General features: G+C 45.6%; 2 protein-coding genes across 3 annotated transcripts; both read left to right on the top strand.

The window, feature by feature from the left end:
* Nucleotides 1-15,518: 15,518 nt before the first annotated feature.
* LOC109758660 (GATA transcription factor 26) lies at nt 15,519-19,787 on the top strand. Of its 2 annotated transcripts, none has more exons than XM_020317526.4 (6): nt 15,519-15,979; nt 17,037-17,387; nt 18,054-18,480; nt 18,630-18,702; nt 18,857-18,974; nt 19,136-19,787. In XM_020317526.4, the coding sequence occupies exons 1-6, from the start codon at nt 15,940-15,942 to the stop codon at nt 19,447-19,449; spliced, it is 1,323 nt and encodes a 440-aa protein (XP_020173115.1). In that variant the 5' UTR covers nt 15,519-15,939; the 3' UTR covers nt 19,450-19,787. The 2 variants fall into 2 exon arrangements, with proteins under 2 accessions (XP_020173115.1, XP_020173116.1); XM_020317527.4 differs by having other exon boundaries at nt 15,521-15,979; nt 18,630-18,669.
* A 2,695-nt stretch (nt 19,788-22,482) lies between these two features.
* On the top strand, nt 22,483-25,163 carry LOC109758659 (pentatricopeptide repeat-containing protein At1g02150). Its single transcript, XM_020317525.4, has 2 exons — nt 22,483-22,919; nt 23,673-25,163. Exons 1-2 carry the CDS (start codon nt 22,542-22,544, stop codon nt 24,828-24,830), a joined length of 1,536 nt encoding a protein of 511 aa, XP_020173114.1. The 5' UTR covers nt 22,483-22,541; the 3' UTR covers nt 24,831-25,163.
* Nucleotides 25,164-72,089: the final 46,926 nt, after the last annotated feature.

The following is a 72,089-nucleotide window of genomic DNA, read 5'->3' as shown; positions in this document are numbered from 1 at the left end:
TTAATACAATTATAGCATGAACAATAGACAATTATCATGAACAAGGAAATACAATAATAACCATTTTATTATTGCCTCTAGGGCATATTTCCAACAATCACATCATTAGAGAATGATGTGATGGACAAGACCCATCTGTTAGCTTAGCATTATGATCGTTTAGCATTAGGATTTGTCACTCCATGAAGATTTGTTTTCCCAGAGACACTGGTCTCTCCTAAAGTTGGATGTTTATGCGGCTGTTCATGATTTCCTTGCGGGTAGAGCCACCCCGGATTCCTTCAATGACACAGTCCTTGTTATGATCCCGAAGGTAAACTCCCCGGAGTTTTTAACTCAGTTCCGACCTATTAGCCTTTGTAATGTATTATATAAGGTGGCTGCTAAGGTGCTAGCTAACAGACTCAAGAGGAATCTCTAAGGAACAAAGTGCGTTTGTACCAGGGAGGTTGATTACTGATAATGTTTTGGTTGCTTATGAGTGTGTGCACGTGATTCGCAAGAGGAAAAGAAAGAAACCTCTTTGTGCTGTCAAACTTGATATGATGAAGGCGTACGATCGTGTTGAATGGACCTTCCTGGAGCAGGTGATGCGGCGCCTGGGCTTTGCTCATGGTTGGGTTGACATGATTATGAGATGTGTTAGGACAGCCCGATTCTCAGTTAAACTTAATGGTGGCCTGTCAGAACTTCTCTTGCCTTCTCAGGGGCTCAGCCAGGGAGACCCACTTTCACCGTACTTGTCCTTGCTATGTCTGGAAGGATTCTCTGCTCTCCTCTAGAGAGATCAGCAGGAGAAAAGGATTAGTGGAGTGTCATTTGGAGGCACTGGCCCCCATCTGACGCACCTCCTCTTCGCCGATGACATCATCATGTTTCTGGAGGGGTCTCAGGGCAACTTGGAGACCCTCAGGAACATTCTTCAAGTGTATGAGCATGTGTCGGGGCAAAGGGTGAACTTACAGAAGTCATCCATCTATTTTGGAAAAGGAAGCACGGAGGACAACAAGAACTTGTTGAAGGGCGTAACTGGAATCAACTTTGAAGCGTTAAGCGAGAAGTATCTAGGCCTATCGACGGCGGTGGGCCGATCAAAAGATGGTACCTTTAAGTATGTCCGAGAGAGCTCAAAAGGAAAAGTGATAGGATGGAAAGGCCAAGGGCTCTCGAAGGCTGCGAAAGAAGTGCTTGCTAAATCCGGGCTGCAAGCGACACCAACGTTCACTATGAGCTGTTTTCAACTCTCCAAGAAAATGTGCCGGAACCTGACTTCTATCTCCTCTAACTTCTGGTGGGGATCAGCTCATGGTGAGAACAAGGTGCACTGGGTGGCCTGGGACAAAATGTGCTTGTCAAAGCAAGAGGGAGGTATGGGTTTTCGTAACTTTGAGTTTTTCAATCAGGCTTTGTTGGGCAAGCAAGCTTGGAGGATTTTGCAAGCTCCGGACTCCCTATGTGCTAGGGTTTTGCGGGCTAGATACTTTAAAGACTCATCAATCATGAATGCAACCTGCCCATCAAACGTGTCTTTCACCTTTCGTAGTATCCTCTTTGGTCGGGACTTGCTGCGGGAAGGAGCTGTGTGGTGGATTGGAGACGGTTCCAAGGTCAATATTCATCATGACAACTAGATTCCCCGAAGAAGTAGTCTCCGGCCACTGGGCCAAACCTTCATCCAGGGCACGATTCGTGTTGCTGATTTGCTGTCAACAGAAGGAAATTCATGGAACGTGGCCAAGGTAGATGAGTGTTGGGGAACGTAGTAATTTCAAAAAAATTCCTACGCACACGCAAGATCATGGTGATGCATAGCAACGAGAGGGGAGAGTGTTGTCCACGTACCCTCGTAGACCGACAGCGGAAGCGTTATCACAACGCAGTTGATGTAGTCGTACGTCTTCACGATCCGACCGATCAAGTACCGAACGTACGGCACCTCCGAGTTCTACACACGCTCAGCTCGATGACGTACCTCGAACTCCGATCTAGCCGAGTGTTGAGGGAGAGTTTCGTCAGCACGACGGCGTGGTGACGATGATGATGTTCCACCGACGCAGGGCTTCGCCTAAGCTCCGCAACGGTATTATCGAGGTGTAATATGGTGGAGGGGGGCACCGCACACGGCTAAGAGATCTCAAGGATCAATTGTTGTGTCTCTGGGGTGCCCCCTGCCCCTGTATATAAAGGAGCAAGGAGGAGAGGGCCGGCCAGGGGGAGGTGGCGCGCCCAAGGGGGGAGTCCTACTCCCACCGGGAGTAGGACTCCTCCTTTCCTTGTGGGAGTAGGAGAAGGGAAGGGGGAAGGAGAAAGAAGGAAGGGTGCGCCCCCCTTCCCTAGTCCAATTCGGACCAGACCATGGGGAGGGGTGCGGCCACCTTTTGAGGCCTTTCTCTCCTTTCCCGTATGGCCCATTAAGGCCCAATACGAATTCCCGTAACTCTCCGGTACTCCGAAAAATACCCGAATCACTCGGAACCTTTCCGAAGTCCGAATATAGTCGTCCAATATATCGATCTTTACGTCTCGACCATTTCGAGACTCCTCGTCATATCCCCGATCTCATCCGGGACTCCGAACTCCTTCGGTACATCAAAACTCAATAAAACTGTCATCGTAACGTTAAGCGTGCGGACCCTACGGGTTCGAGAACTATGTAGACATGACCGAGACACGTCTCCGGTCAATAACCAATAGCGGGACCTGGATGCCCATATTGGCTCCCACATATTCTACGAAGATCTTTATCGGTCAGACCGCATAACAACATACGTTGTTCCCTTTGTCACCGGTATGTTACTTGCCCGAGATTTGATCGTCGGTATCTCGATACCTAGTTCAATCTCGTTACCGGCAAGTCTCTTTACTCGTTCCGTAACACATCATCCCGCAACTAACTCATTAGTCACAATGCTTGCAAGGCTTATAGTGATGTGCATTACCGAGTGGGCCCAGAGATACCTCTCCGACAATTGGAGTGACAAATCCTAATCTCGAAATACGCCAACCCAACAAGTACCTTTGGAGACACCTGTATAGCACCTTTATAATCACCCAGTTACGTTGTGACGTTTGGTAGCACACAAAGTGTTCCTCCGGTAAACGGGAGTTGCATAATCTCATAGTCATAGGAACATGTATAAGTCATGAAGAAAGCAACAGCAACATACTAAACGATCGGGTGCTAAGCTAACGTAATGGGTCATGTCAATCACGTCATTCTCCTAATGAGGTGATCCCGTTTAATCAAATGACAACTTATGTCTATGGCTAGGAAACATAACCATCTTTGATTAACGAGCTAGTCAAGTAGAGGCATACTACTGACACTCTGTTTGTCTATGTATTCACACATGTATTATGTTTCCGGTTAATACAATTCTAGCATCAATAATAAACATTTATCATGATATAAGGAAATATATAATACTTTATTATTGCCTCTAGGGCATATTTCCTTCAGTCTCCCACTTGCACTAGAGTCAATAATCTAGTTCACATCGCCATGTGATTTAACATCAATAATTCACATCACCATGTGATTAACACCCATAGTTCACATCTCTATGTGACCAACACCCAAAGGGTTTACTAGAGTCAATAATCTAGTTCACATCGCTATGTGATTAACACCCAAAGAGTACTAAGGTGTGATCATGTTTTGATTGTGAGATAATTTTAGTCAACGGGTCTGTCACATTCAGATCCGTAAGTATTTTGCAAATTTCTATGTCTACAATGCTCTGCACGGAGCTACTCTAGCTAATTGCTCCCACTTTCAATATGTATCTAGACCGAGACTTAGAGTCATCTAGATTTAGTGTCAAAACTTGCATCGACGTAACCCTTTATGACGAACCTTTTGTCACTTCCATAATCGAGAAACATATCCTTATTCCACTAAGGATAATTTTGACCGCTGTCCAGTGATCTACTCCTAGATCACTATTGTACTCCCTTGCCAAAATCAGTGTAGGGTATAAAATAGATCTGGTACACAGCATGGCATACTTTATAGAACCTATGGCCAAGGCATAGGGAATGACTTTCATTCTCTTTCTATCTTCTGCCGTGGTCGGGCTTTGAGTCTTACTCAATTTCACACCTTGTAACACAGGCAAGAACTCTTTCTTTGACTGTTCTATTTTGAACTACTTCAAAATCTTGTCAAGGTATGTACTCATTGAAAAAAATTATCAAGCGTCTTGATCTATCTCTATAGATCTTGATGCTCAATATGTAAGCAGCTTCACCGAGGTCTTTCTTTTGAAAAACTCCTTTCAAACACTCCTTTATGCTTTGCAGAATAATTCTACATTATTTCCGATCAACAATATGTCATTCACATATACTTATCAGAAATGTTGTAGTGCTCCCACTCACTTTCTTGTAAATACAGGCTTCACCGCAAGTCTGTATAACACTATATCCTTTGATCAACTTATCAAAGTGTATATTCCAACTCCGAGATGCTTGCACCAGTCCATAGATGGATCGCTGGAGCTTGCATATTTTGTTAGCACCTTTAGGATTGACAAAACCTTCTGGTTGCATCATATACAACTCTTCTTTAATAAATCCATTAAGGAATGCAGTTTTGTTTATCCATTTGCCAGATTTCATAAAATGCGGCAATTGCTAACATGATTCGGACAGACTTAAGCATAGATACGAGTGAGAAACTCTCATCGTAGTCAACATCTTGAACTTGTCGAAAACCTTTTTGCGACAATTCTAGCTTTGTAGATAGTGACACTACTATCAGCGTCCGTCTTCCTCTTGAAGATCCATTTATTTTCTATGGCTTGCCGATCATCGGGCAAGTCATCCAAAGTCCACACTTTGTTCTCATACATGAATCCCATCTCAGATTTCATGGCCTCAAGCCATTTTGCGGAATCTGGGCTCACCATCACTTCTTCATAGTTCGTAGGTTCGTCATGGTCTAGTAACATAACCTCCAGAACAGGATTACCGTACCACTCTGGTGCGGATCTTACTCTAGTTTATCTACGAGGTTTGGTAGTAACTTGATCTGAAGTTACATGATCATCATCATTAACTTCCTCACTAATTGGTGTAGGAGTCACAGGAACTGGTTTCTGTGATGAACTACTTTCCAATAAGGGAGCAGGTATAGTTACCTCATCAAGTTCTACTTTCCTCCCACTCACTTCTTTCGAGAGAAACTCCTTCTCTAGAAAACTTCCGAATTTAGCAACAAAAGTTTTGCCTTCGGATCTGTGATAGAAGGTATACCCAACAGTCTCCTTTGGGTATCCTATGAAGACACATTTCTCCGATTTGGGTTCGAGCTTATCAGGTTGAAGTTTCTTCACATAAGCATCGCAGCCCCAAACTTTAAGAAACGACAACTTTGGTTTCTTGCCAAACCACAGTTCATAAGGCGTCGTCTCAACGGATTTTGATGGTGCCCTATTTAACGTGAATGCAGCCGTCTCTAAAGCATAACCCCAAAACGATAGCGGTAAATCAGTAAGAGACATCATAGATCGCACCATATCTAGTAAAGTGCGATTACGACGTTCGGACACACCATTACGCTGTGGTGTTCCGGGTGGCGTGAGTTGCGAAACTATTCCGCATTGTTTCAAATGTAGACCAAACTCGTAACTCAAATATTCTCCTCCACGATCTGATCGTAGAAACTTTATTTTCTTGTTACGATGATTTTCAACTTCACTCTGAAATTCTTTGAACTTTTCAAATGTTTCAGACTTATGTTTCATTAAGTAGATATACCCATATCTGCTTAAATCATCTGTGAAGGTGAGAAAATAATGATATCCGCCACGAGCCTCAACATTCATCGGACCACATACATCTGTATGTATGATTTCCAACAAATCTGTTGCTCTCTCCATAGTTCCGGAGAACGGTGTTTTAGTCATCTTGCCCATGAGGCACGGTTCGCAAGTACCAAGTGATTCATAATCAAGTGGTTCCAAAAGTCCATCAGTATGGAGTTTCTTCATGCGCTTTACACCGATATGACCTAAACGGCAGTGCCACAAATAAGTTGCACTATCATTATCAACTCTGCATCTTTTGGTTTCAATATTATGAATATGTGTATCACTACGATCGAGATCCAACAAACCATTTTCGTTGGTGTGTATGACCATAGAAGGTTTTTATTCATGTAAACAGAACAACAATTGTTCTCTAACTTAAATGAATAACCGTATTGCAATAAACATGATCAAATCATATTCATGCTCAACGCAAACACCAAATAACACTTATTTAGTTTCAACACTAATCCCGAAAGTATAGGGAGTGTGCGATGATGATCATATCAATCTTGGAACTACTTCCAACACACATCGTCACCTCGCCTTTTACTAGTCTCTGTTTATACTGCAAGTCCCATTTCGAGTTACTACTCTTTAGCAACTGAACCAGTATCAAATACTGAGGGGTTGCTATAAACACTAGTAAAGTACACATCAATAACATGTATATCCAATATACCTTTGTTCACTTTGCCATCCTTCTTATCCACCAAATACTTGGGGTAGTTTCGCTTCCAGTGAACAGTCCCTTTGCAGTAGAAGCACTTAGTCTCAGGCTTAGGACCAGACTTAGGCTTCTTCACTTGAGCAGCAACTTGCTTGCCGTTCTTCTTGAAGTTCCCCTTCTTCCCTTTGCCCTTTTCTTGAAACTAGTGGTCTCGTCAACTATCAACACTTGATGTTTTTCTTGATTTCTACCTTCGTCGATTTCAGCATCACGAAGAGCTCGGGAATTACTTTCGTCATCCCTTGCATACTATAGTTCATCACGAAGTTCTATTAACTTGGTGATGGTGACTAGAGAATTCTGTCAATCACTATTTTATCTGGAAGATAAACTCCCACTTGATTCAAGCGATTGTAGTACCCAGACAATCTGAGCACATGCTCACTAGTTGAGCGATTCTCCTCCATCTTTTAGCTATAGAACTTGTTGAAGACTTCATATCTCTCAACTCGGGTATTTGCTTGAAATATTAACTTCAATTCCTGGAACATCTCATATGGTCCATGACGTTCAAAACGTCTTTGAAGTCCCGATTCTAAGCCGTTAAGCATGGTGCACTAAACTATCAAGTAGTCATCATATTGAGCTAGCCAAACGTTCATAACGTCTGCATCTGCTCCTGCAATAGGTCTGTCACCTAGCGGTGCATCAAGGACATAATTTTTCTGTGCAGCAATGAGGATAATCCTCAGATCACGGATCCAATCTGCATCTTTGCTACTAACATTTTTCAACATAATTTTCTCTAGGAATTATATCAAAATTAAACACAGGGAAGCAACAACAAGAGCTATTGATCTATAACATAATTTGCAAAATACTATCAGGACTAAGTTCATGATAAATTTAAGTTCAATTAATCATATTACTTAAGAACTCCCACTTAGATAGGTATCCCTCTAATCATCTAAGTGATTACGTGATCCAAATCAACTAAACCATGTTCGATCATCACGTGAGATGGAGTAGTTTCAATGGTGAACATCACTATGTTGATCATATCTACTATATGATTCACGCTCGACCTTTCGGTCTCCGTGTTCCGAGGCCATATCTGTTATATGCTAGGCTCGTCAAGTTTAACCTGAGTATTCCGCGTGTGCAACTGTTTTGCACCCGTTGTATTTGAAAGTAGAGCCTATCACACCCGATCATCACGTGGTGTCTCAGCACGAAGAACTTTCGCAACGGTGCATACTCAGGGAGAACACTTATACTTTGATAATTTGGTGAAGGATCATCTTATAATACTACCGTCAAACAAAGCAAGATAAGATGCATAAAGGATTAACATCACATGCAATCAATATAAGTGATATGATATGGCCATCATCATCTTGTGCTTGTGATCTCCATCTCCGAAGCACCGTGCTTGTGATCTCCATCTCCGAAGCACCGTCATGATCACCATCGTCACCGGCGCGACACCTTGATCTCCATCGTAGCATCGTTGTCATCTCGCCAACTTATTGCTTTTACGACTATCGCTACCGCTTAGTGATAAAGTAAAACTATTACATGGCGATTGCATCTCATACAATAAAGCGACAACCATATGGCTCCTGCCAGTTGCCGATAACTCGGTTACAAAACATGATCATCTCATACAACACATTATATCACATCATGTCTTGACCATATCACATCACAACATGCCCTGCAAAAACAAGTTAGACGTCCTCTACTTTGTTGTTGCATATTTTACGTGGCTGCTACGGGCTTAGCAAGAACCGTTCTTACCTACGCATCAAAACCACAACGATAGTTTGTCAAGTTGGTGTTGTTTTAACCTTCGCAAGGACCGGGCGTAGCCACACTCGGTTCAACTAAAGTGAGAGGGACAGACACCCGCCGGTCACCTTTAAGCAACGAGTGCTCGCAATGGTGAAACCAGTCTCGCGTAAGCATACGCGTAATGTCGGTCCGGGCCGCTTCATCTCACAATACCGCTGAACCAAAGTATGACATGCTGGTAAGCAGTATGACTTATATCGCCCACAACTCACTTGTGTTCTACTCGTGCATAGCATCAACGCATAAAACTAGGCTCGGATGCCACTGTTGGGGAACGTAGTAATTTCAAAAAAATTCCTACGCACACGCAAGATCATGGTGATGCATAGCAACGAGAGGGGAGAGTGTTGTCCACGTACCCTCGTAGACCGACAGCGGAAGCGTTATCACAACGCGGTTGATGTAGTCGTACGTCTTCACGATCCGACCGATCAAGTACCGAACGTACGGCACCTCCGAGTTCTACACACGTTCAGCTCGATGACGTCCCTCGAACTCCGATCCAGCCGAGTGTTGAGGGAGAGTTTCGTCAGCACGACGGCATGGTGACGATGATGATGTTCCACCGACGCAGGGCTTCGCCTAAGCTCCACAACGATATTATCGAGGTGTAATATGGTGGAGGGGGGCACCGCACACGGCTAAGAGATCTCAAGGATCAATTGTTGTGTCTCTGGGGTGCCCCCTGCCCCCGTATATAAAGGAGCAAGGAGGAGAGGGCCGGCCAAGGGGAGGTGGCGCGCCCAAGGGGGGAGTCCTACTCCCACCGGGAGTAGGACTCCTCCTTTCCTTGTGGGAGTAGGAGAAGGGAAGGGGGAAGGAGAAAGAAGGAAGGGTGCGCCCCCCTTCCCTAGTCCAATTCGGACCAGACCATGGGGAGGGGTGCGGCCACCTTTTGAGGCCTTTCTCTCCTTTCCCGTATGGCCCATTAAGGCCCAATACGAATTCCCGTAACTCTCCGGTACTTCGAAAAATACCCGAATCACTCGGAACCTTTCCGAAGTCCGAATATAGTCGTCCAATATATCGATCTTTACGTCTCGACCATTTCGAGACTCCTCGTCATATCCCCGATCTCATCCGGGACTCCGAACTCCTTCGGTACATCAAAACTCAATAAAACTGTCATCGTAACGTTAAGCGTGCGGACCCTACGGGTTCGAGAACTATGTAGACATGACCGAGACATGTCTCCGGTCAATAACCAATAGCGGGACCTGGATGCCCATATTGGCTCCCACATATTCTACGAAGATCTTTATCGGTCAGACCGCATAACAACATACGTTGTTCCCTTTGTCACCGGTATGTTACTTGCCCGAGATTTGATCGTCGGTATCTCGATACCTAGTTCAATCTTGTTACCGGCAAGTCTCTTTACTCGTTCCGTAACACATTATCCCACAACTAACTCATTAGTCACAATGCTTGCAAGGCTTATAGTGATGTGCATTACCGAGTGGGCCCAGAGATACCTCTCCGACAATTGGAGTGACAAATCCTAATCTCGAAATACGCCAACCCAACAAGTACCTTTGGAGACACCTGTAGAGCACCTTTATAATCACCTAGTTACGTTGTGACGTTTGGTAGCACACAAAGTGTTTCTCCGGTAAACGGGAGTTGCATAATCTCATAGTCATAGGAACATGTATAAGTCATGAAGAAAGCAACAGCAACATACTAAACGATCGGGTGCTAAGCTAACGTAATGGGTCATGTCAATCACGTCATTCTCCTAATGAGGTGATCCCATTTAATCAAATGACAACTTATGTCTATGGCTAGGAAACATAACCATCTTTGATTAACGAGCTAGTCAAGTAGAGGCATACTAGTGACACTCTGTTTGTCTATGTATTCACACATGTATTATGTTTCCGGTTAATACAATTCTAGCATCAATAATAAACATTTATCATGATATAAGGAAATATATAATACTTTATTATTGCCTCTAGGGCATATTTCCTTCAATGAGATGTTCACCCCAAGTGATGCTAATGACATCAAGCAAATCCCTATAGGAGGACAGGGTGTGGATGATTACTTAGCATGGAATTATACCAAGGATGGCATCTACTCCGTTCATTCTGCCTATCACCTTGCGATGACTCTGAGAAGGGCCAGGTCGGGCAACCCGGGATCATCCTCCTCGGTTGCTTCTCACATAAACTGGTTGTCTATGTGGAGCACTCATGTTCCTAATAAAATCAAGGTGCATACCTGGAGGATGTTGCGCAATGGTTTGGCCACTGGGTCCGAGCTGCTGCGAAGACGGATAAAGCCGGTGGTTTTCTGTCCAGCCTGTGGTCGGGAGGAGACGTTGCTTCACCGTTTCTGGAGCTGCCACCACTCGGGGCAATTCTGGAGGACGCTGGCAGAGAAGCGATCTGTTCACGCTCCCTTTCCTCCGGACGGAGCTGTGTCTAACCATGAAGCTGGCCGGTGGCTGTGGAACTGGCTGGGAGGTGCTCGGGGTGAAGAGAAGGAGATGACCATGCAGGGTCTCTACGGGCTTTGGTTGGCAAGAAATGAGGCTCGCGACGGGGTGAGGATCAAGAACCCATCGGATGTGGTTGACACGGTGTCGAGGTTTATGGATGAATGTTCAGAGACGGTGACGAAGAAGGCTCGAGCAGTTGTTAAACCACCACCTGAGAAGTGGCAACCACCGGAGGCCGATTGGGTAAAGGTTAATGCAGATGGTGCTATCTCCTTGGCCACTGGCAATGGAGGAGGAGGGGTGGTCGTCAGGGACCATTTGGGGGCGTTCTGTGGTGCCCTGGCTAAGCCCTTCCCAAACTGCTCAAAGCCGGAGATAGTCGAGCTGATGGCCTGCCGCCAAGCTTTAACTTTTGGGCGGGAGCTGGGCATTCAGCGAATTCATGTCGAGATGGATTGTAGGGAGGCAGTCAGTATGGTTAATTCGGCTCCTCAAAACCTGTCAGTGGCAGGGCCAATTGTGGAATACATAAAAGATCTCGTGCGGGGCTGGATGGGCTGCAAGATCACGTGGAGAAGAAGAACAGCAAATCGCGCTGCCCACACGCTTGCTAAGGTAGCTGTAGGCGATGGCATTTCTCAAGTTTGGAGGCATGCACCTCCTGATTGTATCCTCTCTGTAATAGCGGATGAGCTCCCTGACTCGGTTTAATTTAAGTATGTTGTTTCCCTCAAAAAAATACAGTACCGAATGACCGTGTCATATGCACATTGTACACTGATATGCAGCTGCTGTTGCGAAACTAATGCATGCCATTTCGTGCTGCAATGGGGAAGAACAGTACAGCAGTTGGTAAGTGCAGTGGTACGTCGTACATGGGATGCTGCCACTTGAGGTCAAGACCGATTTTCTGGCACACGCGCAGGGCAAGAAGGGATGCCATCTCGCCGTCAGCTGAAACGCGGAGGAGCTGGTGGCTTATACGCGAGGAAATGATGTTTTCCTGCTTTATATGGTTGAGACGTTGTATCGTCAGCCTATTACTAGCAGAAAATGCCTAAGTTTTTCTCCCTTTGAACGGTGAAACGGCGTGGTAACTCCATGGTGTGACGTCGCGGTAACTCTCTGCTCTGGATACTATGTACTCTACCATAGAATATTTTCTTGTATCATTTTATTAGCTCATGGATACTTGAGCATCCTTTTCTAGTATTTTGCATTTACTAATTGCTAGAACTGCTATCTCACCGCTCAGTCAACCAGCTATGCACAAGCAGTAGTGGTCATTATCTTTTGATCACCGAATCTTGACATGTCTTTGCACTCTACAGCTTCTTTTTGGGGGGGGGGGGGGGGGGGGGGACTTTGCTTTTACTAGTATTTGTTATTAATTACGAATGTACAACCACCCATGGATTACCGTTTTCCAAAGTGGCATATTTTTACTACTGGTAGTCAAAAATTGTTGTCAAAATTAGGCTCAAAATTCAAGGAGGCATTATGAAATTTGACCGCGGAGTAGTAAATAGAGGTTGCAGATGGAGTACAAATATGGTTGTGCAGGATTTGTTCCTGGCTATTTAATGATGAACAAATGTAGCACAGGCCCACGCTCCGAGTGCCGTGCATAATTGAATGAACAGTCCCGATGGGATTACGCGCAACGGCGCAAGCACAGAGGGAAAGCAAAGCAAAGCACGGGGGCATGTGACGGTGTATTTCGGTCGCGATCGATCTCGCGTCGGTCGCGTGCTGCTGCTACCGTGGGGTTGGGTCGGGGATGAGAGATGACGGACGAGCGGGTGCGTTGGCACTTTGGCAGTGGCACGGCGCCACCGATGGATGGGCATCTCCGCTGTGCTCCACAGGAGAAAAAAAAAACAAAACAAATGAATACCGCCTGCATTTCCGATCCAAAGAAAGCCTATCTATCTCGAGGGAACGGAAAGGAAGGGCACGGCTCGTTCCTTGGCCTGGTTAGGTCAACACACGAATATATTACCCCATCCAAATATTCCCTGGCTGCACCATCATCTCTTGTTCTCCCGTCTGTCTGTCACCGTCCCCCAGTTCCTTCCACGGTCCATCTACCCGCAGCACACCCAGATGGACTGTACCGGAACCGTAGCAGATCAAATCGATTCTTCGTCAAATTACTACCAGTACTAGTAGTACTTAAATTTATACGGAATTCGTGGGGAACGGGGCTACAAACAGCCATGACATAATGTTCTTCCATAATCAACATGTACTACTCGTAGTTAGTACTCAAGGGAAGGAACTTAATGCGGCGTTGCAAACTTGTTTTACTACTGCAAGTCCATCTGCTCTTATCGTAGGCGCACTTCATGGGCTTTTTTTTTTTTTTTTTTTGGTTCTCAACCCTATAGTTTTGGCACCACAGACCACACTCGGATACCGTGGGCACCGTGACCAAACTTTTTCCGCGGGTGCGGGTCCGGCGTTCGAGCACGGCACGCCCGCACGAGATAGATGTCCATGCTTTTAAGCACCTCCTAATTTTCCCTGACATGTGAAAACATGTCGCCATTTCCGTCCCGGCGGAAAAGGTCGCGATTTCTGATGCAACCCACGTTTGTCCCCATCGTGGCCATTGTGTCATCGCTGGATTTAAATACAGCATTGATGCCCGCCCGTTGTAATTTGGTAATTTCGTGAGGGAGTTCTTGTTAAAATGCCGGTTCTGTTTGCTATAAGTCCTTGTGTATTTTTTCCAAAAAGGAAAAGAAAATAGGTACATGTGGTGTCTTTTATGTCCCTGTTTGCAAAGTGCAGAGTACCGATATCTCTGTTGGATCCAGTCATGTTGAACGGTAGATATCCACACTTTAACCGGAGGTAAAAAAGGGCAAGTTTTTACTGCATGACCTGCGATCTGGATTTAGAAAAAACAATCCAGAGAAAGATAGTACTACAGTACTGTATGCAGCAAGATATATGGTTATCCCGTGTAGTTATTATTTGCGAATAAACTAGTAAGCATGTTTGCTTCAACCATGTGTATCCTTGTTGCATGTTCCCACCAAACCAGCGTTAATACGCTAGGCCGTTGAAAGGGAATTATGCCAATGTATTTAATGGAAATGCTTTTTTCAGTAGATGAGAAATGATGATGGTGGCCAGGGTATCACCATTTTCTGTTCTTGACTTTTTTTCCCTTGGAATAATAATTGCGGATATATGTACTACTATCTTTGTGATATCTATGCGATAACTAAGTTTGAAGAATGACACAAACAATTAACTGCCAAACTGAACCAAATATTAGAAAAATTGGGTATGTGCTCACATTAGCCAAGTATACGATAAAAAGAATAAACCTAGCATACGTACTAAGATTTTTTTTCTTGCATATATTATTAACATAAAGGAGAATCTAGAGTGTATTCATCAGCCCAATGCGGAGAGAAAATCCTAAAAATCCCCAAGGTACAATGAAAGACGTCGGATAATTGGTAACCCTAGCGGTCACGAGTCGTCCCCATCCTTAATGTTTGCAACTAGCATCAAGTCATGTCTTGGATTTTTGAAAGATTCACCTTCCGTATACCCTCAAGATTCATCATTTTTCTAGAGAGCCTCCGCCCCACGACGAAGATAGGCCTAGGGCGGCGTGGGCAGGTCACCCAAAATCAAAATCACATATTAATCTTTCGCTAAAGCTACTAAAATCACATGAAAGTAGTGGTTGGGCCGGGATGGCTTCGACTATACCCTTGTTCCCAGCCGCCAATGAGGAAGGGCACCCCATTTGTTCCGCATCGACTACGCTCTCGAGGGTACGACCCATAGAAAAATTGGGCACCCAATTCAGAATGCCATACTTCGACGACTTATGGACCCATATCGGGTGTAGGGTTGGGGGGGGGGGGGATGGGAGAAGTCTCTTATTGTTTTTATGGCGCTTCAAATCACAATTTGTCGGTTAGTACTACATTCAAAAAAGTACATGCATTTTCCCGCGCTTTTTGGTGATACGTGTTTCCTATTCGTCCGTGCGATGATATATGTCCTCCTGCGCTATTGCACAACCGTTGCTTTTCATTTAGGAGAGAGAGTTATATTTAGCCAATACAAAACTACACATAGCTAATCTATGCATCTAAGCTATGCACCAAGTTATATTATGCTGTGTTTTTCTAGCAAAAAAAGGAACATGCATTGTGCTTAGAAGCATCATTTCAATCAATCAAAATTGAACTCCTTTATTTCCTATGCCGGCTTTATTTAACTTAAAAATGACCCATTGGATGTGCTTTCATGCCGTATTCATTGCTCTAGACGTGCATTGGTGAACAGAACATGTGTTATCTCTTAAAGGGGCAAAATGCAAAGGAGCTAAGGAAAAGATTCTTCCAGTGGCACCAGAAATGGAGGGCCTTTAAAGGTAAGCAAATTGACCAATAAGTTCTTCAAATACCCCCCTACTTCCACTTAGTCCACACCACATGATTATATAACAATAAAATAAAATTAGATCATAGTAACAATGAAAAACCCAAAGGCTGAAAGACAGTACTACCAGAAAAGAAGCTTTGGCCTCTTATCCCTCTACCCCTACCTCCTCTCCTTGTCCAACTTTGCCCAATTCCTAGTTGCTTGGCTGCGTCATTACTGAAAACCCACAGCTTTTTAAACTATACTAAAAATTCTTTTGGATTCCTCCCCCCAAACGCCTTTCACCCAAAGACTCACCAGGCCTTAATCTCACCCTTCCGCTGCTGCATTCCCTTCCCTTCCTCCATTATTTCTCCAATCCCTTTCCCCTCTCCACCCCCCCCCTCCCCCCCCTCTCTCTCCTCACCCTCTCGCCAAAAGACTGGATACAGAACAGAAGGAAAAGGAAATAAAGAACAGAGAAGAAGAAAGAAAGAAAGAAAGAACAGCACCTACCGAGCAAGCCTTCTCCGACTTCACATGGGCTGCGGAATTGTTCCCACGAGCCCCCTCCGGGCCTGAACAGATTCATACACCACCGGAGAACCGCCCCTTGATTTCCCCCTCCCCCTTTTTTCTGCTCGCGAATTACTTGCTAGTACTACCACAGAAGAACTGCTCTGTTTTTCCGTGTTTTTCTGGTTGGGAATTCCTCCGGTTCTTCCTGGTTTTGCTTGCGGGGGGCGAGGGGAGGAGGAGGCATGGGAAAGGAAGGTCCTTGCTGCCATTGCGGCGTCACGAGTGAGCTCCTGTTCTTCGGCTCGCCGATTTTTTTTATGCTTCCTGTTTTTTTTTCTTGCTTATTTTACATCTGTTATTATCCCTTTGCTCCTCCGCGGCTGGGTGTCATGGGCGTTGATTTCTCTGAATTATGCATCTGGGGACCGGGTATCGCAAGAAATCTTTCGGCCCCCTTGGACCCGGCTTCCTAATCTCGCTTCTTCTTTCTTGATTGCCGTTCGTTTGCGGTTTGGTAGATGTTAGCTGCAATCTGTCGAACCACCTGAGGTGTTTGGGGGAGAGCTTTGTGGGCTGCTTGGATTGGGTTAAGGTCTCGGAGGCCTTTGGATGCAAAATTCTGAACATGAGGAACGAATCACCTCATCTTGGCAGATATTCAGAGTTTTGTTTGACTATGATTCAAACAGACAAATTGTTTGACTATGATGGTGTAGGGGATACTTGTTAGAACACCTGTGCAGACAATGAGCAACTAGATGCAGCTCACGCTCCTTTTATACAAGAAGACAAGAGCCATCTGCTTTTGCCAAACAAACATTTAGAGTTCCTGAGCTGCTGAAACTACATAAATGCTTAATTTTGTGGAAGGCATTTGCTGCTTTGTGTAATATACGCAGATCAGCTCTCTCTTTTGCTTTAACCTCTGTGGCATCATACAGTCAGTAGCTCTTTAGCTCTTACTGAAGCAAGCAGCTCAGTTTCACTGATAATCTGCGTCTGGTATGCCTCATTTGGTATGGTAGCGAATGAATAATTACATTCTAGTACTAACCACTGAAAACAAATCTGGAGTATGCAGTTGACCATGTATGTGACTAAATACTAATTGTTGTCTCAAAAGACACATTCTTGAAAAATGTATAGTTTCTAAGTGTTCGTCTGTGCTGCATTCCTCGATACCACCATCTCTTGTGATAGCAAAGACAATTTTTTTGTAAAAATTCTGATACAATCTCGTGAGGGACACGCTGCTAATAAGTACCTGCAATACTGTGTACATTCTTGCATATCGATCTTGTACTGCATTTATTCTTACATATGGCAAATATTGAAACAGGCACTCCACTTTGGCGAAATGGGCCACCCCATAAGCCAGTGCTCTGCAATGCATGTGGCTCGAGATGGAGAACAAAGGGTTCATTGGAGAATTACACACCAATGCATTCTCGTGATGATATCGATGCTGATCAACCTAGAGTTAGCAAGCTGAAGCCGCCGACATTGAGACTAAAGGAACAGCGGCAGCTCAAGAAAAAGCCAAGCCACAGCATAAGGGAGAATGGAGCATTTTCTGATCAGAACTTCTGGAAGATGGGGGATGCCGACCCAAGTCGATCTAGTTCTGGATCAGCACTATCATATTCAGAGAGTTGTGCTCCATATGGTTCTGCTGATGCTAGTGAAATGGGTCAGTAATCTCTAATTTCCTAATGTGTTGCTGCTAAATAAGAATTTTTTTATGTTCTTCAGAGTCTTGTTGAGTGCCATGGGTTATATGACTATGTTCAATTGAAACAATTAACGTAGAAACATGGAACTTGAAGCTTGAGATGGATGGTCAGAAATACACACTTAAGTGTTGGTCTGCAATGTTATATCTAATCTCCCCTAAGACTTGTTGTAAACATCTATAGGTAGTTCTTGTAGTACTACCCTTGCACGAGTCTGTGCTAGTAACTGTGTATAATGCAGAGCAGGTACTTGTTTTCATCAAACTTACTGAAAGTACTGAAACATACTTCAGCAACCCCACTTCACTGGTGCTTACTTTGTAATCCTGCATCATCATTTCTCAAGAACTTTGATAAATCATTGTCCATATATTGTATTCAAATGACGACCCTAAAATCAATGCTTCAAACATCAGTTATTGTATCAGTGTCTTCCTTTACCACACATGAACTCGATTAAATACAATAATCAACATAAAAAAAGCTATAATACTTCGTGATACCGTAAACTCAATTTACATTACCAAGATTTATATTTGTAACCCATAATTGCTTTCTTTCTTGTTTTTTGTGTAACTAAAGTTAGTTATGTTAATGATGGTTGTCTGATCTTTTGAATTCAGGGTCAGCGCAATCGCATGCTTGGGAGTCATTGGTACCATCAAAAAAGAGAAGCTGTGTCACTCGGACCAAGTCTTCATCCGTGGATATGCTTGTCAAAGATCTTCATTGTATAATGCATGAAGAGCAGTTATGTTACCTTTCTGGATCCTCGGAGGAAGATCTAATTTACCACACTGCAACTCCTGTGGGTTCCTTTGAGATTGGCTATGGAAGCATGCTTCTGAGAAGTTCAAACTCAAAATCAGCGGAGGAAGATTCAGAAGCAAACTCTGTTCCTGCAGATAATAAATCATTCCTTACAAGTGAATCCTATTCAGGGACTGCTTCGTTTGTTGTGCATAGTGAAAGCAAGGGAGCAAGTAATTCAAATGCTTCACCTGAGAAGCCAAAGTGGTTTCCGGTGCAGACACATGAAATTGTTAAAAGGTATTCTACACCTGTGTTAGTAGTATTGTGCATTGGTTTCCTATACAGATACATGATAATGCTATCTACAGTTCTGCATTCTATTAGTCAGAGAAGCTATTGGGGTGAAAATCAAGAAGCTAAGGTTTTTTTTTGTACCTCTTTTGCAGGGGTAAACTTCATTACTCAAAGCAGCATACCCTGGAAAATGTAGGTTCAGCTTTAGTTTCAGTAGCTTTAGAGGTATCAAGTCTATGATGATCTCATTGCCCCCTTCCTTCTATCCATTTTTCCTTAGCCAATTCTGCCTTGGTGCTTTTCTCTTCACTGCATATACTGTTACGAACTTCTAACCTTTGTTGTGTACATGATTAAGTGTTTGTTTCTCTTATTTTAGGGAGAAGGCACTAAGGAAACAGGAGGAAATGAAAATACCAGTGCTTTGAAAGACCTTACCAAATCCACCATGAAGCCTCTCAAAAGGCCTCATGAAAGCCAGTTGCAAAGCTGCCAAGGTCAGCAATCTTAGTTCCTCTGATTCCTACTTGCACATTGTTTTTAGTTGTGAGCATCTGAAAAATGTCCTCTGTATTCAATTCACACTTCATCATTTCCTTAATTTATTGGGAATAACAGGGAGAAGCTTTCTGATTTGTTTTTGCTTGTGAACATGCAGAAGGAACCATGAGGATTGCCAAAAAAGTTTGCAAATCTGTGGCTATGGCTCCTCAGTTCAAAGGTTCATTTTTGCCCAAATCTGGAGGAGCACCATTTAACTTACTCATGTTACCCCCAGATAAAATATCCATGCTGGCCCCTCCGCAGTACATGGATAATTCTGATCAAGACTTGCTGCTGGAGGTTCCTCTCAATGTGCGGCAACCAGAGGCAGAACTTCTTTGCCAACCATTTCAACTTAGCTCAGTAACCCGCAGCTCCTCCTCAGCGGACGTGGTTGCTGATGGCGAGGGGCGCCTCAAGCAACCGTAGACTAGAGACCAACTTAGGAACAGGCGGTAGCAGTAGTTTCCCTTAGTTTCCTGGATCATCACGGTACCTTTATTTACCGATCACCGGTAGGGCTTTCTGCGGTTTGTTCATGCTTGTGCCGTCGTTATCGCCCCAATTTACATTGACAATGTGCGTCTGCCGCGGAGGCAAAATTGCCCGTTCAGCTAACATTTGTAGCGGTGCTTTTGGACTAGGCTTGTGTTGGTTTCCATAGCATGTGGGCTTTTGGAGAAAGTATAACTCATATCACCGTGGAAAATAGAAGAACTCTTTCATGGGGGAAATGGAAAATGAAAATGATATCAGGGATTCAACCAGTTGCTTATCTTGGCTCACTTATTTTCCCACTTGAGCATGTTGGTATCTCCATAACAGGCCCCTCTTTTAGGGAATGGCAGGTCATCTTGATCCCAGACGGTATGTCTGAATGATTGATGGTATCATTGATAAATGATATGACATGATCTATAGGTATCATGTACAGGTATGCATGATCTTTAGGTGACCTATGATATCAAGTCTTCTTAAATCACAAAGTTCCAACGTATTCTTTTGTGTTCTCATCTAATATCCGTTTGTGCTTCTATCTTAGTGAGAGTAGTAATTGAAGAATGCATCAGTTATACTGAATTAAGATGTTCCCCCAAAAAAGGAATTACGTGTTGCAACAAAAGACACCAATGAGACTGGTCGAATGGATTATAAACACGTTCCCCTAAAAAGGGATTACATGTTGCAACAAAACTTACCAATGAGGCTGCACACGCGTACCGATTGGGTATCTGTGGGGATTTGGTGTGTGCATAGAAAATGCTGTAAACCATAAGATAAAAGCTGACAACAAGCCAAGAAGAGAATCCAAAGTGGAAGCTATAATACTAGCAAGCAAACCACTCCTCATGGAAGCCCGGTTTTAAGGAAGCCCAGTTTTAAATTTCCATAAACCACACGATTATATAGCCAAAGGGGGCATACGCCGCGCCTAAAACCATCCCAAGCGCAGCTAACGCGACTACCAAGTTATTTCTTTGGAATGCTCCTACTAAGATTAGAAATTCCCTCATCTTTTGCTTGGGTGGAAAAGGCACTTTCCTGTCAATACCGCTATGAAAAAAGACATTCATTTCCTCGAATCAGAAAATATGCAGGTGGAAACCGAGGAAGGTACACTTTTGCAGAAAAAATAAAATAAATCATGCTTGCACTGTTAGATGGCCGGGTGGCTAATTTTTCAGTCCTAGCAAGTAGCAACATGTCCATGCTCTTCCAGGTAGATAAAATTTGCTTGACTTCTAAATGAGCTGTCTTCACTAATGGCACAACATGAGGCTTATAGAACAGACCTTGGACATATCAGGAAGAAAACCACGGTCTGTCAGTGCATCCATTTCACTGAGACCCTCTAGCATTTCCACCTCCTGTTGATAGTATTCACGGACAACATCCTCAGATACCTTAGCAATATCACCTGTAATCTAAGTCACATTGCCTGCCTCCAAGTGACATTTACATCATCAGTCCTCCTTGTAATTAAACTTTTCAAATTTCTGACCATTGGATTATGAATTATTTTTTGAAAGAAACGGTAGATCATTTTCTACCTTGTGCATTTCAAATTAGGCCAAGGCCTAACAAACAACATTCAGTTACGTGCACCAAAGGTGCAGTGAAGCATAGACTGATCAGGCAGCAAATGCACTGACGAAGGAAAGGTTTAGGCGGTAGAAGCAACTTGTTACGTCTTCCACGTGTGTCCACCTATACATCATGGCCGACCCTTCTCTTGTTGGAGTTACAGTACTTTCTCAGTTCCAGTTTGCAGTTGTTGAGCCATTTCTGCTTAAGTACAAAATTTAGTAAGGTGATTTTCTTACATATTTAAACAACGGAAATGACCCAGCGCAACCTTCTTACCTTTCGGAGTGGCCCGTCACCGTTGCCATGGCCTCGCAGGTCAGCCCCCTTTCTTCCTCCCTCCTCCCGCCGATCTCGCTCCTCCTTCGCGGTTGAATGGCGTCCGATCAGATGCGCCATAAGATCAAACCGTGTTTGTTCACAACATATATACATTTCTCATTAAAAGTTAGTACCGTACTAGTACATGTGTCCAACTAACTTACATCTACAAGTGGTTGGAATAATGAAAGAAGCAATGAACCGGACGCAGGTTTCTGCACCCGAGCTCAAATGAGCTCGGGTGAAACATTGACAAAAGTTTTAAGTGCTTGCAAAAATTCGTTATGAAATCACATTCCTAAAAGGCGTGGCAAAAAAAATCGCTACTCTGAAAATGCTACTTTCAAAAGCATTTTGGAGCACTGAATTTGTTTTTTTTCCACGCCTTACAGGAATGTGATTCTATAATGATTTTTTGCAAGCGCTTAGAACTTTTGTCAATGTTTCTCTCAATTCTTTTTTGGAATTTTTGAATTTTTTCGATTTTTTTTATTTTACTGTTCACCGATCTCATTTGAGCTCGGGAGCAGAAAGACACTTTCGCAATGAACCAGTTTTTTTTAGGCTGCAAAGAACCAGGTTTGCAAGGGAGCAGATTCAGAAATTTTTTTGAGCAAAAAGATCGCCGGTCAGCATCCTTTCTTCCTCCCTCCTCCCGCCGATCTCGCTCCTCCTTCATGGTTGAATGGCGTCTGATCAGGTGCGCGATAAGATCAAACCGTGGCTGTTCACATATATACATTTCTCATTAAAAGTTAGTACCGTACTAGTACATGTTTCCAACTAACTTCTACATCTACAAGTGGTTGGAATAACGAAATAAGCAATGAACCAGTTGCCTTATTTTTAGGCTGCAAAGAACCAGGTTTGCAAGGGAGCAAATTCAGATAGTTCAGAGAAAGAAGAGCCAACACGGACTGACTAATGGGCCAACCACGGCCCACAAATACAAATCTGCGCGGGAAGATCGAATGCGGCGAGCAGTGGGGCCCGGATCCTCCGATCCGCGCGCACGAATCTCAAAGCGTGAGCCGGAACCCCACTCCGCTCCATCTTATCCCCTCTCCCCTCTCGCCCTTCCCACCCGCACGCAAAGCTCCACAGCCGGTGCCGCCATGCTGCTCCACCACCTCCTCCCCCCCTCCTCCAGGGCCCCGTCCCGCCCCTCTCCGCGGCTGCCGAGCGTAGGTGTCGCTGCTGCGTTCACGGTCCGGTGCGCGTCCTCCTCGGCCCAGTCGCTGCCGGCGTCGTCGTCATCGTTGGCCGGGCAGCAGGTGGCGAATGTGCACAGCTACGGGACGGTGGACTTCGAGCGGCGCCCGGCGCTGCGGTGGAGCAGCCTGTACCGGCGCGTGGCGGTGGGCCACGGCGGCCGGCCCGTGGGGCGGACGCTGGCGGACTGGGACGAGGGCGAGCGCCGCCTCGACAAGTGGGAGCTCTGCCGCATCGCCAGGGAGCTCCGCAAGTTCCGCCGGTTCAACCTCGCGCTCGAGGTAACCGTTCCTGGTCCCGTCTCTCGGAGATCTATTGAACCTCGACTCTGTCGCTGCTTGAATGCTTGATGAGTGATCCAGCGACTCAGTTTCGTTCGGATTCAGAGGCTAATGTTGGTAACATTAACTGAACACTATGCCTATGCGTATGCCAGCCACAGAAATTAACTAACGATGCGTTGTTTTATGGTTGCTTGTGTAATTACGTTCGCTTCGGTGCTGCAAATTTTATGAAATTTTGTATCTAGTGTGTGCGGCAGATAGTGTTGAAATTCTTGGTGGTAGTTGGAGCACTATTTAGACTGAAATTTAGTGTCACTTGAGTATGCTAGTACATTTTGTGCGGCAAATCTAATTGCCGAGGTCGGACTTAAATCGGAATTACTCTGCTGATACTTTGAGCAGATTATCCGGTGTATGTTGAGGAATTCATTGCTCAAAGGATGATCAAACAAATATGCAACCACATTGAGATAAAGATAAACATAATTGGACCTGCTCCATTTCAGGCAAGGTTTAATGTGCCAGTTTATCGTGAATTGGAAGCTAACTGGAAAGGTAGCTGCTGTTTATCTGATCTGACATTAATTACTTAGTGTGAGGAACAGTAGTTCAATACCCTTAACGACCCTTCGATAGTGATAGTGTATGAAGCGTTTGGACATCCTTTCTTGCTATTGTCTGGGTGCCTTTTGATGGCTAATCCTACTAGTCATATGGGTTCTCATCAAGTTTTTTCTCTGTCATGTACAGGTTTATGATTGGATGACTGATCGAAGGGATAGATTTTCGCTTTCATCTAGTGATATGGCGATCCAGTTAGATCTGATTGCAAAAGTACGTGGTGTTCCAGATGCTGAAGAATACTTTGAAAAACTTCCTGACCCACTGAAAGACAAGCGAACATATGGGTCTCTTCTCAATGTTTATGCCCAAGCTAGGATGAAAGAGAAAACAGAATACACATTTGAGCAGATGAGGAAAAAGGCGTTTGCAACTGACACATTACCTTTTAATGTGTTGATGAATTTTTACGTGGATGTTGCAGAGCCTGAGAAAGTGTCTACAGTTACTGATGAGATGAAGCAAAGAAATATCGCCTTTGATGTCTGCACTTACAACATTTGGATAAAGTGCTGTGCAGCTATGAAAGACGCTGATGCAATGGAACGAGTCTTTAACCAGATGATTGCTGATGAGTCCGTTGTTGCCAACTGGACTACTTATACCACACTTGCTAGCATGCATATCAAGCTGGAGAACTTTGAGAAGGCAGAAGAATGCCTGAAAGAAGCTGAGAAGCGAGCAACAGGTAGGGATAAAAAATGTTTCCATTTTCTCATCACACTCTATAGCCATCTTCAGAAGAAAGAAGAAGTCTACCGCATTTGGAATTGGTACAAAGCAACTTTCAAGACAATTCATAACCTGGGTTACCAGGAGGTACTGTCTGCCCTTGTTAGGCTAGGAGATATAGAGGGAGCTGAACTTCTATATGAAGAATGGGCATCCAAAAGTTCTAGTTTCGATCCGAAGACTATGAACATTTTATTAGCATGGTATTCTAGAGAAGGTTTTGTTGTGAAGGCTGAGCAAACTCTGAACAGATTTGTTGAGAAAGGTGGGAACCCCAAACCAAATACCTGGGAAATCCTTGCCACGGCGTATCTGAAGGACAATCAGTTTGCTGAATCTCTGTCATGTTTGGAGAAAGCCACTGCAGTTAAAAGTGCTAGTAAATGGAGACCAAGACCAACCAATGTTGAGAGTCTCCTGGCATATTTCAAGGAGAAGAACGACACGGAGAGTGTCGACAGGTTAATGAGTTTACTCAGAAGTAGAGGGTGTGCTGAGAACGAAGAGTACAAGTCATTGTTTGACACCTATGCTTTGGCGGTTGCGGGCACGTGATGATGGACGGACACCAACGATACGATATGATTAGTAAATAGCCCTTGAACACTTCTTGTAATCTGAATGTTGGAAGAACCCCTGCTTGAGAGTTCATGTGGTACGGCTCTGTACTTCTTTTCATTCCAGAGCGGTTAGGTGCATTTTATAAGTTGTTTCCCTACACAAAATTGGACAATATAAGGTACATAGATTATAGGTCTGCCTTCTTTCTGACCACTTAGTTCAGTTAGAAATTCTCAGATCATCAAGAGGAGGCCGTTTACCAGGTTCCTTTGTACTTTCTACATGTACATCGACATTACCATCGAGGAGTTAATCGTGCCTTCTCCATGGAAGCGTTCATTTTCAGTCACCTTTATTTATTTTTTGTTCTTGTTCACTGCCTTTGTTATAAGCTGCACTGCTTATGTTGCATGTGGGCTTTGCTTGAGTACCTAGCACTAGCAGGTGGATCAGAGTAGCAGAAGATGCATGACTGGAAATCTCATTATCTCCGCCATTTCTCGTTGTTATCGGGATTGAGGGGGTTAGCTTGACGCTTGCACGTTGCCCCCCTTTTCTATACAGCTTTCAAAGTATGAAGTGCTACAGCTCAAGCTGTCGATCTGCATTTGTCGGTTCGAATCATCGGCATGTTTATTTCTGATTGGTACATCTGTTGTGCAGATATTGAAGCCATGACAGTTGCGGATGAACAGGCCAGACCACCCGGAGCCCCCCCCTTGCCGGTAGATGACCTATTTCCTTGAGAAAAGCAGTTATCTGATCGTGGATTTCTTGTAATAATAATAATAATATGTGCGGGGTCACTGGAGGGGCTGCAGCTGCAGGAAGGTGGGTGGTTGCATCCAGGATGCAGCACGCACGCACTGACTAAACTAATGGCCAGATTCGCTCACAGCTAGGTGACGGGCAAAGAGTGAGCTCAAAAGGCGGAAAATTAAAGGAGTCCAGCCACAGCCATTGCTCGCTTTACTCAAACGTCACCGACTGTTTGTCATCTCCGAAAGAGGTCTCGGTTCAGCTTGCAAGCTGGAGTACAGTTATTACTGTGATCCCGTCATGGACAACGTGATTAAGACAACCTGTAAGATATACTAAGAATAATCATGGCCGTTTGACCCTCTATAAGCAGACGTGATCGGCACTCCCATCATCCGAGGAGTTTGGGAAGAGAAATGACTGTTCTATGTTTGGGTACGCTTTCAACGTCGTGCTGATAGGCAATTTGACACGTCTGTGCCACCCCAAGTAAGCCGAGAGCGAGTCAGTGGCAGTGCCAATGCTAGGGACAGCCAAGCGTGCAGTGCAGCTCAGGATGCCTTCCGGTTGGGCTGCTGTTAAACTCTACCCAACAACTAATCAACAACCACCCACGCACGCACGCACTGGTAAAGGGAAAAGAGACGTCGAAGAAGCGTACTGTATTTTGGATTTTAGGGATCTGTTAGTTGTAATGCCTGTTGGAATTATAGTGTCGTGGAGCAAACGTATTTTAGAATTCAGAGAGCATTACAATCCCTTGTGTCCCCATGGCGCGCCGAGGGCATGCTTTGCTTGCTTTGATGTCAATCGTTAGGCATTTTGGAAAATGGGGGGTCCTTTTCTGGTAATATGATGTGATGTTGCATGAAGTTCACACTGGAATCATGTGAAGTTACTGTGTTCCCCAAAGACACGCACGAGCTTGGTTCCGTTGTATAAGCACCACAAATGCTCTTCGTACTACATAATTTTGCTGTTTGTACCATACTTTTCCTTTCCAAATCCTTTTGCGGTGGCAAGGAGCTACTTGACCCGAAAACATATGATCGCCTCAATAGAGTTGACCTATCTTTTCTCTTCTACTTCTTGCGTTACAACCGAACACTTCGATTGCCGTTCGATCTGGATCACATGACTGTCAGCAGCCCGCACGCCCTGATAGGCTAGCCCGCACGTTGCCTCGAGACGTGGGCGAGAAAAATAAAGTGTTGGGAGGGGGCAAACTGATGATCTCTAGGTGTATACCAAGCACACTAGCCAACACGCCCAACCTTAGTCGTTGCCTAACAAATGGAAGCAATGTATTTGAACCTTCTTTACTTCCATATCAGCCAAAAAGCAAACTTTTCTGGTTTTTTCTTGGATTTCTCTAGTGCACCATGTGTGGTGTTTCCGCGAACACTCCGATGAGCGTTGCTATTCATGTGGCAGGGGAAGTTTGGCGTTTCTGTGAGGCACGAGCCTCTGATGGGCGCTGCATTTCAAGTGGTGAAGGTGGAATCGTGTCTTCGCGGACGCTTCAACAATTTGTGAGGATGGTGTTAGTGATGAGGTCAATGACGACATGCAACATGCCTTACCGCTTGGGATGATGTGAACCGACATGCGAAGCCATCATCATTGCCTCCTATGGGACATGGGTCGTTGTAGGCTTATCAGCCTCGCATTACATGCACATGTTTGTCTCGTCAGTCGGCAGGCCCCTAGAAGGCCCGCTGGAGCAGAGCTAGTGCTTGCAGGAATCGAAGGTGCTCGGTGTCGGGTCCAGCCCCGTGCACCCGCTTGGCTATTGAGTTATCTTCGTTGTTGTTGAAATCATAGAGGTCGGGGTCTCGAGCGTGCTTGGGGTAATGCGTGATTGCCATTCTTAAGCTGGATGAGAGCATGTTCTTGGGGAGCCCTGACCACCGCCCCTTAGTGCTATCTCTTGGTGCCTTGCTGTTTGATCTTTACATCGCTGAGTTCGGCACATTTGTCAGGATAGCTTGTACTAGCTGTCCTCCTTCAAATTTGCCCGCCGTTGTTGGCTCCCTTCCCGCTCAATATTTGGGAAGAGGACCAGGGCCTATATAAGTAGAGCTAGCCACCACCGTAGGGGCATCGAGCAGTTCACCCAGCTCTCACCCGCTAAGTCACCAAGCACAAGAACACCTCAACCTCAGGAGGCTGTTCTTCCCTCTGTACTGTTCATCATCAGCCCAAGAGGCAATCCACCACCACCACCACACTAGAGTAGGGTATTACACCACAACGGTGGCCCGAACCAGTATAAATCTCGTGCCTCTTTGTGTTGTGAGTTCGTCGAGTTCGTCCGCGAGATCTTAGCGAGCTAGGGCGTAGATCGGTAGGAGGGAAAGACTTCGCGCGCACCCCAGTGTTCGAACCTTAAGGGTTTGCCGGAACCCCACATCCGACATTTGGCGCGCTGCTACCTCTTGAGCACTGCGTTGGTTTTCCCTTGAAGAGGAAAGGGTGATGCAGCAAAGTAGCGTAAGTATTTCCCTCAGTTTTTGAGAACCAAGGTATCAATCCAGTAGGAGGCTACACGCAAGTCCCTCGCACCTACACAAACAAATAAATCCTCGCAACCAACGCGATAAGGGGTTGTCAATCCCTACACGGTCACTTACGAGAGTGAGATCTGATAGGATAATATTTTTGGTATTTTTGTGATAAAGATGCAAAGTAAAATAAACAAAATAAAAACGGCAAAAGAAATAGCTTGTTGTCGGGAGATTAATATGATGGAAAATAGACCCGGGGGCCATAGGTTTCACTAGTGGCTTCTCTCAAGAGCATAAGTATTTTAGGGTGGGTGAACAAATTACTGTTGAGCAATTGACAGAATTGAGCATAGTTATGAGAATATCTAGGTATGATCATGTATATAGGCATCACGTCCGAGACAAGTAGACCGACTCCTGCCTGCATCTACTACTATTACTCCACACATCGACCGCTATCCGGCATGCATCTAGAGTATTAAGTTCATAAGAACAGAGTAACGCCTTAAGCAAGATGACATGATGTAGAGGGATAAATTCATGCAATATGATAAAAAACCCATCTTGTTATCCTCGATGGCAACAATACAATACTTGCCTTGCTGCCCCTACTGTCACTAGGAAAGGACACTGCAAGATTGAACCCAAAGCTAAGCACTTCTCCCATTGCAAGAAAGGTCAATCTAGTAGGCCAAACCAAACTGATAATTCGAAGAGACTTGCAAAGATAACCAATCATACATAAAAGAATTCAGAGAAGATTCAAATATTGTTCATAGATAAACTTGATCATAAACCCACAATTCATCGGTCTCAACAAACACACCGCAAAAGAAGATTACATCGAATAGATCTCCACGAGAGAGGGGGAGGACATTGTATTGATATCCAAAAGAGAGAAGAAGCCATCTAGCTAATAACTATGGACCCGAAGGTCTGAGGTAAACTACTCACACTTCATCGGAGAGGCTATGGTGTTGATGTAGATGCCCTCCGTGATGGATGCCTCCTCCGGCGGAGCTCCGGAACAGGCCCCAAGATGGGATCTCGTGGGTACAGAAGGTTGCGGCGGTGGAATTAGGTTTTTGGCTCCGTATCTGATCGTTTGGGGGTACGTAGGTATATATAGGAGGAAGGAGTACATCGGTGGAGCAACGTGGGGCCCACAAGGGTGGAGGGCGCGCCTGGGGGGGGGGGGGGTAGGCGCGCCCCCCTACCTCGTGGCTTCCTGGAAGCTTCCTTGACGCAGGGTCCAAGTCTCCTGGATCATGTTCGTTCCAAAAATCACGTTCCCGAAGGTTTCATTCCGTTTGGACTCCGTTTGATATTCCTTTTCTGCGAAACACTAAAATAGGCAAAAAAAAACAACAATTCTCAGCTGGGCCTCCGGTTAATAGGTTAGTCCCAAAAATAATATAAAAGTGAATAATAAAGCCCAATAATGTCCAAAATAGAAGATAATATAGCATGGAGCAATCAAAAATTATAGATACGTTGGAGACGTATCAAGCATCCCCAAGCTTAATTCCTGCTCGTCCTTGAGTAGGTAAATGATAAAAACAGAATTTTTGATGTGGAATGCTACTTGGCATAATTTCAATGTAATTCTTCTTAATTGTGGTATGAATATTCAGATCAAAGATTCAAGATAAAAGTTCATATTGACATAGAAATAATAATACTTCAAGCATACTAACTAAGCAATTATGTCCTCTCAAAATAACATGGCCAAAGAAAGTTCATCCCTACAAAATCGTATAGTTTAGTCATGCTCCATTTTCGTCACACAAGAATGCTCTCATCATGCACAACCCCGATGACAAGCCAAGCAATTGTTTCATACTTTAGTAATCTCAAACTTTATAAACCTTCACGCAATACATGAGCGTGAGCCATGGATATAACACTATGGGTGGAATAGAGTATAATGATTGGGGTTATGTGGAGAAGAAAAAAAAAGGAGAAAGTCTCACATCAACGAGGCTAATCAATGAGCTATGGAGATGCCCATCGATTGATGTTAATGCAAGGAGTAGGGATTGCCATGCAACGGATGCACTAGAGCTATAAATGTATGAAAGCTCAACAAAAGAAACTAAGTGGGTGTGCATCCAACTTGATTGCTCACGAAGACCTAGGGCACTTGAGGAGGCCCATTGTTGGAATATACAAGCCAAGTTCTATAATGAAAAATTCCCAATAGTTATATGAAAGTGACAAAACAAGAGACTCTCTATCATGAAGATCATGGTACTACTTTGAAGCACAAGTGTGGTAAAAGGATAGTAGCATTGTCCCACAATGCTCTATTAAAAATGATGATCATCACACTTCTATTTATTTACAACTCAATGATTACAACTCGATACTAGAACAAAGTATGACTCTATATGAATGCTTCCGGCGGTGTACCGAGATATGCAATGAACCAAGAGTGACATGTATGAAAGAATTGTGAATGGTGGCTTTGCCACAAATACTATGTCAACTACATGATCATGCTAAGCAATATGACAATGATGAACGTGTCATGATAAACGGAATGGTGGAAAGTTGCATGGCAATATATCTCGGAATGGCTATGGAAATGCCATAATAGGTAGGTATGGTGGCTGTTTTGAGGAAGATATAAGGAGGTTTATGTGTGAAAGAGCGTATCATATCACGGGGTTTGGATGCACCGGCGAATTTTGCACCAACTCTCAATGTGAGAAAGGGCAATGCACGGTACCGAAGAGGCTAGCAATGATGGAAAGGTGAGAGTGCGTATAATCCATGGACTCAACATTAGTCATAAAGAAATCACATACTTATTGCAAAAATCTACAAGTCATCAAAAACCAAGCACTACGCGCATGCTCCCAAGGGGATAGATTGGTAGGAAAAGACCATCGCTCGTCCCCGACCGCCACTCATAAGGAGGACAATCAAAGAACACCTCATGTTTCAAATTTGTTACATAACGTTTACCATACGTGCATGCTACGGGACTTGCAAACTTCAACACAAGTATTTCTCAAATTCACAACTACTCAACTAGCACAACTTTAATATCACTACCTCCATATCTCAAAACAATCATCAAGCATCAGACTTCTCTTAGTATTCAACACACTCATAAGAAAGTTTTTACTAATCTTGAATACCTAGCATATTAGGATTTTTTAAGCAAAATACCATGGTATTTAAGACTCTCAAAATAATCTAAGTGAAGCATGAGAGATCAATAGTTTCTATAAAACAAATCCACCACCGTGCTCTAAAAGATATAAGTGAAGTACTAGAGCAAAAACTATATAACTCAAAAGATATAAGTGAAGCACATAGAGTATTCTAATAATTTCCGAACCATGTGTGTCTCTCTCAAAAGGTGTGTACAGAAAGGATGATTGTGGTAAACTAAAAAGCAAAGACTCAAATCATACAAGAAGCTCCAAGCAAAACACATATCATGTGGTGAATAAAAATATAGCTCCAAGTAAAGTTACCGATGGAAGTAGACGAAAGAGGGGATGCCTTCCGGGGCATCCCCAAGCTTTGGCTTTTTGGTGTCCTTAGATTATCTTGGGGGTGCCATGGGAATCCCCAAGCTAGGCTCTTTCCACTCCTTGTTCCATAATCAATCAAATCTTTTACCCAAAACTTGAAAACTTCACAACACAAAACTTAACAGAAAATCTCGTGAGCTCCGTTAGCGAAAGAAGACAAAACACCACTTCAAGGTACTGTAATGAACTCATTCTTTATTTATATTGATGTTAAACCTACTGTATTCCAACTTATCTATGGTTTATAAACTCTTTTACTAGCCATAGATTCATCAAAATAAGCAAACAACACACGAAAAACAGAATCTGTCAAAAACAGAACAATCTGTAGTAATCTGTAACTAACGCAAACTCCTGGAACTCCAAAAAATCAACCAAAATAGGACGACCTAGGCAATTTGTTTATTGATCAGCAGCAATTGGAATAAATATTTTATCACGTTCGGGTGATTTTTAACAATTATTTTCGTGAACATAAAGTTTCTGGAATTTTCTGCAAGATCAAATAACTATCATCCAAGAAGATCCTATAGGTTTAACTTGGCAAAAACACTAATTAAAACATAAAAACACATCTAACCAGAGGCTAGATCAAATATTTATTCCTAAACAGAAGCAAAAAGCAAAAAACTAAAAATAAAATTGGGTTGCCTCCCAACAAGCGCTATTGTTTAACGCCCCTAGCTAGGCATTGAGATTTCGATGATGCTCACATGAAAGACAAGAATTGAAGCACAAAGAGAGCATCATGAAACACGTGACAAACACATAGTCTAACATACTTCCTATGCATAGGCATCTTATAGGCAAACAAATTATCATAGCAAGCAAAAACTAGCATATGCAAGGAAGTGGAAAGAGACGATAGCGATCTCAACATGAAGAGAGGTAATTTAGTAACATGAAAATTTCTACAACCATATTTTCCTCTCTCATAATAATTTCATGTAGGATCATAAGAAAATTCAACAAAATATCTATCACATAAAGTATTTTCAACATGATCCACATACTTGCAAAGTTGACACTCTTCCAAAATAGTGGGATTATCATTAACTAAAGTCATGACCTCTCCAAACCCAATTTTATCAAAAATTTCATAAGATTGAATATTCTCCAAATATGTGGGATCTAAAGTTGACACTCTTCCAAACCCACTTTCAATATTATTGCAAACAATATTATCAATCTCATATTCATCATGGGGATTAAGTAAAATTTCAAGATCATAGGAAGAATCACCCCAATCATGATCATTGCAACAAGTAGTAGACATAGCAAAACTAGCATCCCCAAGCTTAGGGTTTTGCATATTATTAGCACAATTGACATTAAGAGAATTTATAGTAAAATTATTGAAATCATGCTTTTCATTGAGGGAACTATCAAGCATGGGTGCAATAGCAACAATCTCATTTTTAACATAAGGAACTATAGCAAATTCGTCTTCATAAATATTGGCATCATGGCCACAAGAATAGCAAGCATCATGTTCATTAATGGATATTTCAACCAAAACATCGGAATCATCATTATCTATAGATTCATGCATATAATTATTTTCTTCCAAAGCAACGATCATTCTTTCAATAAATTCTTGGACATAGACATTATGAGCAAAGTTTTCATTGCAATATTTAAGTATGACGGGATTTTCAGATTTGTTGAGAGTAAAATCATACTTTTCAATCAAAGAAGCAACTTCATGAGCACCCTTAAAAACGACAAATTCCTCAATTTGTTCGATATCATAGTAACTATAAACACCCTTTGCATAAGAAGATAAGATTTCATTATCATTGAACTCACATAGGTAGGGAAGGTGTTTTTTAGAGTTCTTAGAGCAACAAGTAAAATCGCACATTTCACAAAGATTCCAAGCATAGCATAGCAATTTGTTTACTTGATTCCATAAGAGTCTCCCTTTTTCAGACAAACGGTGACGCACAAAATGAGCATGCTCATCTAAAGATTTCCCATCAACTAGGCTAGTTGGGGTTTCAGCACGAGCGCATAAGGATCAAAGATGATCCAAGTAGAACACTTTAAGTGGATCCATATCAATAGATTTTCAGCAAGAAAAGATGCAAGCATATAGAAGGCACAAGGAAACACAACCAAAGATACATACGGGAAGAAGGCGAACGAAAAAGAGAGGGCGAATAAAACGGCAAGGGTGAAGTGGGGGAGAGGAAAACGAGAGGCAAATGGCAAATAATGTAATGCGGGAGATAAGGGTTTGTGATGGGTACTTGGTATGTTGACTTTTGCGTAGACCTCCCCGGCAACGGCGCCAGAAATCCTTCTTGCTACCTCTTGAGCACTGCGTTGGTTTTCCCTTGAAGAGGAAAGGGTGATGCAGCAAAGTAGCGTAAGTATTTCCCTCAGTTTTTGAGAACCAAGGTATCAATCCAGTAGGAGGCTACACGCAAGTCCCTCGCACCTACACAAACAAATAAATCCTCGCAACCAACACGATAAGGGGTTGTCAATCCCTACACGGTCACTTACGAGAGTGAGATCTGATAGATATGATATGATAATATTTTTGGTATTTTTGTGATAAAGATGCAAAGTAAAATAAACAAAATAAAAACAGAAAAAGAAATAGCTTGTTGTCGGGAGATTAATATGATGGAAAATAGACCCGGGGGCCATAGGTTTCACTAGTGGCTTCTCTCAAGAGCATAACTATTTTACGGTGGGTGAACAAATTACTGTTGAGCAATTGACAGAATTGAGCATAGTTATGAGAATATCTAGGTATGATCACGTATATAGGCATCACGTCCGAGACAAGTAGACCGACTCCTGCCTGCATCTACTACTATTACTCCACACATCGACCGCTATCCAGCATGCATCTAGAGTATTAAGTTCATAAGAACAGAGTAACGCCTTAAGCAAGATGACATGATGTAGAGGGATAAATTCATGCAATATGATAAAAACCCCATCTTGTTATCCCCGATGGCAACAATACAATACGTGCCTTGCTGCCCCTACTGTCACTGGGAAAGGACACCGCAAGATTGAACCCAAAGCTAAGCACTTCTCCCATTGCAAGAAAGATCAATCTAGTAGGCCAAACCAAACCGATAATTCAAAGAGACTTGCAAAGATAACCAATCATACATAAAAGAATTCAGAGAAGATTCAAATATTGTTCATAGATAAACTTGATCATAAACCCACAATTCATCGGTCTCAACAAACACACCGCAAAAGAAGACTACATCGAATAGATCTCCATGAGAGAGGGGGAGAACATTGTATTGAGATCCAAAAGAGAGAAGAAGCCATCTAGCTAATAACTATGGACCCGAAGGTCTGAGGTAAACTACTCACACTTCATCGGAGAGGCTATGGTGTTGATGTAGATGCCCTCCGTGATGGATGCCTCCTCTGGCGGAGCTCCGGAACAGGGCCCAAGATGGGATCTCATGGGTACAGAAGGTTGCGGCGGTGGAATTAGGTTTTTGGCTCCGTATCTGATCGTTTGGGGGTACGTAGGTATATATAGGCGGAAGGAGTACGTCGGTGGAGCAACATGGGGCCCACGAGGGTGGAGGGCGCGCCTGGGGGGGGGGGTAGGCGCGCCCCCTACCTCGTGGCTTCCTGGAAGCTTCCTTGACATAGGGTCCAAGTCTCCTGGATCATGTTCGTTCCGAAAATCACGTTCCCAAAGGTTTCATTCCGTTTGGACTCCGTTTGATATTCCTTTTCTGCGAAACTCTGAAATAGGCAAAAAAACAGCAATTCTGGGCTGGGCCTCCGGTTAATAGGTTAGTCCCAAAAATAATATAAAAGTGAATAATAAAGCCCAATAATGTCCAAAACAGAAGATAATATAGCATGGAGCAATCAAAAATTATAGATACGTTGGAGGCCATCCCTAAGAAGAAGTAGCTGCGCCGCGCAGGACCTCAGGAGGATGGCGTCGCGGTAGGAGCCTCATCAGGATCAGCGTCCGTCTCAGGGGCGCCTCCCTCCATCGCATAGGAAGGCGCGCCCGGCGCCCTCCTCGGGCAGGGCTCGGGGGCTCTCTTCTGGAGGGCCTCAGACCTTGCCAACCTCACGAGGGAGGCGCTTGGGCACCACTTGGAGGCGTGTTTCGTGGCACGTTTCCTTCAGGAGAACACAGGGCAAGGAGCGCCCACCACTCAGGAGCTGCAAGACGCAAGAGCCATGCGCGGCGACGGCCATTCACGAGGCGCAGCTCCCCATCCTGGCGAGGATGCCGGGCTGCGTGTCTGCATCAACGTCCCAGGGCTCAACAGGGCCGCATCTCAGGAGCGCTTCTGGCCTTCAAGTATGGGCCGCTGCGAGGGCCCGCCACACAGCTACGTTCGCATGCCCTTCAGCTTGCCGAGCGTGGCGTCAGCCTATCAGCGCAACATGCGGCGTGTCCTGGCGGCTCAGGAGGCCAGGTACCACGCCGTCCTGGAGGAAATGGAGATAGTCTTCAGGGAACCTCCCGAGCCCCCAGAGCCTCCCGAGGCTCAGGGCTCCGGTGGCTCATGAAGAGTCACTCCTTCGACGCACGCCTTCAGCTGCACCAACTCTACTTCGTCTACAGAACCAGGTGACATCTTCCAAGCTCGTTTAGCTGGGAGCACCCCTCGGGCTACATCATTCCCAGGCCACATGGGTCCGTCCCTATGGCATGTATCCCTTTGCTTATGTCTTTAGCTTACCTTGCTAGGGGCGCCCCTCGGGCTGCATCATCCCCAAGCCGCTCGGGCTAGACCCAGTGGCATGTATCTTCCTGCATTTACCTAAGCTGATCTGCTTTCCATGCTTAACCTGCCCACGGCTATCGCCTGCTCGCCCGCCGCCCGCCACGGGGTCTGTTCATCCTATGCAATTCGCTTGCGCGTTAAAAGGGGGGCTCCTGAGCATCGCGACTCAGGAGCTCTATCTGGCTCTCCAGCCCTCACCCCCTAGCCTTGATCACGGAATCGCGACCTGGCATACCAGCGGCGGCTGAGCTCGCTCGAGGGCTGGGACCTGAGGACGTAGAGTGCTTGCATCTAACCGCCTTGCAGGAACACACAGTCACCAAGACTCAAGACCAGGCGCAACCCGCCTTGAGGTAGGGCCTCGTGAGTCCCGCGCTGGCTCACGAGTGCCCAGATACACCTCGCAGCCCTGCCGTGCAAGCCACGTGTCAGGGCGGGGCTGTACACGCCCCGGGGGCTCCTCCCGGAGGGGGCCCCCCATGCCACGCACAAGTGGAAGCACCATGCTCCGCGCTGGCCGTCGACATTGCCGAGGAGCGGCTATGCCCGTGCACAAGCGGAAGCACTATGCTCCGCGCTGGTGATAAACAACTGAGGGCGGCCCCACGGTCGTACCAACCTCAGGGAGCCTAGAGCTCAGCGTCCAGCCTCACCGCAACGCCTCCCCTCGGGAGAGCCGCACGAGGGGGCTGGGCACGGGGGCTGCGCTCGGGTCACACCCAAGCGCACGCCACCCAACCAGGTCTCCTGGACCTGGGCGTCGCGCGCCCCTCCCGAGGCCTCAGCGAGGGCAGGTACGGAAATTGTTTGCACGTCAAGGGGGACTCCTGAGCATCGCGACTCAGGAGCCTAACTGGTCACGTAGCCCCTCACTCCTTGGTCCGTCCTGGTCTCCGGTTGGCCCAACGGCGGTTGAGGTATGTGCGGGGCCAGGCTCTGCCGACGTAGAACATTAATCTATCCTCGCGAGCTCTCCCTATAAGCTGTTTGCGCATCAAGGGGGACTCCTGAGCATCGCGACTCAGGAGCCTAACTGGTCATGTAGCCCCTCACTCCTTGGTCCGTCCTGGTCTCCGGTCGGCCAATGGCGGTTGAGTATGCGCGGGGCCAGGCTCTGCCGATGCAGAATGCAAAGCAAATAGGAAGGAAATCGCAAAATCTCAAAGCAAATATTACAAACACATTATCCTCACGATACCAAATGAAAAGTCTAAATGCCTCCACGAGGCCTAATGCATGTTGCAGGAACGAAACGGGAGAATAGCCGCAGGTCACCCCTGGGCGCCACCATCACCTGCGGAAGGTGCTACTTCGTGAGCGACGTTGTCTTCACCTTCACCACCAGCTGCAGGATCGGCGACATCGCCGGACAGAGGAGCGGAGACAAAGCCGCGGAACTTCTTCAGCAAGGCCTCCACTTGACCCTGCACGGCTGCGGCGGCGGCCTCGTATTGATCTTCAACCACAGGCTCCAGCAGCTCGTCAAGACAAGCGTTGGGGTCGCGAAGGTGCAGGTGGCTGAAGACGCGGGTCAATGCAGCTGAAGACAGGACGCGAGCTTCCACCTCCGCCATGGGACCAACGCCATCAACGACTTCCTCGAGTGCCTTCACCAAGAGAGGAAGAAGCCGGGCAGGGCCGTCCTCATCAGTGGCGAGCGACTTCTCCAGGCAGTGCTCATAGAGCGTCTTCAGTGCCTTGCGAGATCTCTCCTCGAGGTCAGCAAAGGCCGCGCGGTCCTCGGTCAGAACTCGCGCCCTGGCGTCGAGATCGGCCTCCCTCGCCTTCGCCTTCCGCTCCAGCTCTTCCAACCGGTTGCGCTCGGCGGCTTGCGTCCTCCCCAACTCCGCCAGCTCAGCATCACGGTTCTTGACAGCGTCCTCCCGGGCCTTCATCTTCTCCTCCTTCGCTTGGTGGCAGCGTGCTTCCTTGGCGTGCTTGTCGCGCAGGCTCTGCAACTCGTCCTCTAGCACTTGGCAGTGGTCACGGGCGGCCTTGGCGTCTTTCAGCATGAAAGTGCAACTATCCCTGGGTGGTTTTGGTAATTCCTAACAACATATAGCTCATTGAGCTAATGCTATTCCAAGATAAATATTTCAGGAAAGCTCAATGTTTGGCATGGCATGGATTAGAAAGTGGACCCTTCAAAATGCCAAGGACAAAAGATTGGCTCAAGCTCAAAGCACAAGACTCTACATTTTCTATTTTAGTGATCCAAGATCACATTGAGTCTATAGGAAAAGCCAATACTATTAAGAAGGGATGAGGTGTTGCTTAATGAGATTCTTGCTCAAAATGCTTAGTGATATGCTCCAAAACCCTCCACTACTTTCTCATATCCACATATGTCCTAAACCAAAAAGTCCAACTCGGCCCCACCGAAGTTTCACATCTGGAGCCACCGAGTTCAGTTGACATAGCCACTGCCAGAAACCCTAATCAATTCGGTCTCACCGATAGGGATCTCGGTCTCACCGAGATGGGGTTGCAAACTCTCTGTTTCCCTTCGTAACGTTTCGGTCAAACCGAGATAAGCGATCGGTCCCACCGAGATTGCAATGCAAACTCTGTGTTTCCTTTTCGTAACGTTTCGGTCCAACCGAGATGAGCGAATCGGTCCCACCGAGTTTGCCTGACCAACTCTCTGTTTGGCTATTACCTAAATCGGTCTCACCGAGTTTGTGTAATCGGTCTCACCGAGATTACGTTATGCCCTAACCCTAATGACATCGGTCCCACCGAGTTGACATGTCGGTCCCACCGAGAATCCTAACGTTCACATTTTGAACTAAATCGGTCCGACCGAGTTTAATGATTCGGTCCCACCGAGTTTGGTGATTTGTGTGTAACGGTTAGATTTTGTGTGGAGGCTATATATACCCCTGCACCCACTCTTCATTCGTGGAGAGAGCCATCAGAACATGCCTACACTTCCAATACATATTTTCTGAGAGAGAACCACCTAAGTGTTGAGGTCAAGATATTCCATTCCAACCACATAAATCTTGATCTCTAGCCTTCCCCAAGTTGCTTTCCACTCAAATCTTCTTTCTACCAAATCCAATCCTATGAGAGAGAGTTGAGTGTTGGGGAGACTATCATTTGAAGCACAAGAGCAAGGAGTTCATCATCAACACACCATTTGTTACTTCTTGGAGAGTGGTGTATCCCAGATTGGCTAGGTGTCACTTGGGAGCCTCCGACAAGATTGTGGAGTTGAACCATGGAGTTTGTAAGGGCAAGGAGATCGCCTACTTCGTGAAGATCTACCCTAGTGAGGCAAGTCCTTCGTGGGAGACGGCCATGGTGGGATAGACAAGGTTGCTTCTTCGTGGACCCTTCGTGGGTGGAGCCCTCCGTGGACTCACGCAACCGTTACCCTTCGTGGGTTGAAGTCTCCATCAATGTGGATGTACGATAGCACCACCTATCGGAACCACGGATAAAAAATCTCTGTGTCAACATTGCGTTTGCTCCCTCAAACTCATCCCTTTACCTTCATATGCAATTGTTTTACATTCCGCTGCTATACTCTTAGAATTGCATGTGTAGGTTGATTGCTTGATTTGTGCTAAGTTGCTAAAATCTGCCAAGAACTAAAATTGGGAAAAGGCTAGATTTTTATTTGATCAAGTAGTCTAATCACCCCCCCTCTAGACATACTTCCGATCCTACAAGTGGTATCAGAGCTTTGGTCTCCATTTGCTTTGATTTCCATAGCTTTTGGTGGTCATAGCCTTGGTTTCACAACCTAGGAGAGTATGGTGTCTAGCGAGGGAAATTACCACCGTAGAGGTCCTTACTTTGATGGCACTAATTTTGCTAGTTGGAAGCATAAGATGAAAATGCATATTCTTGGACATAACCCCGTTGTTTCGGCTATTGTGTGTATTGGCTTGCAACGTGAATTATTTGATGGGAGAGAACCGAACCGTGAAGCTACCGCGGAAGAGTTGAAGATGCTACAATACAATGCTCAAGTTTGTGATATTCTCTTCAACGGATTGTGCCCCGAAGAATTCAACAAAATCAGCCGTCTTGAGAATGCAAAGGAAATTTGGGATACTTTGATTGATATGCACGAAGGTACCGACTCCGTCAAGGAATCCAAATTGGATGTGCTTCAAAGTCAACTTGACAAGTTCAAAATGAAGGATGGTGAAGGTGTCGCCGAAATGTACTCTAGGCTTGCTCTCATTACAAATGAGATTGCCGGCTTAGGAAGTGAAGAGATGACCGATAAATTCATCATAAAAAAGATCCTAAGAGCCTTAGATGGAAAGTATGATACCATGTGCACATTGATCCAAATGATGGCCAATTACAAAGATCTCAAGCCAACAGAAGTCATTGGAAGAATTATTGCTCATGAGATGTCACTCAAGGATAAGGAAGATCTTCACAACAAGTCAAGTGGTGCTTACAAAGCCTCATGTGATACTCCCACATCTTCAAGTGAGAAACAAAACTTCAATGAAGAATTGAGCCTAATGGTAAAGAACTTCAACAAGTTCTACAAGAGTAGAAGCAAAGAAAGAAGTTCCAAGTCAAGGTCCTACAATGACAAAAGATCTTCTAGTCGTGAGCGTAATTGCTGCAATTGTGGAAGACCCAGACACTACTCCAATGAGTGTACGCCCCCCTACAAAAGAAGAGAAGATTCTCCCAAAAGAAGAAGTAGAAGAGAAGAATCACCACCAAGAGAAAGGAGGAGTAGATATGATCGTTATGAATGAAGACCCTCTCGGAGAAGCAAGGATTCGGAAAGAAAGGAAAAGTCATCAAGGAGCTACACAAAAAGAAGACATCAAGCTCATGTTGGTGAATGGGTATCCGGCTCCGACTCCGACAATCACTCCAAAAGAAGTTATCACTCCGATTCCGAATATACTCAAGATGAAGGTGTTGCCGGTCTAGCACTTGTGTCAACCAACTCCTATGACATATTTGACTCACCCAATGAAGGAATTGGAAGATGCTTCATGGCCAAAGGTCCAAAGGTAACACATCCCGAGTATGTTGATTTCAATAGTGATGAAGATGATTTGCTAGGTGATGATGATTTACTTGTTGACAACTCTAGTGATGAAAACTATGATGGAATGTTAATTAATCATGCTAATCAAGATAAAATGAATGATGATGATAAGAAGGAGATTGAGCGTCTAACTCAAGAACTAAACACTCTTAAGTTAGCTCATGAAACTACCTTGGAAAATCATCGAGAACTTTTAAAGACTCATGATAAGCTATGCTTTGAAAAGCTCAACCTTGAGCAAGAGCATGAGTTTTTAAAGGCAAACAATGATGATCTTCGCAAGAAAAGTTCTTCTTACATTGCCAAGCATTTACTCTTGTCTACTTACATGCCACAAGTTAAATCTAGCAACAAGAACAAGAAAGATTCTTCATCTAGTAGTAACAACAATCATGCTAAATCCAATGTTGATGCTTCTAGTAGTTCTCTTGATTCCACTAATGATTCTCTTAGCCAAGTTACACTTGACCAAGAAAATAGCTTATTGAAGGGAATCATAGAGAAAGGTGTTTACAAGAGTCTTGCCGGAAGTAAGCAATTTGAGGAAATTGTGCGCAAGCAAGGAAGACACCGGAAGAATCAAGGTGTTGGTTTTGAACGAAATTTCGATGCCAATGGAGTTGAGTGGGAAGAAGATCAATACCCCAAGACGAAGTTTGTTCCTCAACAAGAGAAGTATGATCCTACTTCTTTCAAAGGAACACAAGCTCGGGATGATCTTCCACCACAAGACCACAAGCAAAAAGGCAAGGATAAGCTTCAAGAGGAAATTGATGCATTTGAAGAAGCACCTAAGGCCTTGGTCAAGTGGGTTCCCAAGACTACATCAGGTTCCACTTCATCAAGTACAACTACGACTCCAAGGGTTCCCATCAAGATGGTGTGGATCCAGAAGAAGAAGAACTAGAGAGTTCTTGAGGGTGACTCCGCCAACATACTTCACTCCTATCATTTTGGCAAGGACAAGTGCAAACAACTTCCATATCTTGCACTAGTTCAAGGAGTCACAAACCCTCTTGTTGGTAAGACAAGGGACAAGGTAACCTAATGACTTCATGGACATCATCTTGTGTATGCGTCACTCTATGTCTATGGATATCCGTGTTTGTTCCTTGTGGGACTAACCCGTGTAGGTATTGAAAGTGCAACTCACTCCAAAGGATTGCTCCAAATGATCTACATCAACATTGAGCATCTACATCTTCAACACCTACATGAAGTCATCATCGACAAAACCAAGGTTAGTTCATTCCCTTTAGGGGGGATATCACATCTAGGGGGAGCTTTACTCAAATCAATGAGCTAAAGCAACTCTAATGGTGTGAACACAACAATGCTTTATGTAAAAATGGTAACCCCACTCGTGCTTAAACGATGAGTATGACTTATGATCAAATGTTCTCATTTGACTCCTAAGTCAATATACTCATATATAGATGACCTAGTCATTGCCAAATTGCTTGATAGATGCTAGAGTGTTTGTGCATGCTTTGTCACATATTTCATTTGCCATTTTAATTGTCTGAGCATGTTGGATGCATATTTTACTCATTCGAGGACATCCATTTGTTGATATGATTGTTTGGCTCTTTCTCTTTTGCCAAATGGATGGACAAGAATGCCTAAGAACACCCTCTAGCTATCTATGCTTTTCTCGTCTCAAACTCTATTCATGCTACATCACAAAGTTTGATCAAGTCAGATTCGAACCACTCTGTGTGAGGAGCACTCGAAGATCCCGATTCATCATAGACTTAAACCTCCAAAACCTCTTTGTGCATCTCGGTCTGACCGATTCATCCTTTTCGGTCCTACCGAGTCACCAAGTTGATCTAGGGTTTTCAATCTCGGTGCAACCGATTAGAACTTTTCGGTCACACCGAGTTGCAGTAACTGCTTGCAGTTTTGCATCTCGGTGCCACCGAGTCGTTCCACTCGGTCACACCGACAGGGTCAGGTTATATATACCGCTGGGTCAAAATTTGGAAATTTCTTCGAACCCCTTCGCCCGCGCGTAACCTACTCTGCCTCCTCTGGTCTCCGGATCGTCCTCTCGTTGCCAGCGACCTCCCGCCGCTGGTCTCCGCCGCCGTCAACGGAAATCTTCTCCGCCGTTGCCGCCGTAGCAAGTTCGTCGCTGCACTAGGGTACGGACTTGATCATTGTGCTAATCTTTAACTCTGATTCTTAGCACATTGCTTTGCCATGTTTCTTGCTATATTTGAAATCATCCTGTCCAGTGAAAACGTCCCGTAGATTAGTTTTGATTTGAAAATTTAGGGTTAGGTCTCCGCCGAATTCATCTCGGACCGACCGAGTTGTAGAAATCGGTCTCACCGATTTCGGCTTAGGCCAGAGCACACGCATTTTCGGTCCGACTGAAAATTGCAAATCGGTGTGACCGAGTTCGATTCTCTGTGAAACCCTAGCAGTCTCGGTACCGCCGAACTGTGACTCGGTCTAACTGAGTTCACTAGTTCAGGTTCCAAAAGCTGCTTCGGTATCACCGAGTTTACAAATCGGTAGATCCGAAATGCTTTCTGTGAAGAACTAAAACTAAGTTTTTAAGTCATCTGTTTTGCAAAAACTCCTGTACTTTGTGATGCTCATCTACTCTACCTCATCTATAACCTATTCACAGGGTCTGCTGACACTGTACTTGCAAGATGTCTGACCAAAGTGAAGCCAGAACAAGTCAGAGGAACATGTTCAGTTAAGTGAGGGCACTAGTCCCTCTAGCAGCTATGATGAAGGCAACAGGAACACTCCAAGCAATCTGCCAAAGGCTGCTACCAGGACAAGGAAGAAGAGGACTTCTGACTCTAAAGATGAAGATTATGTGGCTGTTGAAGATGAAGCCACTTCAAAGAAGAAAGTGCTGAAGAAAGAGTATGGTTCAGCTGCTGCAACTAAGCCAGGTCTGAAAACTAAGATGCCAGCAAGAAGACAACCCATGTCTAAGCCAAGGAAAGTTGCCACAGGAGAAACAATGGAGTTCACTCTTGAACCCAAGGAAACTGGAGATGGTAAGAAGAGGAAAGAAAGGGTCAAGAAGACCATTGCCAGAGTTATTGGTAAACCTTCAATGATGAGAGATTCTGAAGAAGAGGAAGAGGAAGAGGATGCAGCACCAGCACCCAAAGCTCAAAAGCTTATGGGAGATGCAATTAAGGCAGGGGCTGCTCCATCTAAGCCCAAAACTGCTCCTAAGACTGCTGCTCTAGCTCCAAAGCCAAAACCCAAGAGGAGCACCAGGAACATCCCTGCTGAGGAGAAGAACAAGGCCCCAGTGCCTCAAGCTGCTAAAGAAGAAGAGGAAGATGATTCTGTTGTTTTGAGGAAGCTGAAGCCCAAGATCCCTGATCACAATGATGCACACCCAGTTGCAGAGAATATGAAAATCAGGAAGGATTCAGGATTGAGGCTATGGAGAGAGTCTGATCCATATGCCACCAGGAGAAGGACTGCTGTGGACTACAGATTCCACACTAAAGAACAGCATGACTTCTATGAGACTGTTTTACTTGACAAGAAGCCCATAGTGTGTGACATGAGATGGGTTGATTGGAAATTCATTAAGGAAAATGAGGACCACTTCCCTGGTGTATATGACAGCTTCAAGGCATGTGGAATTGATGAGTTTGTGGCTCAGAAGTTCACCAAGTGGAATGATGAGCTCATTATGCAATTTTACTCCACTGCACACTTCTATCCAGATGGAAGGATTGTGTGGATGTCTGAGGAAACTAGGTACCAGTCTACAGTTGAAGAATGGGCCAAACTCATAAATGCTCCTGAGGAACATGAAGATGACTTGGATGTCTATGCCAAGAAGAAGAAAGACCACAACTCTATGGCCAATATGTACAAAGAGATCCCTGATGCTGCTTTGGACACACATAAGTTTGGATCTGTACACTATTTGTTGTCTGGTCTGCCAACAATCAATTGGATTCTGAGGCACACACTTCTACCCAAGTCAGGTGATCACAAGATGATCAGAGGACATGCTATCAACTTGCTGCACATATTTGATGTCCCACAAAAGTTCAAGGTTATGAGCCTGATTGTGGAAACAATCAAGAGGACTGCAGCTGATCAGAAGAGAAGTTGTGGATATGCCCCACACATCCAGGAGCTCATCAACTCAAAGATGGGCAAAGACAAGTACATCTTGGACAAGGAGCATCTACCCATCTATCCTGAATTTGAGGACAACACAATTGTCATGACTGAGAATGAACCATCATCTGTGCAACCACAAGAGAAGAAAGCCAAAGCTAAAGCTGAGAAGGCTGCAAAGATGCCAACTGTGGAAGAGGCATCTCAGGTCTTCTTCAAGAGCAAGCAAGACCAGCTTGGATATCTGATCCAATCCACTCTGAGGATTGAGCAGGGCCTGGCCACCCTAACCAAGAACCAGGAGAGCTTGGAAAGGATTGTTGAGACAAAATTCTATGACCTTGATGTCAAGATCACAGAGATCCAAACTGCAGTTGAGAAACTTCAGGAGGAAGCAGAGGAGAAGTAGGGCAAGTCTACCACAGATGCATTTGCTAGAGTGCCCAGAGGACAGAGATCTGCTGCAGTGCCAATGACAGACACTAGAGCTACAACATCAGCACCAGCAGCTACAGCTCCAGTTCCAAACAACATATAGCTCATTGAGCTAATGCTATTCCAAGATAAATATTTCAGGAAAGCTCAATGTTTGGCATGGCATGGATAAGAAAGTGGACCCTTCAAAATGCGAAGGACAAAAGATTGGCTCAAGCTCAAAGCACAAGACTCTACATTTTGTATTTTAGTGATCCAAGATCACATTGAGTCTATAGGAAAAGCCAATACTATTAAGAAGGGATGAGGTGTTGCTTAATGAGATTCTTGCTCAAAATGCTTAGTGATATGCTCCAAAACCCTCCACTACTTTCTCATATCCACATATGTCCTAAACCAAAAAGTCCAACTTGGCCCCACCGAAGTTTCACATCTGGAGCCACCGAGTTCAGTTGACATAGCCACTGCCAGAAACCCTAATCAATTCGGTCTCACCGATAGGGATCTCGGTCTCACCGAGATGGGGTTGCAAACTCTCTGTTTCCCTTCGTAACGTTTCGGTCAAACCGAGATGAGCGACCGGTCCCACCGAGATTGCAATGCAAACGCTCTGTTTCCTTTTCGTAACGTTTCAGTCCAACCGAGATGAGCGAATCGGTCCCACCGACTTTGCCTGGCCAACTCTCTGTTTGGCTATTACCAAAATCGGTCTCACCGAGTTTGTGTAATCGGTCTCACCGAGATTACATTATGCCCTAACCCTAATGACATCGGTCCCACCGAGTTGACATGTCGGTCCCACCGAGAATCCTAACGTTCACATTTTGAACTAAATCGGTCCGATCGAGTTTAATGATTGGGTCCACCAAGTTTGGTGATTTGTGTGTAACGGTTAGATTTTGTGTGGAGGCTATATATACCCCTCCACCCACTCTTCATTCGTGGAGAGAGCCATCAGAACATGCCTACACTTCCAATACATATTTTCTGAGAGAGAACCACCTACACTTGTGTTGAGGTCAAGATATTCCATTCCAACCACATAAATCTTGATCTCTAGCCTTCCCCATGTTGCTTTCCACTCAAATCTTCTTTCTACCAAATCCAATCCTATGAGAGAGAGTTGAGTGTTGGGGAGACTATCATTTGAAGCACAAGAGCAAGGAGTTCATCATCAACACACCATTTGTTACTTCTTGGAGAGTGGTGTCTCCTAGATTGGCTAGGTGTCACTTGGGAGCCTCCGACAAGATTGTGGAGTTGAACCAAGGAGTTTGTAAGGGCAAGGAGATCGCCTACTTCGTGAAGATCTACCCTAGTGAGGCAAGTCCTTCGTGGGCGACGGCCATGGTGGGATAGACAAGGTTGCTTCTTCGTGGATCCTTCGTGGGTGGAGCCCTCCGTGGACTCGCGCAACCGTTACCCTTCGTGGGTTGAAGTCTCCATCAACGTGGATGTACGATAGCACCACCTATCGGAACCACGGATAAAAAATCTCCGTGTCAACATTGCGTTTGCTCCCTCAAACTCATCCCTTTACCTTCATATGCAATTGTTTTACATTCCGCTGCTATACTCTTAGAATTGCATGTGTAGGTTGATTGCTTGATTTGTGCTAAGTTGCTAAAATCTGCCAAGAACTAAAATTGGGAAAAGGCTAGATTTTTATTTGAGCAAGTAGTCTAATCACCCCCCCTCTAGACATACTTCCGATCCTACACAGCGCCACCTCACGATCGGTTGCGGCTTGGCGGCACTTTGCTTCTCCTTCTCGGAAGCCGCAGCGGCCTGGCCCAGCGCTGCGCGAACCTCCAGGTCAGAGTGAAGCCAACCAGAGGCCAGCTCCAGGCGCCCGGCCACCAGGCGTGGGTCTGCGCCCAGGAGATCTGCCTGCAACTGGGTCATCTCCGAAAGAGCACGTTCCAGAACAGTACTGGGAGGAGGCGACATCGTCACCAGGGCCTGGGAGATCACGGGTTCCGGAGCAGCTGGGACCTCATCAGCCGCGCCAGGCGCCGGCACTTCCGGAGCCAACGGAGCCATGGGGGCTGATTCCACGCGGCGACATTCCTCTTGGCCCCGCGAGGACGACCGGGCTGGGGAGATGCGGGTGCTGCTGCCTCCTTTCTCTGCAGAGGGAGGCACGGCCGCTGTGTCCTCCTTCCTCTTCTTCGCCGAAGATGTCGGCCTGATCAACCAAGGGTGAGCATCAGGAAATGACGTGTACAAACAGGGACAAGGCGAAGCTTGAGACACTTACTGATCCACCGCAACATACTTCCGCTTGGGGAGCTTGAAGCCTGACAGCATCGGGACCTGAGGAGCAGGCGTTCGGGTTCCGATGGCGCCAGGCGGTGCGGAGGCAGAACCGGAGCCAGCCCCAAGAGGCATCAGGACGGAAGCGGCGTCGCGAGGCACCAGCGACGACCTACACGTCGTCGGAATGAGGGGCTGCCCCCTCTCCCCTTGGCGGGCGTTGGCCTCGGCATCGTCAGGAAGGGCGCGGAGGATCTCGGCCTTGCTCAGAGGGGAAGTCTCCCCCACCTATTCAAGAGTCTTCTCCGAGTCCACCTCCTCCTCCTCCCCTCCACGGGACTCGTCAGAGGACACCTCCACCGGCTGCGGTGCTGCAGGAGCTCCTGTGAGCGTTGGCGGCACCAGCCCGCACGCGTCAAAGGTCGGCCTGGAGGCGACAAGCTCCTCCCAGTCCTTGCGGAGGAACAAAGGAACGAAGGCGCTAGGCGGGTACTCCTGGTTGTCCCCAACTATGAGGCGCATGACGGTAGCCAGTTCGTCGCCAGGCAGGGCCCCCGGCCTCAGGCGGGTCTTGTTCACCTCCTCTTCAAGCTCCCACAAGGGGCGTGTGCGCGCCTGCAGTGGGGCGACCCGCAACATCAAGAACTCCCTCAGGAGCATTGCCCCCGCCACCTTGGCTGCCTTCGCATTGCCTGGCTTCAAGTCAGTCGTCATCTGCCCCAAGACAGACGACGCCCGCTCGTCGGCAAGCTTCGCCTTGGGCCACCTCTTGTTGAGCCGGGGCGCCTCCGTCGGTAGCACCAGACGCGGATGGGCACGCTTGGCGTACATCATGACCCATTTGGATCGAATGTTGTCGGCCCTCTTCCCGGTGCTCGAGATCGAGTTGGCCTTGCCAGACGCGACGAAGTTGGCGCATCCGGAGATTGACCCATCGGTGGCGCAAAGGAAGAAGAAGTGGCGCAGAAGTGCCACAGACGGCAGCACGCCCAGGTACGCCTTGCAGTAGTAGGCGAAGATGGACAGGAGGAGAGGACAGAGTTGGGATGGAGATGCAACGCCTGCAGCCTGTAGTGGTCGAGGACTTCATAAAAGAAATTAGAGAAGGGAGGAACCAACCCGACGGCGACACTGCTTGAGAAGAAGGGAAAGAAGGTGCTTTCCTCGGGCTCCGGCACGTCGGAGGCAAGCCGGAGCTCGGTCTCCCCCACTCATTGCTCTCGCCCGCCGTTAGCAGGCGCACGGAGGCGAGGCTCTTCTTCGTGACGGTGGGTGCCTCGAGGGCCGGCTCATACCAAGCCGGTGCTGAGGAAGTCTTGACCTTGCGTGGCACCATGGATTGCGGATGCAGGATGAGATTGGAGCGGATCTGGAGGTAGCGGTGGCGAGGAGCAAGAAAGGGGATCTGGAGCGAGGCGAGGAAGAAGCAATGAAGGCAAGTGCTGCCTGTGCCAGCCTTTTGTCAGGTAAAGCAGTTGCTGAGGCAGCGTGGGGAAGCGAAGACGCCCACGTCCAATCAACCGCCACACGTCAACCAAGGCCGCAGGCTTTTGGGGCCCGCGGTGCTCCTTGACCCTTGGCTTCGCCGCGAAGCCAAGCCCGAGCGCACCTTGGGCCCGAGGGCTACTGTCGGCGTTCTGGGAATGGGGGTCCCCAGACTTGCCTACCTGCGGCCCACGGCGTGGCTAAGCCAGCAGGCCGTACGGCCCATCTTCATCAACAAGGCATCCAAGACCCTCGCGAGGGGCCAAGCCTCGCGAGGCGGACGACGCAAGACCTCCTCAGGAGTGGCCTAGTCAGGCAGGCTCACGAGGAGCGGAGATATCAAGGCGGGGTAAACCTCACGAGGCTCTCGTGATGTGAGCCATGACGATCGGCGCCAGGCGGGCGCCAGCCCGCGCAGCGTCCTTGTTTCCTCTTTGGTGCTAAGGAGGCCAGCGCAGGCGAGGAGTACCGAGGCATCAGGCAAATGTTGCTATATCGGTGCAACGAGACCAAGACCAGGAGGACGGCAAGATGGAGGTCATCGTGGAGCCCAAGACGGCGTCACCACCAGAGCCTTTCGCGGGCGAAGACCACTTTTGTCAGGGTAGCTTTACTAGCTGTCCCCCTTCAAATTTTCCCGCCGTTGTTGGCTCCCTTCCCGCTCAATATTTGGGAAGAGGACCAGGGCCTATATAAGTAGAGCTAGCCACCACCGTAGGGGCATCGAGCAGTTCACGCAGCTCTCACCCGCTAAGTCACCAAGCACAAGAACACCTCAACCTCAGGAGGCTGTTCTTCCCTCTGTACTGTTCATCATCAGCCCAAGAGGCAATCCACCACCACCACCACACTGGAGTAGGGTATTACACCACAACGGTGGCCCGAACTAGTATAAATCTCATGCCTCTTTGTGTTGTGAGTTCGTCGAGTTCGTTCGCGAGATCTTAGCGAGCTAGGGCGTAGATCGGTAGGAGCTCGCACCCCAGTGTTTGAACCTTAAGGGTTTGCCGGAACCCCACATCCGACAAATGGTGTCTCATCCGCATGGTGCGTGAGCGTCGTCTCCTCAAGCTCACATGGGAGGGAGGGCGCAGAGCAGCTCGTCGTCGCCTCAACGCAGGCTTTGCGGGAGAGGGTGGTGAGGATGCGCATCAGCAGGGAGGTAGAGTGGGGAGGGAGGGGGTGCTTGAAGGCCGCATCCATGGTTGTGTGGCGTTCATGGCGAGGGAAGAGAAAAAGGGGATCGATTGGTGGTGTGGTGTGACGTTCTTTGGCCTCTTTTTTTATTTTAGGCTCTTTGGCCTCTTTTTTTTCGTCCGGAGTCTCATCCCGACTTGTGAGGGAATCATAGTCTCCATCATCCTTTCCTCACATGGGACAATGCTCTAATAATGATGATCATCGCAGTTTTATTTACTTACAACTCAAGAATTACAACCCGATACTAGAACAAAAATATGACTCTATATGAATGCCTCCGGCGGTGTACTGGGATGTGCAATGATCTAGCGTGTCATCTATAAAAAATATGAACGGTTGCCAAGCCACAAATACTATGTCAAGTATATGATCATGCAAAGCAATATGACAATGATGATATGTGTCATAATAAAACGGAACGGTGAAAGTTTCATGGCAATATATCTTGGAATGGCTATGGAAATGCCATAATAGGTAGGTATGATGGTTGTTTTGAGAAAGATATAAGGTGGCTTATGTGTGATAGATCCTATCATATCACGGGGTTTGGATGCACCGGCGAACTTAGCATCACAACTCAAGGTGAGAAGGGGCAATGCATGGTAGCGAAGAGGCTAGCAAAATTCGGAAAGGTGAGAGTGCGTATAATCCATGGACTCATATTAGTTAGGCCTGGGCATTCGGTAGAAACTGAAAGTTCGGTTAATATATTTTGGTATTTTGTAAATTTCGGTTAGACAAAATGCTAACCGAAAATGGGTCAAAAAACTAGAAAACCGAAACTTCGGTCAACCGATAATTCAGTTTGGTATTCAGTTTTTACAGTACATACCAAAGTATTACCGCAACGTCATGCACACTTGGCATACCTCTGGCAACCAAGGCTTTTATATAGCCGAGCTCCATATGTTCCTTCACGTAGCCAACCGAGGTGGGACTAAATCCACGATGACACCACACCCTACTAGTTTCCCACGTACAGGAAGACAATATGGGCCGTGCAATGCCACATTAAAAGCCCCAAAAAAGTGCGGCATGCAGGTTGTTGGCTGGGCCCATGGAATTCATATTCCTGCCGCACGCACGCACTTGGTGGTCGCTACCTGGCGCGTCCTTTTAGAGACGTGCGCACAGGAGAAACTCCTTTTACCGACGTGCGCGTCCTTGTAATGCTTGCAGGTTCAGTTTTTGTTTGGTTACTAGTGTAAAATCGAACCAATCAAAGTCAGTTCGGTTAACAAAAGTAAAAACCAAATTTTTCATCAACACTACTAAAAACCAAAAATTCATTTTTTTTGGTTTCGACTTTGGTTCGGTCTTCAGTTCCTCGGTTTTTATGCCCACCCCTAACATTAGTCATAAATAACTCACAAACCTTAACACAAATATTCTTACTAAACCACAATTACTTACTAGCATGACTCTAATATCACCATCTTTATATCTCAAAAGAAATGCAAGGAATCAAACTTCTCATATATTCAATGATCTTCATGAAAGTTTTTATTGTACCCCTCTTGAATATCCATCATATTATGACTAAATTCATAACCCAAGCAAATTGCCATACTATTTATAAGACTCTCAAAATAATATAAGTGAAGCATGTGAGTTCATCAATTATTTAAAATATGACCACCGCCATGCTCTAAAAGATATAAGTGAAGCACTAGAGCAACTACCTAGCTCAAAAAATGTAAGTGAAGCACATAGAGTATTCTAACAAATTCATGATTAATGTGTGTCCCTCTCAAAAGGTGTGTCCGGCAAGGATGATTGTGGAAAACTAAAAAACAAATAAAGCAAAGACTCATATAATACAAGATGCTCCAAGCAAAACACATGTCATGTGGTGAATAAAAACATAGCCTCAAGTAACTTACCAATGGATCGTAGACAAAAGAGGGGATGCCTTCCAGGGCATCCCCAAGCTTAGATGCTTGGTTGTCCTTGAATATTACCTTGGGGTGCCATGGGCATCCCCAAGCTTAGGTTCTTTCCACTCCTTATTACGTAGTCTATCGAAACTTCACCCAAAACTTGAAAACTTCACAACACAAAACTCAACAGAAAACTCGTGAGATTCGTTAGTATAATAAAGCAAATCACAACCTTTAGGTACTGTTGTAAACTCATTACAATTTTATATTTGCATTATATCTACTGTATTCTAACTTCACCATGGTTCATACCCCCCGATACGACCCATATACTCATCAAAACAAGCGAACAACACAATGAAAACAAAATCTGTCAAAAACAGAACAGTCTGTAGTAATATGAACTTTAGCCAAACTTATGTAACTCCAAAAATTCTGAAAAAATAGGACAACGTGGGCAATTTGTATATCAATAAAGTGTAAAAATCCAGAATTTATCACGCTCCAGCAAATTTTAACATTCTGCTACTGGACGCAAAAGTTTCTGTTTTCTCATAGAATCAAATCAACAATCTTCCAAATCATCCCAAAGGTCTTACTTGGCACAAACACTAACTAAAATACTAAAACACAATCATAATAGAAGTATAATTGCATATTTATTGAAAAACAGAAGCAAAAACAAAAAAACAAAAAATAAAATTGGGTTGCCTCCTGATACGTCCATTTTGCATCATGTTTTCTTACTGTTATTTATAATGTTTTTATCCATAATTATGCTTTTTGGAGTAATTCTAATGCCTTTTCTCTCATAATTTGCAAGGTACACACTAAGAGGGAGAATTCTGCAGCTGGAAATCTGGACCTGAAAAAGCTACGTCAGGCCACCTATTCTGCATAACTCCAAACAAGATGAAACTACACGGAGAATTTTTATGGAATATTTAAGAAATATTGGAGCCAATAACTACCAGAGGGGGGCCACCGGGTGGGCACAACCCACCTGGGCACGCCAGCCAGCCCAGGCGCGCCCTGGTGGGTTGTAGCCCCCTCGGCCCACCTCCGGTGCCCATCTTCTGGTATATAAGTCATTTTTACCTAGAAAAAATCAGGAGAAGACTTTCGGGGCGGAGCGCCGCCGTCTCGAGGCGGAACTTGGGCAGGAGCACTTTTGCCCTCCGGGGCGATTCTGCCGGGGGAACTTCCCTCCCGGAGGGGGAAATCATCGTCATCATCATCACCAACAACTCTACCATCTTGGGAAGGGCAATCTCCATCAACATCTTCACCAGCACCATCCCATCTCAAACCCTAGTTCATCTCTTGTATTCAATCTTGTTACCGGAACTATAGATTGGTGCTAGGGGGTGACTAGTAGTGTTGATTACATCTTGTAGTTGATTACTATATGGTTTATTTGGTGGAAGATTATATGTTCAGATCCATGATGCTATTTAATACTCCTCTGATCATGAGCATGTTTATTATTTGTGAGTAGCTACTTTCGTACTTGAGGTCACGGGATAAATCATGTTGCAAGTAATCATGTGAATTTGATATGTGTTCGATATTTTGATGGTATGTATGTTGTGTTTCCCTTAGTGGTGTCATGTGAACGTTGACTACATGACACTTCACCATATTTGGGCCTAAGGGAATGCATTGTGGAGTAGTAAATAGACGGTGGGTTGCAAGAGTGACAGAAGCTTAAACCCCAGTTTATGCGCTATTCCGTAAGGGACCGATTGGACCCAAAAGTTTAATGCTATGGTTAGAATTTATTCTTAATACTTTTCTCGTAGTTGCGGATGCTTGCGGGAGGGTTAATAATAAGTAGGAGGTTTGTTCAAGTATGAACAACACCTAAGCACCGGTCCACCCACATATCAAATTATCAAAGTAGCGAACACGAATCAAACCAACATGATGAAAGTGACTAGATGAAATTCCCGTGTACCCTCAAGAACACTTTGCTTATCATAAGAGACCGTTTTGGCCTGTCCTTTGCCTGAAAAGGATTGGGCTACCTTGCTGCATACTTGTTACAATTATCGTTACTTGCTCGTTACAAATTATCTTGCTATCAAACTACTCCGCTACTTACAATTTCAGCACTTGCAGACATTACCTTACTGAAAACTACTTGTCATTTCCTTCTGCTCCTCGTTGGGTTCGACACTCTTACTTATCGAGAAGAGCAAAAATTTATCCCCAATACTTGTGGGTCATCAAGGCTATTTTCTGGCGCCGTTGCCGGGGAGTGAAGCGCCTTTGGTAAGTGGAATTTGGTAAGGAAACATTTATATAGTGTGCTGAAATTTATTGTCACTTGTTACTATGGAAAACAATCCTTTGAGGGGTTTGTTCGGGGTATCTTCACCTTGTCCGGAACCAAAATTAATTGCCCCTCAACCTACTGCACCTACTGAAAATATTGAATATGAAATTCCTTCGGGTATGATAGAACAACTACTAGGTAATCCTTATGCAGGAGATGGAACAAAACATCCTGATATGCACTTGATATATGTGGAACAAATTTGTGGATTGTTTAAGCTTGCAGGTTTACCCGGCAATGTGGTGATGAAAAAGGTTTTCCCTTTATATTTTATGGGAAAAGCATTGGATGGTATAGGCTATGCGATGATATTGGATCATGGAATTGGAATCATTTGAAATTGGAGTTCCACCAAATTTTTTATCCTATGCGTCTAGTTCATCGTGATCGGAATTATATATATAATTTTTGGCCTCGTGAAGGGGAAAGTATCGCTCTAGCTTGGGGGAGGCTTAAGTCAATGTTATATTCATTCCCCAATCATGAGCTCTCAAGAGAAATTATTATTCAGAACTTTTATGCTCGGCTTTCTCGTAATGATCTTTTATGAAGAAGACTATTGAATTCCGGTGGGATCTTTTGGAAAGAATTAAACGCAACTCTGAAGATTGGGAACTCGACGAAGGTAAAGAGTCAGGTATAAAGCTTAAGTATGATTGTGTTAAATCTTTTATGGATACCGATGCTTTTCAAAAGTTTAGCACTAAATATGGACTTGACTATGAGATAGTAGCCTCCATTTGTGAATCATTTGCTACTCATGTTGAACTCCCTAAAGAGAAGTGGTTTAAATATCACCCACCTATTAAAGATGAAATTAAAAACCCAGTGCCAGTTAAAGAAGAAACTATACTCTATAATGTTGATCCAGTTGTTCCTACTGCTTATATTGAGAAACCGCCTTTTCCTGTAAGGATAAAGGAGCATGCTAAAGTTTCAACTGTGGTTAACAAAAGCTATGTTAGAACACCTAAACCAGATGAACAAATTAGAGTGGAACCTAATGTTGCTATGGTTAAAGATCTCTTAGAAGAAGATATAGATGGGCATGTTATTTACTTCTGTGTAGAAGCTGCTAGAATTGATAAACCCGATAAAAAGGATAGACATAGACCAGTTGTTGGCATGCCTGTCATTTCAGTTAAAATAGGAGATCACTGTTATCATGGTTTATGTGACATGGGTGCTAGTGTGATTGCTATTCCTTACACTTTATATCAAGAAATCAAGAAAGACATAGCACCTGCAGAGATAGAGGACATAAATGTTACTATTAAACTTGCTAATAGAGACACCATATCACCTTTTGGGATTGTCAAAGATGTTGAAGTCTTGTGTGGGAAAATAAATACCCTACTGATTTTCTTGTTCTTGGTTCCCCACAAGATGACTTCTGTCCCATTACTTTTGGTAGACCTTTCTTGAACACAGTTAATGCTAAGATAGATTGTAAGAAACAAACTTTCGGTGTTTGTTTTGGTGATGAGTCTCATGAGTTTAAATTTTCCAAGTTTAGTAGAAATCATCATGAAAAAGAATTGCCTAGTAGGATGAATTAGTTGGTCTTACTTCTATTGCTGTGCCACCTACTGATCCTTTAGAACAATATTTGTTAGACCATGAAAATGATTTACATATGCATGAAAGAAATGAAATAGATAAGATTTTCTTTGAACAACGTCCTCTACTTAAACACAATTTGCCTATTGAAACTCTAGGAGGTCCTCCTCCACCTAAAGGTGATCCTGTGTTTGAAACTAAACAATTGCCAGACACTTTGAAATATGCTTATCTTGATGAAAAGAAAATAAATCATGTTATTATCAGTGCTAACCTTTCAGAACATGAAGAAGAAAGATTATTGAAAGTTCTAAGGAAGCACCGAGATGCTATTGGATATACTCTTGATGATTTAAAGGGCATTAGTCCCACTCTATGTCAGCACAAAATTAATATGGAACCTGATGCTAAGCCAGTTGTTGATCACCAACGTCGGTTAAATCCGAAGATGAAAGAGGTGGTAAGAACGGAAATATTAAAACTTCTGGAAGCAGGTATAATCTATCCTATAGCTAATAGTAGATGGGTAAGCCATGTTCATTGTGTCCCTAAGAAAGGAGGTATAACTGTTGTTCCTAATGATAAGAATGAACTTATTCCACAAAGAATTGTTGCAGGCTATAGAATGGTAATTGATTTCAGAAAATTAAATAAAGCTACTAGAAAAGATCATTACCCTTTGCCTTTTTTTGATCAAATGTTTGAAAGATTATCTAAGCACACACACTTTTGCTTCCTTGATGAATATTCTGGCTTTTCACAAATACCTATTTCTCAACCTGATCAAGAAAAGACCACTTTTACTTGTCCTTTTGGAACCTATGAGTATAGACATATGCCTTTTGGCTTATGTAATGCACCTGCTACCTTTCAAAGATGTATGACTGCTATATTGTCTGACTTTTATGGAAAGATTGTTGAGGTTTTCATGGATGACTTTTCTGTTTATGGGAAGTCTTTTGATGATTGTTTAAGCAATCTTGATCGAGTTTTGCAGAGATGTGAATAAACAAATCTTGTCTTGAATTGGGAGAAGTGCCACTTTATGGTTAATGAAGGCATTGTCTTGGGTCATAAATTTTCTGAAAGAGGTATTGAAGTGGACCAAGCTAAGGTTGATGCAATTGAGAAAATTCCATGTCCTAAGGACATAAAAGGTATTTGTAGTTTCCTTGGTCATGCTGGTTTCTATAGGAAGTTTATTAAAGACTTCTCTAAAATTTCTAGGCCTCTCACTAATCTTTTGCAAAAGGATATCCCTTTTGTTTTTGATGATGATTGTTTAGAAGCCTTTGAAACACTCAAGAAAGCTTTAAGGTCTGCACCTATCGTTCAACCACCTGATTGGAACTTGCCGTTTGAAATTATGTGTGATGCTAGTGATTACGCTGTTGGTGCTGTTCTAGGACAAAGAGTTGATAAGAAATTGAATGTTATTCATTATGATAGTAAAACTCTAGACAGTGCTCAAAGAAATTATGCTACTACTGAAAAAGAATTCTTAGCAGTGGTTTTCGCTTGTGATAAGTTTAGACCTTATATTGTTGATTCCAAAGTAACTGTTCACACAGACCATGCTTCTATTAGATATCTTATGGAAAAGAAAGATGCTAAACCTAGACTTATTCGTTGGGTTCTCTTGTTATAAGAATTTGATTTGCATATTATTGATAGAAAAGGAGCTGAGAACCCCGTAGCTGATAACTTGTCTAGGCTTGAAAATGTGCTTGATGACCCACTTCCTATTGATGATAGTTTTCCTGATGAGCAGCTAGCTGCAATAAATGTTGCTAATAGTACTCCTTGGTATGCTGACTATGCTAATTACATTGTTGCTAAATATTTGCCACCTAGCTTTACATACCAACAAAAGAAAAAAATTCTTCTATGATTTAAGACATTACTTTTGGGATGACCCACATCTTTATAAAGAAGGAGTAGATGGTATTATTAGACGTTGTGTGCCTGAGCATGAACAGGGACAAATCCTACGGAAATGTCACTCCGAACCATATGGAGGGCATCATGTTGGAGATAGAACTGCTCATAAGGTATTGCAATCTGGATTTTATTGGCCTACTCTCTTCAAGGATGGTCGTAAGTATGTCTCATCTTGTGATGAATGCCAAAGAATAGGTAATATCGGTAAGCGTCAAGAATTGCCTATGAATTATTCACTTTCTGTTGAACCATTTGATGTTTGGGGATTTGATTACATGGGACCTTTTCCTTCCTCTAATGGGTATACACATATTTTGGTTGCTATTGATTATGTTACTAAATGGGTAGAAGCTATTCCAACCAATAGTGCTGATCACAACACCTCTATTAAAATGCTTAAGGAAGTTATTTTCCCAAGGTTTGGAGTCCCTAGATATTTAATGACTGATGGTGGTTCACACTTTATTCATGGTGCTTTCCGTAAAATGCTTGCCAAGTATGTTGTTAACCATAGAATTGCATCGCCCTATCATCCTCAGTCTAGTGGTCAAGTTGAACTTAGCAATAGAGAAATAAAATTAATTTTGCAAAATACTGTCAATAGGTCCAGGAAGAATTGGTCCAAGAAATTAGATGATGCACTTTGGGCTTATAGAACAGCATATAAAAATCCTATGGGTATGTCTCCTTATAAAATGGTTTATGGAAAAGCTTGTCATTTGCCTCTTGAGTTATAACATAAAGCATATTGGGCAGTCAAAGAGCTCAATTATGATTTCAAACTTGCTGGTGAAAAGATGTTATTTGATATTAGCTCACTAGATGAATGGAGAACCCAAGCTTATGAAAATGCAAAGTTATTCAAAGAAAAAGTTAAAAGATGGCATGACAAAAGAATCCAAAAGCGGGAGTTTAATGTCGGAGAATATGTTCTTTTGTACAACTCTCATTTTAGATTCTGTCGGATTTCGGGTTCCGGCAAAACCCTTGAGGTTCGAACAATGGGGTGCGCACGAAGATCTCCCCCTGCCTAATCATGCCCTCAGCCTCACTGCGATCTCAAGGCCTAGCTCAATGAACCCGCAACACAAAAGACACGAGATTTATACTGATTCGGGCCACCGTTGTTGTTTAATACCCTACTCCACTGTGGTGTGGTTGATTGCCTCTTGGGCCGATGATGAGCAGTACAAGGGAAGAACAACCTCCTGAGGAGAGGTGTTCTTGTGCTTGGTGAGTGTGAGGATGATGTGAACCAGTTCAGGCTCCGTTCCTCGTCCTATGGTGGTGGCTAGTCCTATTTATAGAGGCCTGGTCCTCTCCCCAAATATTGAGCGGGAAGGGAGCCAACAACGGCCAAATTCGAAGGGAGACAACTAGTACAAGTTATCCTGACTAAAGGTGGTCTTCGCCTGCCAAAGGCTCTGGTGGTGACGCCGTCTTGGGATCCACGGTGACCTCCGTCCTGCCGTCCTGCTGGTCTTGGTCTCGTTGCACCGATATGGAAACCTTTGCCTGATGCCTCGGGACTCCTCGCCTGGCTTGCCCCTTTAGCACCAAAGAGGAAACGAGGACACTGCACGCACTGGCGCACGCCTGGCTCCAGTCATCATGGCTTGCATCACAGGGACCTCGTGAGGTGTCCCTTGCCTTGATCTCTCCACCCCTCGCGAGTCAGCCTGGTGAGGCCGCTCCCGAGGAGGTCTTGTGTCGTCCGCCTCGCGAGGCTCGGACCCTCGCGAGGCTCGGACCCTCGCGAGGCTCGGACCCTCGCGAGGGTCTTGAGTGTTTGTTGGTGAAGATGGGCCGTACAGGGCCGCTGGCGGAGCCACGCCATGGGCCGCAGGCAGGCAAGTCTGGGGACCCCCTGTCGGTGTCAAAACCGGTGGATCTCGGGTAGGGGGTCCCAAACTGTGCGTCTAGGATCAATGGTAACAGGAGACGGGGGACACGATGTTTACCTAGGTTCGGGCCCTCTCTATGGAGGTAATACCCTACTTCCTGCTTGATTGATCTTGATGAATATGAGTGTTACAAGAGTTGATCTACCACGAGATCGTAATGGCTAAACCCTAGAAGTCTAGCCTATGTGAATATGGTAATGAGTATCTGCCTATCCGGACTGCGCTCTCCGGTTTATATAGACACCGGGGAGATCTAGGGTTACATGGAGTCGGTTACATAAGAAGGAATCTTTGTAGTTGGTCGCCTAACTTGCCCTCCACGCCAAGTAGAGTCCAATCCGGACACGGGTAGAGTCTTCGGTCTTCATGTCTTCATAGCCCATCAGTCCGGCCCAATGGACAACAGGCCGGACGCCCGAGGACCCCTTAGTCCAGGACTCCCTCAGTAGCCCCTGAACCTGGCTTCAATGACGAGGAGTCCGGCACGCAGATTTGTCTTTGACATTGCAAGGCTGGTTCCCTCCTTCCGAACTCCAGAATAGTCTTCGGATGTAGTAAGTATATCCGGACCTGTGCATATAATTGTACAATATTCCACGAGTCCAATTTGCTGATATCTGTTTATGACATCGTATCACGCCTGCCCGGTTACTATTTCCAACCGTTGGCTAGCACGTCGCCCCATGTCTTGGGACGCGGTTTTACTGGCACGTCTTGTCAAAGCAGAGATCGTGTCCCCTTATTCACGGGATTTTCATTAATGCAGGCGTGGGTAACCCAACCGTCCCCTGGGTACAACTCTTTGGGGATAGGTAAGTTTCAAGATCCAGGTGGAGACGCTCAGTATTTGGGGTCTTTATACAGGGACCCAGATTCGTCTTCTTCCTTTGCGCTTGCTCCTTCCTCAACCCCAGCCACCCCAAGTTCCAACCCTCGGGTTCCAATCGCCACCAGCCCTAATCATGTCCGGATCCAGCCGTGAAGGCCGGTGGGTGGCTTCTTCTGTCACAGAGGAGGATATTGCGAAGCTCCGCGCAGCGAGGTATCTGACCCCAGAAATCCTTCATCGGCTTCCTGCACAAGGGCAGGTTATACCTACCCCCAGATCCGGCGAGAGGGTAGTATTTGTGTCCCACTTCCTCCATGGGTTAGGGTTCGCGCTCGACCCCTTCGTCCGGGGGCTCATGTTCTACTATGGGCTAGATTTTCACGATTTGGCCCCGGACTCTATTCTTCTCATCTCGACATTTATCGTTACGTGTGAGGCCTTTCTCCGGACTCCTCCGCACTTCGGTTTGTGGCTCATGACGTTTGACATGAGGCCGCAGGTGACAGATGGGGAACAGGCAGAATGCGGCAGCGCCACAATAGGCAAGCTTGCCGGCGCGGTTTGGTTTGAAGGATCCTTCGTCGAGTCTTTCGGCATGTGGCAGCAGGGGTGGTTTTATATCAACGAGCCACGGGGCTCCAAGTGGGCGTCTACGCCTGCGTTCCGACCCGGCCCTCCAATTCAGCTTGCTTCATGGATCAATAAGGGATTGGACTGGGGACCAGTCAATGAAGTGCAGAATCTGCAAAGTCGCCTCCGAAGCCTTACCGAGAAGGGCATTGATCTTATGAACTTCGTTCAAGTAATGCTAGTCCGCCGGACCCTGCCATGCCAGCGGTGACCTCTCCGTATGTGGGAGTTTAATCCGGAAGGGAGACGGACTCTTCAGCACTTCTTCGGCGCCACGCACGAAGGAATTTGGAAATTATATTTCGGGGAACGAGAGCGATGGCCGGACACCACCGAAGATGTCGGTCTTGACTGCAATCATCCGGACACTTCGGTAAGTATTCAATCTCCGAACACCCTCTATTCAAGCATCTCTTGACAAGATACCGAATAATCCTTCCCTATACAGGACTGGATAAAGAAAGCGGTATTAATCTGGTGTCCGGCGCCCCTTCCCGAAGACCCTGCGACTGCCCTGCTGACGAGAATGCTGACTCCGACACCGTACCAGGTGTCTGCAGAAGAGGGCGAGAACAGGGAGACCAGAGGTGATCCCCGCCCCGAGGATAAATTAGACGCTGTGTTCGGGGAAACCGAAACCCTTTTGCTCGAGGGCAAAGGTGCAGAGGAAGCCCTCCATGGCAAGAAGAGGGCCGCTTCCGAAGATCAGGAGGGGAAGCCTTGCAAGAGAGGAAAAATGCCGTCGTCGGGCGGCTTGGGCCGGGCAAGCGATGCTGCCGTACACTACTAGGGAAAACCTTATACACAGAACATTAGCAATAGCGCAGGCTAAAAACACACGCTGGTGCTAATTAGCAGCAGCGGTGTTGTAAACCGCGCTACAGATATAGTTATAGCAGTACCGCGCCCGTGTACAAAAGCGCTACTACTAAAATTCCCACGGCTTAGCCGATAGGCTGCACATAGTAGTAGCGATCTTCGCCAAACAGCGCTACCGCTATTTCCTTTGTAGCAGCGCGTTTATGCTGAGACGCACTACTGCTAAAGTAAATAAAATTAAATGGAAAGCAAATAGAAAAGTAAATGAAAATGAAAGAAATACAAAAAGGTGAAAGAAAAAAAATAAAATGTAAAGAAAAATAAATGAAAAAGTGGAGAAAAGAGTATGGTATAGCAGTAGCGCGTATCCATGAACGCGCTGTAGCTATGTTAGCAGTAGCGCACTTCCTGGAACGTGCTACTACTACTTCTGACTAAACCGCTCGATTCGTTTTCCCCAACGGCCACTTTCCCCAAATCGCAACTCCTCCGTTGTCGCCGCCGCCGTCGCTCGTCGGCCGCCGCGCGCTCTCCCGCCTCAACGCCACCCCCGACCCCGGATTCGACGCCGCCCCCGACCCCGACCTCGACGCCGCCCTCCGCCGCGCGCCCGAGCCCCAACCCCGACCTCGACGCCGCCTGCCCCTCCCTCGCCGCAGTCACCGTAAGGCTCTGCCTCTCCTCTCCCCTACCCCCCTCTCTCTCTCTCTGCTAGGGCAATTTATATATGTGTTGATGCTGTGTTGATGTTCATATAAACCCTTGGTGTTCATATGAACCACTGAAAAAATAGCGTGCTATAGCGTCGCTAATAGCACGTTATAGCGTATTGAGAATTGCCTCGCTAAATATATCGGTGTACAATGTCTCACTAATAGCACACTATAGCGCGATATAGCACGATAATAGCATATTTTGAGGTCGCCGCTATTTTGCTGTAGCACGCTATTTTTTTCATTGATATGAACCCTAGGTGTTCATATGAACCCTAGATTTGTTTAGGGTAGTAGGCATTTTTTAGCATTTAGGAAAAATGATTAGCAATTTTTTTTAGGAAATTAGCTAGGGCAAATTTTTATGAAAATGCCTAAACGGTAATTTCATTTGCATATTGTTGTTATATGATATATGTCATTGATGTTCATTTGCATATTCCATTATTGAAGTGGTTCGATTGTGCCCAAGTGGCTTTGTTATTTTCAGGAAATGAAGCCGAGTGGCCTATGTTTTGCCGGAATGTTGATTCATTTCCGTTCCGGCAAATTTCAGGTTCTCAATTTGTCCACTTTTTAGCAAAAGTCATGCCGAAATTTTCCGTGAATTTCGGCATGACTTGTGCTACAAACTAGGACATATCGAGTGCCCGGGATTTGCCGCACCGGGAAGGAGTCAACGTTCCTGCAAAGCATAGACCTTTTTATGTCATTATTCATTTTATTAGGTATAGAATTAATTGACTAGATTTAATCGTAAGAACTAGTTGAATTAATAGAACTAGTTGAACATGTCACATTTGTTGTTATTTTTTTAGTTAAAGCATTTTTTCGCGCATCGACGTCGACGATGCCTATCCCGCATCCTCGTCGTCGAGTCGACGGAGGACACCTGCGTCACCAGATGGGCCATGTCCGAGACTGGGCTCCGCCGGGGTGGTACTGGGAGGCGCTACCTACCGGGGGGCGCAGGTTGGTCAGGAGCCAGCCTGTCGTTGACCCGAACCTTCTTTGGTGGCGGTCGGGTGGGCCAGTGACGGTCTAGAGGCTCGAGGAGCCCGCGGAGGTGGTGCGTCACCGTGTCAGTGAGGAGGACGCGCACGTCCGTCGCTACTTGTTTGCGTTGGAGCACAGGTTCTCCAATACCTGGCAGGTTCTCCAATACCTGGCAGGTTCTCCAGGGATCCTGTGATGGTTCCTTCTCTTTGGGTGTCCACCGCCCGCTCCGATACCCGCCGTGCGCTACGGTTTAGTTGTATTAGTGATGTTATATGTATGATACTATTTGGGATGTATTAGTGATAATATTCGACGATGTACGGACGCATGAGATGATTTACTTTTGCTTATTGAATGCATGCTAATTTGAATACTTATTTATTTTACGATTTGGTTTTGCTTATTGAATGCTCATGTCAATATGATCCTATAAGATATTTTGAGTATCCTGGAGTTGTCTTTGATCGATTTTCAATTAATGTTTCAACTATGAACATAGGAAATGTCTGACAACGAAAAGGATTTCGGTATTTGCAAATACTGCGAAGACGAGCGCGGCCTGTGCGATGGAATCTTCCTAGATGATGATAGGTGCTTCAGCATCAAGCTGGACGTGAACTTCGAAGTGGATACAGTAAGTCACAACGACAAGTCTTTTTTCGTAATTAAGCATGACATCTGCTTCATTTCCTTCAACTTATAATTTATTTTTTTACTATTCTACTAGCGTATGCCCTGCCATGCAAGAGTTTTTGTCTTGGATAAGATAGGTTTCAGTCGTACTATGGAGGTAAAGGAAGTTTACTTGAATACCGAGCATGGTTATATTTTCCACGCAAAATTATACAACGCAGACGACTACACCTATTTTGGATGCAAAACTTGGCGAGCACTATGCAAGACTTATGCATTTGAGCCTGATATGGTTATCACCTTTGATATTCGTCCAGAAGATGATATTGAAGGTAATACCGACATCTAGGTCGATGTGCAGACGCCTCCAGTTATACCATTATGTGAGTTTCTCAACCATATTTATGTCTTTGATATTGTTTATTCAAAAATAGTTGACAACTAATTTCTATTGTCAGCTTATTTCGATTCAAGCAAACATGTCCAGCGCTTGGTAGACAAGACCTACTACTGTCCCGGGGCTGAACTAAACTGCGAGGAGCTAAGTCATTATGTTTCATGGCTTGAGGATCTTGATACTGTCAAGACAAATTTTCTTCCTGCACTTAGAAATGTTAGTACTGAAAACGTGCGACCAATAGTGTTCGTAATGAACTACGGTCACATCTATTTAGGAAAGATGGTAAGATTTTTACTATTTGTCCTCAGTGCATCTTTTGCATACATTATTTTTTAAGCTAAACTTCATTGCTAAGTATGTTACTATACGATGTTCTTCAACAGGGACTCCCGATGAATGTTGTGCCTCATGGGATCGAGACTAATGGTACCATGAGTATTGTTAGCTTACGGCCAAGATATCCTACAATGCACTTTAGTGCATTCAGGATTTCTAAGAGCGAGGAAGTCTTAATAGTGAAAGACTGGACCAAATTTGTGATGGAGGAGCACAGAGAAGTACTAGGGGGCAGCAATGAGAAGCGCAAACCACGATTAGGAGACAGGTTCATCTGCATGCTCCAACTTGATGAAGGAGGAGAGCTACACATGTTTTATGTTATTTTACCTGAGAGAGAGCAGCAGGAGTGATTAGCTAGCTAGAAATGAGTTTGAAGATGATGATGTGCTACACTATGAGTATGATGATTAAATAACTAGTGTTGGTGGTAATGACTATGATGATTATTATTAGCTAGTGTTGGTGGTGATTAGATAGCTACCACATCTAGTGTTGGTGGTGATTAGCTAGCTTGAATGAGTTTGAAGATGATGATGTGCTACACTATGACTATGGTGATTAAATAAATACTGTTGGTGGTAATGACTATGATGATGATTAAATGGCTTGTGATGGCGGATTAGATTCAAGTGGAGGCAACATGTGGTGCACATCGAAAGTACTACTAGTCCAAACTAGATCAAGTTTGGATTAGTAGTATACTTTTGACATGCACCACATATTGCCTCCACTTTAACCTACTCCACCTTCATTTGACACACTGTTATGGACATAATGATATAAACCTCATAATTGGTATTGTACCAAAATTTGTATAATGACGTATAAATACACTAAAAATAAAAAAAGAGAGTACTAGTAGCGATGGATAGTAAACACGCTACAACTAGCTAGATTAGCAGCTGCGCGGGACAGAACAAGCGCTGCCGCTATGTGTCTTAGCAGTAGTGCTTGTCGCACGCGCTACTGCTAAGTATAGTTGTAGCGCCTTATTGGTAGCGCGGCTGCCCGCGCTACTAGTGGGCATTAAACCCGCGCTACTACTAGGGTTTTCCCTAGTAGTGGTAGGGCTTTATGACGAGGACGAACCTCTGGCCAAACCGTAAGTGAAGCTGGGGCACTTTAAACGTACCTCATTCTTTTCCTATTAGTGAAGTAATCATCCGACATATATACATCCACGCAGGTTAACACCTGGTGTTTCTCAATCATCCTCCTCCTCGGGAGACCTTCTTCCAGAGATGATGGAGAGTGACACGCCTTCTCCGGCCTCCTCGCCCAACAGGGGGGATGATTCCGAGGTATTGTCCTAAAGGGCTCCTCCCGATTGTCAAGTAGTGCAAGAAACGAAGAAGGCGTTACCCGAAGGTGGTGCCTCTGTCACTCAGGGTTCGGGAATCAAGAATGACGGCCCCGAACCGTCCGGTTTATAGCCGGAGACGATTCTGGAGGCGAGTAAGCGGATTCCTTCGAAGGAATGCCGTACTCCGGCGGCGGTTTCCGAAGACCCAGGAGCGCCGGAAATGCTGACGGACATGCTACGACAATCCTCCATTTTAGAGGAGCACCATGCCTTGATGGTTATGGTGGTCGAAAAGGTTCTATCCACGAAGAGTGGATTGAACGAGGCCTTCACGAGCCTTCTAAGAGGTTTTAAGGTCTGTGATGTAATTTTGCCAATTGAATTTTATTGACAGAATGCACCTGTTGTTTATGCAGTAGCCCCTGAGGCTCGGATTGCCTTCCGAAGGAAGCGATCGGAGGATCAAAAAGATATGCTCAGGTACTAACCTTGATTTAACTTGGAATACAGGCTGCCTCCCCCCTGTGGCTGTCCGAAATATGGAAGTGGCTGAACTGCAATGAAAGCTGGATATTGCGGAGGATGACATTGCATTGATCAACAGGCGTCTTGACGACTCGCAAGGTATATATTTCGAGCATTCCTTACACCAATGTGCTTGACGCTGAAAAGAGTTGTGCATGAATGCAGATGGTGCTGCCGCCGTGGAAGCTCTTCGGGCGGAGCTAGTCCGGGCCAAGGAGCAGGTCCAGTTTAGTAACGCGGCTGCCGAAAAGGCATCGGCTGAGTTGAAAGCCGAACAAGCCGCGCGGCGCCAAGACGAGGAGAAGATGTCCACCATGGCGCACGAATTAAAGAATGCGGCTAGCCACTGTAAACTTCTTGAGAAGGAAAATGAAGCCAAAACGGCTGAACTTGACAAGGCCTTACGAGAGGCGAGAGAAGCACGGTCTGAATCCAGAGCGGCCCATGAGGAGATCCGGCAAGCTGGGGAGATTGCGGCTGGCAAGCCCTTTTTGCTATAGACTAAGTTCGGCGATCCGAACTATGCTCAGCTTAACCAAGTATGGAGTTGTCCGGACGAATTAGACTTGTCGAAGAGTTCTTCCGATGCGGCGCAGTTTTACCACGCGCGAGAGGGGTATGCAACGGAGAAGCTTTTCTGGTCACAATTTGGCGCGTCAAAGCGCCCTCTGTTGCTGAATGAACATATGTCCCAGTGGGCCGAGCTGCATAGGATATCCGGCGCTGCCATGAAGAACGTCATAATTCGGTTGTGGCTGACTGAGCCTATTCCGAGTAGTTACATCGGCCTGGTGCAGCGGCTTGTTGACGCGGTGCCACATATCGACGCTGAAGCGGTCGGCGTGCATTGAGGGTGCACGAATGGCCTTTGCCCGAGTCAAAACATTCTGGGGAAAGATGAAGGCCATTGATGTTGCGGCGAGGAGTCCACCCAAGGGCAAGGACCGTTGTGAGTCGGAGCATTATTTTGAAGACGTCCTAGAGGCCGCCCGCTTGATAGAGGGTCAATGCTCGAAAGACATAATGTTCGAGTGATATGTATAAGGGTTGAAACAGACAACTTTATAGTTAATCTATTTTCATGTTTTGCTCAAAAGCTTGTATTCCTCCTGTGCGGCCGTTTTAATGTAATTTGAAAGTTTTCCAGTCGTCGGCTTCATCCCCCTCGTAGGAAGTACAGGGGTGTTCGTAAAAGCATTTGAATCACTCTTTATCCAACGTCTTGGTCCATGAAGGAGGTGATAATGCGGCGAACCAGGCAATCGGACTATAGGGCGTTAACACTTTCACTTAGCCATAGGAGTTTTATGGCGGGGTTACGACATAGCCCCTGGTATGCATACAACGTATTATAAAATGGTGCCTTTACATATTTTGATCTAAAAAAGATCCTTCGTGTGACACGGAGAATCGCTAAAGATTCGAATAAGTCGTCAAGTGGTTGACCAGATCTCGCCGCATCATGACAGTCAGTTTTCGGCTTCCTCTACTGAGGTGCTCATCCGGTTTAGGCGAGGGCACAATCGCAGTAGTTCTCCCTTTACTACCCTAGCCGATAGAGCGGAACGTAGGGTAGCAAGCACAGGAGCCGGGCAACCCAACTATTGACCCAAGACAATGATTCGGAGCTGATGCATATAAGGCCAAACTTGCGACGCCGAAGTACGCTGTAGAGCTGTTCAGACTTTTGCTGGCAACTCGTTTGTTCCCATACCGAGCCCCTGGCAGGTTATGCCGAGGTGCATCTGTAAAGCAGCCGTTAAGGCCGTACTCATTATTGAAAGAGTATGGAAGATTAGTTCGGATAAAGTTTACTGGGAGTGGAGGAATAGGCCGATGTTAAATTCATATAAAAAACCACAAACCCGACTATTTGACATGCTCGGGGTCGGGGACGGAGGAAACAAGGCATAGTACAGGCTCAAAATAAAGAGTGCGGTCTTCAAAAAGTGGTTTTGGACCTCCTGTCGCATGTCTGCGCCGCCCGTCCTCGGGGAGGGGAATCTTTAACGAAAGTAGCCCCCTTAGGTGAGTGTACGGATCCGAACTCCGAGAGAGTCCGTTGTAGATACTGTCCTTTTCATCACCTCTTTTTAAGAGATAATGATGAAAAAAAAGAAAAAGGAAAACAAATAAAAAACGTTACAGCAGTGCTTGCAGGGTTGTCCGTATTGTGCTTCCGCCGATGTCTATGGTATCTTGAGTGCGTAGTGATGTACGCGCGGTGTAAATCTTGCCGGTACATGAGGTGGGTGGCGGAAGCCGAACTGCTATTTCCGTTCCAGGAGTGGTCGAACTTCGGAGGGAAACTGTTTCTGGCCCCTGGTGTTCGACTGGTGAGCCGGTCCGTCGTCTTTATCGCCTGGTGGCCTCCTCCCCTTGTGTTCGGCGTTGAGCTTGCCTGCCTGCTTGAACACCCAACAGTTTCTGTTGGTATGATTAGCTGGCTTATCAGGGTGGCCGTGGATCTGGCAAGGTCGGTCCAATATCCTGTCAAGGGTGGATGGTCCATCTTTGTTTGCCTTTAGTGGCTTCTTCCGTTGACCAGGTTTTGGATTGTTAAGGCATTGACCGCTATGTCGCGTGATCTTTCATTGTTATTGCGACTGTTGTGTTCGGTTCGTCGTGGCTTGCCGTTGCCGTCTCGGATTTCGGAAGTGCCCGGGTCGCTGGCGTTGTTGCTTTTACGAGCGAGCCAGTTGTCTTCTCCCCCACAAAAGCGAGTCATTAGAGTGGTAAGGGCTGTCATGGATTTGGGTCCTTCCTGGCCGAGGTGACGTGCTAGCCATTCATCCCGGACGCTATGTTTGAAGGCCGCGAGGGCTTCCGCATCCGGACAGTCAACGATTTGGTTCTTTTTGACTAAGAACCTGGTCCAAAGCTCCCTGGCTGGCTCGCCGGGCTGCTGGACAATATGACTTAAGTCGTCGGCATCTGGCGGCCGGACACATGTTCCTTGGAAATTGTCTCGAAAGGCGTCTTCCAAATCTTCCCAGCTGCCAATAGAATTTTCTGGCAAACTGTTTAGCCAGTACCGTGCTGGCCCTTTGAGCTTGAGAGGCAGGTATTTGATGGCATGAAGGTCGTCTCCGCGAGCTAAGTGGATATGGAGGAGGAAATCCTCAATCCATACCGCGGGATCTGTTATTCCATCGTATGATTCGATGTTAATGGGTTTAAACCCGTCTGGAAATTCATGCCCCATTACCTCGTCAGTGAAGCAGAGAGGGTGTGTGGCTCCTCTATGTTGGGCCACACTGTGAAGCACCTCCGGTGGATGCCGTTTGCGGCTTTCGGACCGGGCGTGGTCGGGTCTGTTGTGTCCGACTAAGTGACCATCATCGTCGGCCGGGGCATATCTCCGCGATCTGTACATCGGTCTTGTGTGTCCTGCTCTACCCTCCCGGTCTTGGTGGATGTCGCGAGTATTCCCCCAAGCTGTTTTGTTCTTGTTTTTACGGCCGGATGGGGTGGTATGGTGTTCTGCTTGGGCTCCTGCTTTATCCGGACCGAACTGTGGTCGACCTACCGCATTATTCGATGGTGATGCGGGCTCCAGCGCCCCGCCATCGTGTTGAGGGAGCCACCTGCACTTGGGGTGGTTTTTGTCTGGGCCACTAAGGCCGTATTCTTCGGCGGCCAGGACCTCGGTCCATCTATCATTGAGCAAATCTTGGCTCGCTTGAAGCTGCAGCTGCTTCTTCCTTAGACTCCTTGCCGTGGCTATTAGTCGGCGTTTAAAGCGCTCCTGCTCGAGAGGTTCCTCAGGCACGATGAAATCCTCGCCGCTGAGGCTCTCCTCTTCCTCGGAGAGTGGAAGATAATTACTATCCTCCGAGTCTCTATATATGACCTGTTCATCAGGGCTATCTTGCCGACTTTCCTGTTCCTCCTGTGCGGATCCTACCTCAACAGGGTCTTCGTTGTCCGGAGTGTTATCATCTCCGGTGCTAGTATTGTTTTCTCTTGAGCGACGTGACTGAGAGCGGCGCCGGGGGCGCCGGTGTTCGTACTGTGTGCCAGGAGGTTTATCCTCAACTGGATCCTCCCTGTCATCGTCGAGATCGTTGTTGGGTGTGTCTACCATACATACGTCATACCAGGAAGTGGCCGTCCCGCGTCTAGCGGATGGTGAGTTCTGGCCTGGCCCCTCATCGTCGTCCATACCGGCGATGTCTTCGGAGCCGGGGTCAAGCGTGTTGGTTGGGTCTTCGACAGTGGCTATGAAGTGGGTGTGGTGGGAAGCAAAATTCCCCATCATCCGCCGCAAGTTCGAACCGAACATAGTTCGGCGGCGAGTCACCTGCCAGGGATAGGTTTTTTAGTGAGTTCAGTACGTCGCCCATGG

The sequence above is a fragment of the Aegilops tauschii genome, chromosome 2 (genome assembly GCF_002575655.3).
Source record: "Aegilops tauschii subsp. strangulata cultivar AL8/78 chromosome 2, Aet v6.0, whole genome shotgun sequence".
Classification (NCBI taxonomy): Eukaryota; Viridiplantae; Streptophyta; class Magnoliopsida; order Poales; family Poaceae; genus Aegilops; species Aegilops tauschii.
The sequence above is the reverse complement of the archived record's forward strand: the minus strand, read 5'-3'. Positions and strand labels throughout refer to the sequence as shown.

Coding starts and splice junctions, on each gene's coding strand:
- LOC109758659 (XM_020317525.4), top strand. CDS start 22,542: ATGCTGCTCCACCACCTCCTCCCCCCCTCCTCCAGGGCCCCGTCCCGC. Junction 22,920..23,672: donor GGTTCAACCTCGCGCTCGAG/GTAACCGTTCCT, acceptor TGTCATGTACAG/GTTTATGATTGGATGACTGA.
- LOC109758660 (XM_020317526.4), top strand. CDS start 15,940: ATGGGAAAGGAAGGTCCTTGCTGCCATTGCGGCGTCACGA. Junction 17,388..18,053: donor TGCTGATGCTAGTGAAATGG/GTCAGTAATCTC, acceptor TTTTGAATTCAG/GGTCAGCGCAATCGCATGCT. Junction 18,703..18,856: donor TAGTTTCAGTAGCTTTAGAG/GTATCAAGTCTA, acceptor CTCTTATTTTAG/GGAGAAGGCACTAAGGAAAC.